Source organism: Ambystoma mexicanum, chromosome 7p (assembly GCF_040938575.1).
Source record: "Ambystoma mexicanum isolate Mex_15411 chromosome 7p, UKY_AmexF1_1, whole genome shotgun sequence".
Classification (NCBI taxonomy): Eukaryota; Metazoa; Chordata; class Amphibia; order Caudata; family Ambystomatidae; genus Ambystoma; species Ambystoma mexicanum.
In genome coordinates this window covers 513,931,400-514,003,488 of record NC_090939.1, presented here as the reverse complement: position 1 = coordinate 514,003,488, position 72,089 = coordinate 513,931,400, and positions in this window count along the sequence as shown.

The following is a 72,089-nucleotide window of genomic DNA, read 5'->3' as shown; positions in this document are numbered from 1 at the left end:
AAGACGAGCTAGCCAGAATAGCTTGTCCAGGTTCATCCCAGGCCCTCATGGATTTATCCCTGCAAATTGACTTCAGAATTCAAGAAAGAAAGGCAGAAAAGAAAAGAATACAAAGTTCTCCTCCCAAGATATCTCCATTCGCTCCTACCACCAGGGAAAACCCTCCTGCTGAACCCGAAACTATGCAACTGGGGGCTATGAGAGGCCCTATTTCTAACCAGGAGAGATACCGCAGATTTCACAGTGGGTTGTTCATGTATTGTGCTTCAGACAAACACCTGGTCAGGAACTGTCCCATAGCACCACCAAGGCGTTTGGGAAACGCCAGTCCCGATCCTGAATGGAGCCCAGCTCCGGGAGACCAAAGGCCGCTCCACCCCTCCGATCCTGGATCCTTCATCAAGATGTAACCTGGTGGTCCTTGAGGTTACTCTAACCCCTACCACCGGAGCATCACAGATGGTTCTATCCTTGGTAGACTGTGGTGCTATGGGTATATTTATGGACGACCAGTGGGCATTCAAGCACAACTTTCCAAGAGAACCTAAGGCTATCATACAGACATTCGAAGGAATCGATGGCTCCCCCCTGTCTTCTGGACCAATCACCCAACAAACTAGGAAAATCATACTCTCTATTCACAACCATCAAGAAACCATACAGTTCGACATCAGAAGCACTCATTAACCTGTGGTCCTCGGCATGCCCTGGTTAAAAAAAATATAATCCATACATTAATTGGACCGCGGGTTCTCTGTTTTTAGGCTCTGAGTTTTGCTTATCGCACTGTCTTGTGCCAGACACCAGACCAGGCATGTCCAAAGAAGACAAAAGAGCTAGCCATTCTCTTACCATTTCCAATGTCAATCAAGTACCAGACATCTACCAGCAGTTCTCTGACGTCTTCTCCTCAGCCATTGTGCAAACCCTGCCTCCATATAGACCAGAAGACTGCGCCATCGATACCGAGGAGAATGCGATAATTCCCTTTGGCAGGATGTTTATTCTATGAGAACCCGAAAAGAGGGCCCTACGAGAATACTTGGATACCAAGCTTGCCAATGGCACCATCCGTCCTTCTAAGTCCCTCGCAGGGGCATCCTTATTTTTTGTACCCAAGAAAGACACCAAGGAGCTACTGCCCTGTCTGGACTATAGGGCTCTGAATCAATGTACCCAGAAGGACAGATATCCCTTACCACTAATATCAGACATTTTGGAAGCACTTCGAGGTGCCGTAATATTTACCAAGTTAGACTTAAGAGGAGCCTACCATTTGGTCTGAATAAAAGAGGACGACGAATGGAAGATGGCCTTTCGAACACCTTTTGGCCACTTAGAGTACCTAGTCATGCCATTTGTACTTGCCAATGCCCCAGATGTCTTCCAGCGATTTATGGATCAAGTTTTTTTGGACATGTTGTTCCTCTTTGTTATTGCATATTTGGATGACACCGTGGTGTATTCCAAGGAACCGACACAGCATCAAGATCACGTCACTGCCGTGCTACAACGACTAAGGGAACATCACTTATTAGCCAAACCTGAAAAGTGCATATTCCATGTTTCAACGGTACGTTACCTGGGATTTGTTTTGAACCCCCAAGGGGTGGCTATGGACCCAACCAAAATTGAAGCTATCACTTCCTGGCCAGTTCCCTGTTCTGTTAAACAAATTTAATCCTTCCTGGGCCTTTCAAATTTTTACAGGAAATTCATTCCCTCTTTTTCAGCCATCGTTCAACCAATTGTATCCTTACTCGAAAAGAACACTCTCTTTCTATGGACCTCTTCTCAAGAATCCACCATTAAAAAACTAAACCACCATTAAAAAACTAAAGGAGATGTTCACTCAAGAACCCATTCTGTTACAGCCTGACATTATAAAACCTTTTCTGGTGGAAACAAACGCTTCAGAATATGCTATAGGCGCGGTACTGAAACAACAAGCCAAAGATGGTCTTGAACATCCTATAGCTTACCTATCCCGGAACTTACTTCCATGTGAGACACACTATTCAGTCCTGGAAAAAGAATTGCGTGCCACTTGTCAAGCCTTTAAAGACTGGCGTCATCTCCTCCTGGGTGCCGCTCATCCTGTACAAGTGCGGACGGATTAAAGGAATCTACAAGTCCTCCAATCCATGGAGTGCAGAAACAGTCGACAAGCACGGTGGGCTTTCTTCTTTGCTCAATACCAATTCCAAATATCTCACATTCCAGGGACTTCGAATGTCATAGCAGATGCCTTGTCAAGACGTCTCGACTATCCCTAACAGGATATGGTCGACCTACCCAAGATGTTTCCCAACACTGTGTTCATCGCTCAGGCTTGTGATATCTTGGAGTCCATTAAGAGTGAAACCACAACCTCAGGTCTTTGGAAGGATTTCCAAGGACGCAATTCCTGGGCCCTTTGTCATAAAGATGGATTCCTTTTTCGGGGATCCCAACTAGTGATTCCTACCCAGTCTTTGCAGGAACGGATAATACATCTATGCCATGACACCTTCCACTCCGGACACCGTGGAATCAGATGTACCCTTCTCTCCATTCAAAGAAATGTATGGTGGCCCAAGATGCTGAAAGATGGTCAGGCATATATCGGGGCATGTGCTGTCTGCAACCAGAACAAGACAGATAGCAGAAAACCAGCAGGATTGCTCCTCAAACCTAATCCACCTTCCCGACCCTGGGAAGCCATAGCAGTGGATTTCATAGTTGATCTACCTCCTTTCAGGGGACATACAGTCATAATGGTAACCATTGATATTGTTTCTCACATGGCCTATTTTACACCATTATCGAAACTGCCTTCTGCACCAGAGATGGCCAGTATATTTGTAAAACACTTTTTCCGTATACATGGGCTTCCATCTAAAATCATCTCTGATCGTGGACCTCAGTACATCTCAAAGTTTTGGAAAAACCTCTGCAAGGTATTAGGAATCCAACGAGGCCTATCATCTGGATACCATACCCAGACCAATGGCATTACGGAAAGGTTGAACCAGACCCTTGAACAATATCTAGATGTTTTGCCACCAAGGTTCAGGATGACTGGTCTGTTTTGATGCCAGTTGCGGAATTAGCCTCCAACAATTCTGAACATTCCACGACAAAGACCAGCCCTTTCTTTTGTAACCAATGCTTTCATCCCTCAGTACTTCCTTTAGCATTACCATCTCCAACACCTGTTTCTTCTGTTGATTCCTGGACTGCTCAGCTAGTATCAATCCATCAAGAGGCCAAGAACCATCTGTCCAGGGTTAGGGAAGACGTTAAGAGATTTGCAGGTGCCAAGAGACATTCTGCTCCATCATATAATGTTGGGGACAAGGTCTGGTTATCCTCCCGGTATTTACCTAGACATTTAAGACCAAACAAGCTGGCACCCCGATACTACGGTCCCTTCGTTGTATCCAAGAAGATCAATCCAGTAGCCTAACAACTACGTTTGCCTACAACTTGGAACAGAATTCATCCTGTCTACCACACCTCCTTGTTAAAACCCTATCACCACTCTACCAAAGACACTCCTCACCCTCCTCCTCTGATCGTCCAGGGTAAAATTGAATATGAAGTCTCCCGGATTTGCGATTCTAGATACAGAACAGGACCTTTACAATACTTGGTGGAATGGAAAGGATATCCGCCTAGTGACCGTACCTGGGAACCAGTCTCCAACCTCAGTGCCCCAAGACTGGTACAACGGTTCCATCGATTACATCCTGGCAAACCAGGGGGTACAAGGCTTCTGAGGGGGTATACTGTCATGAAACCACATTACCGCCCCCTTTGGACGTCCTTGTCTTTATGGCAACGTGCCAGAATGGTTCCACACACCCCCCAACATGGCAGACACCACTCTCAGATCTGTGGTATAGCTTCTAGCTCGGCTAGATAAGCACCACGCCCCTGCAGATCGGTGCATGTCAATTCCCTCACAGTTCTGAGTTCGGCTGCTGTTCCTAGCGTTCGCTACTTGGAATCTTTCTTGATCCCTTTTGTGCCTTCCTGGACTGCTCGACCGCGGCCGCGCCTTGCCGCCTTCCGCGGTCCTCCCTTCCAGGATTACTCATCTCGCGGTTGCCCTCGGACAGCCCTACCTCTTCACTCTGGACTTCCTGTGCCATCCGGATTGCTCGACCGAAGCTGCGCCTTGCCGCCTTCCGCAGTCTTTCTTCCAGGACTACCCACCTTGCGGTCACCTTCGGATCGATTCCTCCCCCTTCCAGGCTCCTGTGCAGTAGTGACCTTACGCTGCTAATCCTCCTGGGGTTCCTTCTTTCCAGACCTTACAAGAGGTATACTCACCGCTTCCTCTCCTCCCGGGCACCTGTCTACGTCTTGATCATTGAACTCCTACAACCATCTCCTACCGACAGTGTGGCATCAGGTGAAGCCCGTCCTTACCTCCACGAGACCTGCACCTCCAAGAAACATGGGCAGCCAGAGCCAACAAAGAAGAAGCACTCCAAGCCTCAACAGGTGAGCCCACAAACAAGTTGTGACATTAGTTTATGTTGTTGATTCTCTTCAATGTGTGTTTTACTTATTATTTGTTGTGATTGTGATAAGGGAGGAGGATTTGGGGTAGAGAGACTTCGATGTACCAGTTTTTCAATATGCTCAGTCTTTGTTCTAGTATCTCAGAAACCCCTATATTTGTCAGATGGTGTTGCTCTACAGTGGATACATCTTTTATTGGAGCATTTTTGTCAGTAGAGTTAGACAAGCTTGTGTTTTGTTTTCCAATTGCATCTATTAAGTCATCCAGTGGTTCTTGCATCATTTCAGATGTTGGTATGTTTTGGTTTTTTCTGTCGGTTACTTTATTCTTTTTCGTGATTGCTTTATATTTTTTAGTAACTGCTTTGCTCGCAATGAATTTTTGCTTACTGGGTTTGGTTAGTTTCTTTATGAATTGTCTAGAAGTCGCTTGTGATGCTGAAGAAACTGACCCGATATTTTTCGTCTTCTTCAATTGCAATGGAGTGATGTTCTTTTTGCAGCGTTCCATTCTTGATTTGGAAAATATTTCAAAATCTGTTTTTGATTCCTGTGGGGGAAGGTTTTGTCAGTGTATTATATTATATTGGTTATTATATTGGGTCCATTCGTTGGGCGTCACAAGAGTTTCAATTATAAGCAAGGATTCATTTGCGATTACTTGGCTTTCTTTGATCGTGAGAATGTCAACCACTAGTATTGATTGTGTTGGAATGAGTCACTACATTTGAAAGGGTGTATAATGGATGATCCATATGTACATCCGTTATTATGTGAGGACGATGACTGTCTTCAGCTTGTTGGTGTTTGGATAACATTTGTGTGACTTCAGATTGCTGCCTTAAGATTTTGGATAGGAGCTCCGATTGCAAATTTAATCTTGTATCAATGGTCTCATAACGTTTAGTCATTGTAGTTAATCTTAGATGCATTGATGTCAAAGATGTTTGTAGCAACAGATTTGTTGATATTGAGCTCAATTTGGGCTCTCTTTGTAATCGATGTTCGGAAAATGTAATTGAAAGTGGCGAGGAGTTTGGAGGCAATGTAGCAAACATTTTCAGAGACTGGGATAATGTAAAGGACTGAGCAGGTTCTAGTTGACTGCTTCCACCTAGCTGCAGGCAATTCAATGGGTATAATAGTATTGCAATTCAGTAGATTTTGTTTCGGTGAATCCAGAATTAATAAATCATTAGTATTTAAAGATATTGACTTCTCTGTAGCTAATGCAACATTATTTAAAGGTTGCACTGGGTGTGGTAGTGAGAAATTATTTTGTGCAGTCAGTGCCTCTGACGTTAACTGAGATCCGGTGGATTGCAGAGCAATTACATGTGCCATTGTGTGATCGCTTACACCGGTTTGTTTCTCTTGTGCAGAGTTACTGATGCAAGATTCCACATCAGCGGACATGTCCGCAAACCTCTGGAAAAGTTGGCCATCTCTCAGCTTAACCTTCATTCCAATTCTGTTGGCTGTCTCCATGACCACCAGTCTGGCTTGAGAGCTGCCAGAAGCACAGAAGCTGTTCTCATGAACATGTGTGAAGATCTGCCCTCCAACCTTGACTCTACCATTCCCTTTGTCCTCATCATCATCGATCGCTCTTCTGCTTCGACATGGTCAACTATACCATCCTGCTCAACTGTCTCTGTGATAACCTGGGTATCACTGATCAGGCTCTGGCCTGGCTGACCTCTTTCCTCTCTGATCGACCCTCCCAGGTCCAACTTGGGTCCTTCCTATCATCTATCTTCCACTTTACCTGTGGTGTTGTCCAGGGGTGTAACCTCTTGCCCTGGCTTTTTAACCAATACCTGGCAACTCCCGCCCACTGCATTGCCATTTTCTGCTCAAAATTCCAGTGATATGCTGACGACACAACTCATTTTCAGGCTGCCCTCGGCCATCTCCTCTCCCTCTCTCAGCTCTGATTGCCTAACTGCCATTCAAGATTGGTGTGCTGCGAATGATCTTTGTCTGAATGCCAGCAAGACGGAGATCCTCCTCATCGGCAGACCTTCAAAGTACTTTCCCCTCACTCTCTGGCCAGCCTCCCTTGGCCCTCCTCCTACCCCCACCTGCGAAGCTAAAACCCTCGCGGTCACCTTTGACTCCACACTTTCCTTTTTCGCCCACATCTCTGATGTCTCTAAAAAGTCAAACTTCCTACTGTACCTCCTCAGAGGTACTCTGCCTTTCCTCTCCTTCCCCCAGAAGCTCATGGTCTCCCAAGCTCTGGTTTTCTCTATGTTTCACTATTGTAAGAGCATCTTTCTAAATCTACCTGCCTCTACTCTCCGCCCTCTGCAACTAATCCAGAACAAGACTGCAAGACTTGTCCTTGGCCTCAATCCCTGGGATCGTATCGCTCCAGCTCTGAAATCTCTTCATTGGCTCCCAGTGGATGCAAGGATTACATTCAAAACCCTCTGCATTGTCCACAAGGCTTTCTGGGGCCTCGGTCCAAAATACCTTCAGCTATCCCTCCACAAATACTTCCCCTCTCAATCTCTTCGCTCCACTAACTCTAACTCTCTCAGAGTCAGTCGTTTCTCAAAGAAACGAGCTTGGGGTAGATCTCTGTCTTCGGCTTGGGCCTCCCTCTGGAACTCTAAAACCTGAGGAGAACCATCTCTGGTTCCGGAAGCACCTCAAGACCTTCCTCTTTTCTTCTGTCTTTGCTCCCCCTCTCCCCTGTTGATCTGTTCTCTCTTGGCACTGTGCACCTGGCCACCCTCTGTCCTCTAGGCCCAGGTACCTGCTTACCCTTCCACCCTCCCGCACTGCCTCCGGGCCACCCCTTGCAATGTATCTTAACCTGTACAGCCCCCCATTTTTCTTCCTGCACTCATCAGACCTACCCTGTCTGCTGCCTTAAACCCAGCACTTGCCAATTGCTGGCTGCACTACCACTGTTTGTTGCCTTTACTATTTATTTATGTATTATTATATTTATCTTTATCTCCTTTGCTCCGCACTTTCCACTTCTCCCCACTCAATGCACTTTTCCCCTCCCCTCACCCATGCACTTGCGCGTCCTCAATGTCACTGGGCCTAGTAAGATTGTTGTTTTGTTCTCCCCTGTTTCCCTCTCTTGCCTTGTCACGCTCTGAAAGACTAGAGTACGAGCACAAAAGAAATAAAATATCAATATCAATATCATTAGTTTGCTGATGGCTGTTTTCACTATCTGCATGTGTTTTACTTAGATCGATTGAGTAAAATGAGCGAATGTCAGCAGATGCTGAATGCGCCCTGTTCCTCGTTGTAGATAAAGAGTCCTTGAAAGAGCAGGAATTGCATTTGTCTTTGAATAGAGTTCATTTTAGTCATTCTATAAGCTTCAGCGTCTCTAACATGGATGGCAAATCAGTTTTTAATGTGTAGAATGCAACGCAACGACAACTCCACATGCAACAGTAAAGTTATTAAGTTAACCAGGGGAATATTCGCCCTTAGCTGTTAGACCGAATATATAAAGCCAATGCAATAGGTTTAAAGTGTATAATAGATGCACAATGAAATGTTAATGTCGGGCTCATCTGTCCTCCCCAATACTAAACAGCCATGAAACAGCCCTTTCAAACCGGGCTTTCACAACAGTGCGTGCACAATGGCGCCAGCACTGTAGATGATAAAGGATTGTGGGAAGTGTGGGAGGGGTCAGGGCCACTTAGAAAATGTTCTGGTATAATTTCAAACACCTAAAACAAATGGAAAACAAACATATATGGTGTAATTACGTTTGGATGACAACGAAGAAAAGAAAGGTCCACTTTGTTTTGCTAAGGTGAAATCATACCATAGTAGGTACAAAATGAAGGTTTTGGGAAGTCAGCCACGAAACAGCCTTTTCACACAGGGCTTCCACAACAGTGTGCGCACAATGGCGTGAACGCTGTAGATGTTAAAGGAATGTGGGAAGTGTGGCGGAGTCGGGCCACTTAGAAAATATTCTGGTACAATTTCAAACACTGTAGCAAGTCCACAATTAAAGTGTTGGGAAGTCAGCTACAAAACAGCCCTTTCACATAGTACTTCCACAATAGTGATTCCATCCAACTGATGTGGGTCATCAGACTGTTCTGGAAAACATTCCAAATGCTTTGAAGCAGTTTTTGAGAAAGTTACAAGAAATAATTAAGTTCAGTAACACCAAATATTTTAAATATATATAAAAGCCAAAACCACAAAAAAGGTTCTTTTAAGAGCCACCATTTTTTAACACAAAACAATTCAAATGATTTTCATGTCCCCACCCCACACCAGCATTTATTCCATTGTCCGTGGACTACTGCACTTTTCGCAGACTATGCAAGCTGCACATGGGCCTGTGGCTTTGTTTCTCAGCTCTATTTTTCAACTGTGAAAGGTGGCCCCTAAAAGAACCTTTTGTTTTTTTGTTTTTGTAGTTTTTTGGCTTTTTTGCTGGTGAGGCAAGGTAGGGGAGGGGATGGAGGGAAGGTGCATCAACCACAGTGACAAAGCGGCAGGTGGAGAGAGGAAGATACCTGATGGTCCTTAATTAGGTAGATGGCAGTGTTTCTTGTGTTCCTTGCCACGGCCTCAAAAGCACTCCAAGGCTGCTCCCCCCTACAGATTGGTGCTTCACAGTACACACATAGCACTGTGAACCTCGAAAGGGAAGGGTCAACAGCATTTTATATGGCCTGTAAAGCCGCTGTTGGGATACACTGCCCCAAAGGAGTATCCCTTATTGTGACAGGAGCAGTCGAAGAAGATGGGGTAGAGGGCATCAACTCACTTTTCCCTGAGAAATGTACCATCTTCCTCAGTGCCCTTGGGTGGTTGGACTTGGTGTTGCGCCGCATGGAGGTTGTCCCGTAGGAAGACAAGCCCAGTTTTCCACAACTGAGTACAAGTTTGCACTCAGTGCATCGAACCTTGGCAGCCCCAGCCTTTGATACATACCCTACAGTGGTGAAAAATTGCCAAACCCAGGTCTCACTCTGGGTGTTGGAGATAGAGACTTCTCCTACCTCATCTTCATCTTTTTGTTGGTCCTCCGCTTCTGTATCACTGTGCATCTTCCACTTTCAAGTCCCTCCAGGTGGTGTTCGTGGTGATGGTGGTGGTGGGGGAGCAGAAGTGGCCATAGCAGATGCCATGATGGTTTCCACAAAACAGATCTGCAAAGCAGCAAAGCAGGAACTCAGGAACTGTAAGCAGGTGCTCTCTCTTCGATAGCCAGATTGAGAATGAGGAAAGGTAATGGGTGGGTACCTATAGAGGATCCGTCCATGGACAGTCACTCTGTCCGCGGGTAACCAAGTTGCAAAAAGGCCTTGAAAAGTTGTAAAAAGTTTCCAGATCAACAGACAGGCTGTCATGCTGCATGGGTGCGGTGACATGATGATGTCCACAGCTGTCCGTGGGCATGACGGCCGTCCGTGGACACCCTTCAGGCAGGACTCGCAGGCGCCTCTGCTCTGTGTCCGTAGTACATGCATGGTATCCACGGACTAATTAAAAGTGCATCATGAGAAAACGGACATGTCCGTACATCGCGCCTGTCTGCATCGAGTCTGGACACCCCAGACAGTCATAGGGCCTCATTACACGGATGGCGGTATTAGCACATGGACCATGGTGCTATTAGCACCTTGGTCCATGCCGGTAAAATACCGGCACTGCCTTGGTGGAAAGGGGAATTACCGCCCATTCCAAGGTTGGTGGGGCGGTAATTCCCCCTTCCACCACTGCCCTTCCCCATTCCCATTTTTGCCCCATAGGGCATAATGGGAATGGGGGAGGGGCTAATTACGGCACCGCAATTTTGCGGTGCCGTAATTAGCACCAAGGTCCCTTAGCGGGTTGGTTTTTAATGCCTGCAAAAAGCAGGCGTTAAAGCACCAACCCGCTAAGGGACCTCGTAGTAAGGCGGTAATGGTTAACGGTCACCGTTACCATTAACGGTGACCGTTAACCATTACCGCCATCTGTGTAATGAGGCCCATAGTATCCGTGGACACATGATTGGGGTTTAAAAACATGAAATATCACGCAACAATATGCAACACATTTATGATATGTAGATATATTTATTTATGAAAGGGATGGTGTATCAGAATGGGAAACATAAATGGGAGAATTAGGAATTTCTGTGGAATAATGATTAGGGGTGGAAGGGAGTGAGGTTTCATCAAACTGTCTTTGATTAACATTTTCAGAATGCAATGGGGTGATTGCTGGTGACAAGGGGGACAGGTGCAAGAAGGACATCAAAGGGACCATGTTTAATGACATGATTTTTGACATAATGTAAAAGTTCTTTAAAATCATTACTTGGTTTATCCAATTTGGTAGACAAGTTTATAATTTGATTATGTACAGTTGCAGATAGGGCTTCTCTTTGTGATTGTACATACTTGAATTTGGGCGTGATTTCTTCATGGAAATTATGTACTGTAAGAAAAATTTAAATCATTATTTTAGTAAAGTGTGTACAAATTACATTATTTGTTTAAATTAAAATATGTTAGAGATGTTATAGTCACTCATTTCTTCTTTTGGGAAGTTCTTCTCTAACCACTAAGGTGTGTTTGCAATTTCTGTGAAAGAAGAAAAGTGCTTCTGTCTTATAACAAATGTTTATATAATGAATGCTAATATTAGAGAAATGAATACAATGCACTTAATAATTAGTGAGAATTTGTTTTCCAGTAAGCACCTAGTGTTTCTCAATCTGTATGCAGAGTTGTACTGAGGAGATTATATGAGGTGTACAGTTATGGTTTCTGATTGGTGCATTCCATTATATTGTGCGCTAAATGAAAATATAATTTGAATATTTTTAAGAAATTATTTGTACAAAAAGGTATATTTACGTGTCGCAAACATTAGAAGTGATGTTATGTACATCTGCTTGTTGGTTGATGGGTGAAACATTTTTGCATCTCCCCGATGATTCTAGGCTTTGTTAATGTTATCCAACGTCCGAGAGACTACCACACTGTCCACAGACTCCATATCTGCTACATTGGGGGGGGTGAGTATAATATGAGGAACTTGTAGCACATAAGGGTGCACTAGTAAAAACCTATACAATTCACTGAAAAAACTTTGTTAAAGGGACGTTATGGTTAAGTTGCACTAGCAAAAACCCATGGAATTCACTGAAAAAACTTTCTTAAATCGATGTTATGGTTAAGTTGCACTAGCATAAACCCATGAAATTCAATGAAAACACTTTGTTAAAGAGACATTATAATGACAAGTAAAAGCAAAAAAATGTTGAAATTCGTGTTATGGTAAGCTAAGCAACCATATCTCGTGAAACCTTTGTGCACTGCTAAGACTAACACCCAGGACATCAAAGATGACATCACACATGTCATTGATGGCATCACTGATGACATCACATATGGAATTAATTTTGATATTAAATCTCTAAAAGGGGTTGTGTTTATAATGTAAGCAACAAAATGTCAGAGGGGATAAGGAGACCTATCATGAACTACTTAGTGTATTCAAGAATGGGAATGTACTCATCTGAACAAAACATGACATTGGAGTGTTGGTGTTACTACAGGAACCTAACCATACATACATATCAGCAATGGATGCAACATGCACTATAGAAGTACAATATATTTAATCTGGTAATTTTGGTAGGTAAAATAATTAATGGTACCTTATCAGAGCTTTGAGTAATGAGGAACATGGAATAAATAGCTAATAGCTAATAATTCAAGACTTACTTATAAACAATACATACGAAGACCCACAATGCATATAAATCTGAGGCACATATAGGGAAAATTTAGTAAGGAGGAAAGGAACAACCCCACCAAAATACTACAGTAACATTAGACTTTATAATCAAGTACACAAATTAATGTGTGTGTTTGAGGCTTGGTTATTTCCCTATGTATGTGCAGCATGAACTGAGGACAAATCCTAAGGAAAGTGCCTTAACAACATACAAGAAGGTTAATGTCTACATATGTAACACCTTTTGATTTTTAAAATTGTTTCTACCATTAAACAAAAATACGTGGCCTCGATATGTCAGTGAATAAAGAAAAGTGGCCCAGATATGTGATGTCATCAGGGATGTTATCAATGACATTTGTGATGTCATCTTTGATGCCTTGGGTGTTAGTTTTAGCAGTGCTCCAAGGTGGCATGAGTTATGGTTGCTTAGCTTACCATAAATGGCATATTTCAAAGGTCTTTCGGTTTTAATTTTAACCATGATGTCTCTTTAACAAAGTTTTTTCACTGAATTTCATGGGTTTTTGTTAGTGCAACTTTTACCACGTCCCTTTAACAAAGTTTTTTTCAGTGACTATGTGTATATATATATATACAATATATATATGTATTTCAAAAAATGAAAAAAGCCTTAGGAAAAGGCGAATCCAGTGGACTGCACTCCTGAGAGCAGCTAAGAGATTGCAATCTTCACTCAGCAAAAAAGGAACATGACAGCAAATCCAGGCATCACAGGAATTGCTTTATTGTTAAATGTGCATCGGAGAAGAAAAGCCCTGGATAGCAAACAACGTGTTTCGCGGTATTCGGACCGCTTGATCACGTTGGTAGGGTTATATATAATAGGGTGACAATAGCCGCCCTATAGTTAAGAAGAGTTGGAAAAACATTGGAATCCCTCCAAATTCTATTGGTAATAACTTTTGATTCTAGTTACAGATTAGTCTGCAATTTCGAAAGTGATTAAAGGTCTGCACCCCCCCCCAACCTCCCAGACTGCAAAGGTTTGTAAAGATTGGTTAGAAAATGAAAAAGTTATTAAGCATAAAGTTTTCTCTTTTTTTTCAAAAGTGCAGCCTACTTCCCATTCAATCTCCCATAAACAAAAAAGGTCAATTTATCCACTGAATGGTCATGAGATGTAGCTTTTGTATTGGCTATTAAGGTTTAAGGTTGTTTGATGTTACTTCTTGTACTTTTAATGAATTTTGAGCCATACTTGTAGGTTTTTTGAGTGTTTTGTGAGGTAGTTCAGTTGATGGTGTTGTGCAAGCTTATTTTTGTAATGTGTTTATTGTCGTATTTACTTATAGCTGCATTGTTTTGATCATCCCAGTGGATTTGAAGTAGATGTTTTGCAATATCACTCCCGTGAAAGGTGAACCTATATTCAAAAGACTGTGGTACTGCTGCAGCTCGAAGTCGGAGATGGATAGAAAGCTTTCCTAATGACCTTTCTAGTATTTGTAATGATTTATCACATGGAGTGGAATATCTCTCCTTCCTTATTTGTGGCATCTCCCTTAACTACCCATTCGCACATCTTTTACACATGACTTTCATCATGTTTAGATTTGGTGTTCATAAAATAGGTGTCAGTGTAGTGGATACCACTGCCAATGTAAAGGGTACATTTCCAGTTGACGTTGGTGATGTACTGGTGGATGGAGGCGCTGCTGGTGGTGCTGACTTTCGACGATGGAATTATTCAGACACATGCATTCTTTCTTTATGATGTTCATGTGCTTTATGATACTCATCATCAACATTGTCCCAGTTGCCAGAGGATGCCCCACAAGATTTCAGAAAATTTGAGGGAAGTGGGAAGACTCTGAATAACCCTTCCTCCCGAATGAGGCTGCCCAGGATTCATCAGGATTCATACGTACCTCCAAGATAACAGTTGCCTATACTCGAGGAGCTTCCGCCAGGCTGCTCGAGATATCCGTGTGTTGCCAATTGAAACAAAGACAATAGTATAGTCATGGCTGTAAGAATTGGGCGTAATTGGATTTTTGGATAGCCACGGCTATACTTCATTTTTCAAGTTTGGTGAGGTTTGGTCTGGGGGGGCAAAGTTATAGGGGGGTCCCAAAATTTATTTTTTTCCCATAGACTAAATGGGGAAAAACTTTGTGCACGCCTACAGCCCAAACTGCTGGACGGATTTCCACCAAATTTTTGGCATTTGGCAGGAGCAGCGGCTTGGTCCTGAAAGTGTGATTTAGTAAATTTGGTGAATAACCGTCTGGTAGTTTTTTGTAAAATGACCAAAAAGAAGGTAACAAAAAATTAGTGATATCTATGTCCGCTCCGCGGACACACTTCCCTGTTCGCTCCACGGGCAGGACACCGATTGGCTAATCGGCTCGCGTCATGTCCGCGGACATGCAACATGTCCCCTGATTGGATGGTGAAGAGCGTGACGTCCATCAGTTTTTTTGGAAACGCCCGCCATCTTGGATCTGTGCTTGGTGTCCGCGGACATTGCGGTATAAACATATTGAAAAACACAACATTGCACTTGTCTAACTTATCAAATAATCTCTGAGGAGGTGAGGGGTGATGGGGATGGGATGGGATATGGCTTCAAGAAGCAAAAAAACAGTGTTTTTTGGTCGCGAAAGTGCAAACAGTTAAGATGTTCGTGAACAGTCCGGTGCAGGACCGGAAGAAGTGGTTGATTGACTTACAATCTATGTTTACAAGTCCACCATTTACGTTTCTGCCTCACCATCTGTCTTGTCACTGAAATAATGCATTCAACTTGAAAATTAGTGAAGGTTGAAGGCTAAATGCACTGTGCAGAGAAGTGATACAGTACCCACTGCTAAGGGGTAAGGAAACTTTGCAATGACAGAATGCGCCCTACTCCAACATTGAAGTAGAGGGTACACAAAAAAGAGTCAAAGTGTTTCTAGCAATGGCCCCATGTGGGATTGTTGCTTCTGCAGTCTGCAACGCCAACCTTACCTTGTGGTATTTCAGAGTAATACTACTTTTCGAATGCCTGTTATTCTATATTGTTTATATTGGTTGCCCAATATTTATTAATATTAAATAGAAGTAATTTCAGGTTATTTTACACTCTTAATTAAAACGCTTCATATTTATAAATTGATGTTGTTCTACACCCAGAGTGCGGCAAAGAAAGGGCTATTCATGTCTGTGTTAAAATGTAATTAAAGTAATAATGGAGTCAGACTGGCGCCCCCTACAGTCGGCACATCAGGCAGCCACCTGCACTGCCTGATGCAAAGACCGACCTGCACGTGCATGAGAATTACTGTTCTCATGGGTGCGGTGTGGCAAGTTGTTGCAAAGTAAGAATGTATTTTGATTCTGAGTGAAGGTCACCAGCTTTGAATTTTTGTTTGCTAGCTCAGGAAGCCCACGCATCGGACACACAGTATAAGGTTCAATTGTTTTTTGACCTTGAGAGAAAGGGACCATTCCGAAAGGAATTGAACGAAGGAGGGTTGTTATAATGTAAGATATGATAAGGTTATGTATTCAAAAAGTGGACTAAGGAACATGTAAATTCAGTTTATGAAAAATTGTTGGTGCGAACAGAATCTGCCTTACGGTATGAGTTACGCCAAGAGAATGGAAATGGTGAATGTAATGTAAGTTTAATTTTGGATGATTTTATACTGGAACAAGCATCAATTTATAATCATCTGAGCATTATTTGTGGGTTACATTGTAGTCGTTTGTTCTGTGTGGCATATTACAATGAAACACAACTATAACCTTTGTGTGTAATGTTCTTTTTACCGTCCAGATGGGCAGGCCATCATTGATATGCAAGTAGACCACTACTCAGTTCTCCCAGGTTCAACGCTAATATTTCATTAAAATGCCATGTATGAGCACATAGAATTGTAGCATCAGCTTTCGTATCCCATTTAGAGTTGATCATACTACATAGCAATGTTCTCGGAAGCAAATTGTAATAAAGATCGGCTAGTGAGATATATTTCTAATATGTTTCCAAAACAGTTACATTTTGCCATTTTGCGATTGTCATAGATTCCAGATGCCAACTGACGGATTTTTTAATCGGCAGCTCCAGCTACTTGTGAACAACGGGATGTGTTTTGGGATAATCGCAAGGGCAGATATGCCCTTACGCTGTAGTAGCGATTAGGAGCAACATACCATCCTTTACGGTGGTCTAGCCTAAAGTTGATGCACAAGCCCTGGAATTCACTGTGCGACTCAAGCGCTTCTTTTATCCAAAATGAACACCTTGTGTACGCAAAAAGAACAACGCGTGACTCACAATAAACTTTTTGGATTGCGAGCGAAGAAAGAAATTTCAAATTAGATTGAATATGGCAATAGTCGGATGTTTTTGGAGCGTTTATTGTGAAATAAAAATACTTCACAAATTGCACATTCTTGTTGTTTCTTTTTAAAGTACGGTTTAGTATTCAGAATTGTGCCGTGCTGTGTTGTGAGAAGTTGTGTGTTGATTTTCGGGTTCTGCGTCACGTCACGTAGGTGATGACTGGGCGCGTACGCTGCACAGGAACGTCACAGAGAAAGGCGGACAATATCACTAGGTTTGGTGATGTGAGGCTCAGGGGCGTGGCATATGATTTAGTGCCATCAGGGCAGATCACCTTAGGCCAGTGGTCTTCACATTTGTTTGGCCGGGGCCCCCCTGAGCAAAATGTGGGCAGGTCAGGACCCCCCAGAAATGCCAAATGGACAGTATATATTGTGCTACGTCACCTGCTCCCATCACAGTCACTGGGCTCCCTCCTCCCACTCCTACCCAGTCCCTGGTCTCTCCGCACCCCATCACACACCCTGGGCTCTCCCCACTCTGCTCCCACCACTATCCCATGGTTCCCGCCCATTGTGCTCCCACCATAGTACGTGGGTTCCCCCATCCAGTTTCCAACACAGCCTGAGGGCCAGTGGCGGCTGGTGATTCTTTTAAGTGGAGGGGCATAACTATTTCCCCCAAAAATGCCATAGCGACCAAGCATAATGAGGGAGCCAGAACCAATGAAGGGGAGTTCGGGGGGGGGGGGGGTTCCCCCTGTGAATGTTTTTTTAAATAATGGGTTAAAATGTTGCATTGTAGAGCATACTTTTAACAAAAAAATGGGTAAATAGCCAACCAGTTTGCAATTGGTGCTGGGGGTCCAGGGGCAGGCAGGACATTTTTTACTGGACAACTATAATAGATGTCCAGTAAAAAGATACCATCCCTGTCCCCTGGGCCCCACTGGGCTTAACACAATCAACATGATTACGTATGCATGCAAGGCGCTGCACATTTATACAGCAATCACTCTATCATTGACACGAGCATCCATCACCATACATTCACTCATAACATAAGCATACACGCATCCATACACATGTTGAAATAAAAACAATGAACATAAACGTACCTTCTGCATTGGCCTGCATGTGGGTGCTGAAACGCCCTGCTCCAGGCTGCTCTGCCCGTATGTGCGAGGAGGCGCAGGAACTCCGCCTCGGACATACAGACATGCAGTGCCCCAGCCAGCATTTTCAATGAGCTATGCAATGCTGGCGAAGCAAAATACCCCAGCACTTGTATGGCTCAGTGAGCATGTGCGGCTGGGGAACTAAACTGAACTGTCAAAGGGAAACAGTTTTCCCTTTGACAGTTCAGCCAGCCCAGGAGTACTCCATCAGTTGGAAAAAGCAGCTGAGGGAGTGCTCACTGTTTCACTGGGCTGGCTCCTTAGCTCCTCCATAATGGATGAGCTGCCAGGCTCAGACTGGGCTATAGGGCAATGCCTGTACCATAAATGTAAAATGCTAGTGTGGGCCAGTCAAAATGGGCCATCATTTTGGCCAATGTGGACCAGATTGATGAGTTACTTAACTATGCAGTTAGTAATTTTGACCATTGTTGCTGAATATATCACAATTTACTTACATTTTAACACAAAGCACCCCCTTGGGTACTATTGAAACAGTGGGCTTCATTACAACCCTGGCGGTAGCTGTGCCGGTAAAACCAGCACGGCTGCCGCCGGAGTTGCATCCGGGTCTGGCACCCGCAAATGGGCAATTACCGGGTCATGCTGAGTTAGGCGGACCTGATAATTGCCCTTTCGCGGGTGCCGGTACCGTTAGATCCCCATTCCCATTGAGCCCCATAGGGCTCAATGGTAATGGGGAGCTCGGATGCACCTGCACCGTTAATAACGGTCCGTCAGGCACCCACAAGCACAACTTTTACTATGGTGGTACGGTAGCAACGGTGCCGGAAGCTTACCGGCACCGTTGTTACCATACCACCATAGTTGTAATGAGGCCCAGTCTGTGACTAAAGGAATGAATATCCATTTACAACTGCGGGCCACTTTTTCATTGTTGCCTGAGACAGTTTCCTGCTTCTGCCCGACCATGTGAGCCACTCTGCCCATTTCTTCCAATTTTTTTTTTTTTTTTTTAGATTTCATGCTGAGCTCTCAGGGCCCCCCAGTGATGCACCCGCAGGAACCCTAATGGGTCGTGCCCCACAGTTTGAATACCGCTGCCTTAGGCCGATGCAGCAACGGGTAAGATTAGCACAAGATGGCCAAGCCTTGTTGCCAGATTTCGCATGTGTACAAAAGAGGAAAACTAAGGTAAGGTGCATTGGAAATGTTTACGACATCGATCAACGTATGTATAAAAATACATGCCTGAACCCTCGGAACAATAATATTTTCTGAGCATTGCTCTTGTCAAACTTATCAAATAATCTCTGAGGAGGTGAGGGGTGATGAGGATGGGGTGATATATTTGTGACTTGATTGCGAATGAGTTTACAAAGTTTGGTGGGATTCTGTCATGAGGGGGGAAAATTAGAGGGGGGGTCCCAAAATAATGTAATGTCTTATAAATGAGGTGACATTTGATGAATCTACACTTATTTTGGCAAACTGATAATCAATCTAGATATAAATGTTTTTGTGACGTTTGGTGGGATTTGTCAAGAGGGGGCAAAATTAGAGGGGGGGTGCCAAAATAATGTAAAGGCTTATAAATGTGGTGCCATTTGACATTTGTGATGTCATCTTTGATGTCCTGGGTGTTAGTGTTAGCAGTGCACAGTGGTGGCGCAAGTTATGGTTGCTTACCTTACCATAACTAGCGAATTTCAGGGGGGTTTCGGTTTTACTTTGAACCATAACGTCCCTTTAACAAAGTTTATTTACTGAATTTCATAGGTTTTTAGTAGCACAACTTAACCATAACGTCCCTTTAACAAAGATTTTTACTGAATATATACATATGGGGAGTTGTGTTGTAAATATGTACTTTTAAATATAATGACAGTGGGCCTCATTACAACCTATGCAGCCATGGATTGAATGGTGCCGGTAAAGGACCGCCACTGTTCATTCTGGGCCATCCTATTACAAGGTCTGCAGCGGGTCCTGTTCTGGAATGCCTGGTCAGACCAGGCATCCTTAGCGGGACCCACTAGCAGACCAGGATGCTAACAAAAGGCCCATCATTAACGGGCCTGTTAGCATCCTCCCCATTCCCATTGAGCCCTATGGGGGCTCAAATGGGAATGGGGATGTACTGGGTCTGGGTCCCGCGAAAGGGATTTACTGGGCCCTCCAAGGTCGGAATGGCCCGGTAAGTCCCCTTTTGTGGGACCCAGACCTTGTACCCGGTATGGGGGTATCCTTGCCGCTAAAACCGGCATGGCTACCTCCATACTCGTCAAGAGGCCCAGTGTAACATTTTAATAACTATGCATGAGCAGTACACATACATGTAAGTATTTTATAAAAGTCCTTGTCAAATTGCCTTTTATTTAAATTTGTAGACATAATACAGTGTTTTGCTTAGTGTAATTGTTTGTATTTTTAATATTGTGGGGTACATTTAAGGCCCTGGGCAGAAATCCCCTTCAACCAAAATCTGCATTGAAACATTGCCACAAAATGGGCTCTGTTTTGTCTTCCTGGCACATGTGTGGCAAGCATTTAACACTGCCACCCAAAGAATGGGTCTGCATTTACTTGTCCTTTCATGTGAATCATAAGAAAATGACCTGCATTCAGAACGGCTCTACATTTGCTGTTCTGTCACCTGAAAACAAAAGCTGGCATTGGCATTCAAGACAGCCTTGCACTTATTCTGTCTTTCATCTAAAACACCACAAAGTTGTTTACTGCACTGAAACACACCCCTGCTTGCTTATTTCATTTGATTGCCAAAAAGTTAGGCAATACATCCCACGAACGGCATTGTCTACTGAGAAATGTCATTACAGGCAAAGAGTTCTGCTTTTAATTTAACACAGCTTTTGTTTCATTTTTAAATTGAACCATTGTGCTCAAATTACAGCAATTGAAATAAATAGCGTGTCTCTTTCTCTTTTTCCATGTCAATATCAAAGAAACTCTGTGCAGTTTCCCTCTGTGTCCATGAATCAACGGTACATGCAAACCCCCCCCAAAAGACTAATTGAAAGTCAATGCCGTGGTTTGCAGAACACATAATGCATGTCTGTGTCTCTCAAGTATACATTTTACCAAAAATGAGTTATAGATCAAAACTTCAAACTTATACTAGCCATCGCCATGAGAAATAGATATGCGGATTTCCTAGGTCACAGGGAATTGGACAACCCGATCGCCGAATCTGTGTGAGGTCGCATCGCCCTTTGCCACATTTTCGACTTTTTTTATGAAATGGATATATTTAAAATTCTGCCAATGACTACACATATTCCCAATAACTTTTTACATCTTCCCACCTAGTTTCATATTTGTAAGGGACCGGCACAGTTCATTCTGGGCTGCCCTATTACGAGGTCTACAGCGAGACTGCTCTGGAATGCCTGGTCAGACCAGGCGTCCTTAGCGGGACCCGCTAGCAGACCGGGATGCTAACAACTGGCCCTTCATTAACGGGCCCGTTGTTAGCATCCTCCCCATTCCCATTGAGCCCTATGGGGGCTCAAATGGGAATGGGGATGTACCAAGTCTGGGTCCCGCAAAAAAGATTTACCGGGCCCTCCAAGGTCGGAATGGCCCGGTAAGTCCCCTTTTGCGGGACCCAGATATTGTACCCAGTATGGGGTTAGCCATGCCGCTAAAAACGGCATGGCTACCTCCATACTCATCATGAGACCCAGTGTAACATTTTAATAACTATGCATGAGCAGTACACATGCATGTAAGTATTTTATAAAAGTCCTTGTCAAATTGCCTTTTATTTTAATTTGTAGACATAATACAGTGCTTTGCTTAGTGTAATTGTTTGTATTTTTAATATTGTGGGGTACATTTAAGGCCCTGAGCAGAAATCCCCTTCAACCAAAATCTGCATTGAAACATTGCCACAAAACTGCTCTGTTTTGTCTTTCTGGCACATGTGTGGCAAGCATTTAACACTGCCACCCAAAGAATGTGTCTGCATTTACTTGTCCTTTCACGTGAATCATAAGAAAATGACCTGCATTCAGAACGGCTCTACATTTGCTGTTCTGTCATCTGAAAACAAAAGCTGCGCATGACATTCAAGACAGCCTTGCACTTATTCTGTCTTTCCTCTAAAACACCACAAAGTTGTTTGCTCCATTGAAACACACCCCTGCGTGCTTATTTCATCTGATTGCCAAAAAGTTAGGCAATATATCCCACGAACGGCATTGTCTACTGTGAAATGACATGAGAGGCAAAGACTTCTGCTTTTCATTTAACACAGCTTTTGTTTCCTTTTGAAGTGAACCATTGTGCTCAAATTACAGCAATTGAAATAAATAGCGTGGCTCTTTCTCTTTTTCCATGTCAATATCAAAGACATGCTGTGCAGAGTTCCTCTGTGTCCATGAATCAGCGATACATGCAAACCCCCCCCCCCCAAAAGACTAATTAATGCCATGGTTTGCAGAACACATAATGCATTTCTTTGTCTCTCAAGTATACTTTTTACCAAAAATGAGTTATAGATCAAAACTTTAAACTTATACTAGCCATCGCCATTAGAAGTAGATATGTGGATTTCCTAGGTCACAGGGAATTGGACAACACGATCGCCGACTCTGTGTGAGGTCGCATCACCCTTTGGCACATTTTCGCCTTTTTTATGAAATGCATAATATTTAAAATTCTGCCAATGACTACACATATTCCCAATAACAATTTACATCTTCCCACCTAGTTTCATATTTGTGCCATTTATAATTCACCCCTAAATGTATCTTTCAAGGCCATTTCAGTTCACCAAGTGCTAGAAACATGTACTTGGTCTCATTACATGTGTCTAAAAATCACATGGAAAACTTTATTCAGGGTGCTGGGAAAAATGTCTTAAACTACATAAGTCCTTTAATGTCAATGGGGTGGATTTGTCACCTGTGTGGGCAGTGCTGCACTCCCCCACAGCAAACTGTCTCTGCCAGGCTAGGCTTACAGCAAAGGACTTTTATGATGCCCTTTGAAGTTTGACAGTTCCTCCTTCAGAGTGGATGCTGGAGGAAATTTCACCTCTTGGTCATGCACCAGACCTGCTGGCCTCCATCGTTCCTTCTTCCAGGACTGCCTGCTAGTCTAGCAAAGCAGTGAATCCTCACATTCTTGGCCTTTTCATATGTCTTTGTGGACTGGTTCAGTTATGGATGAGATTTCTTAGTGGGAGGCAGGACAGGCCATTGAATTCTGTGCCTGGGCCAAAAACCTGAGTCTTTTCTAAGTAACCAAGTCTTGTGGGGACAAATATAATGTACATTATGTAGCAAAACCGCTACCCACATATCTAATAACATGTTGGTGCAGGCAAAGGCTGTCATTTATCATAAATGATGTCATTTCCCCTGAACCAATCCACCCAGGGGGAGGAGAGATGACTGGTAGGCTGTACTATCCCTGGAGAGGAGCTATTTTAGCGTACAAGTACTTCCTCCAAGTTGTAAATTAGATTATGTCATTTTGGCTATTTAAGAGGGAGACAGAGAAACACAAGGGACTTCAAGACTTCAAGTTCCAGAAAAGCAGAGATGCATCCATCCAGGCAGATTCATTCATCCAGATCCAGGCGCACACAATAATCCAGGGAGCAAGGAGAGGAGGCAGCTGATCCCATTCAAGAGAGCTCAGTGACCAGATCTTTTGCTCAGCTGACCCCATCTAAGAGGGTAAAGTGACCAGTCATTGCCTAGCTGTCCAGCATCCCATCCAGGAGAGCCCAGTGACCAGATCCCTTGGCCCAGCTGTCCCAGTGACCAGATCGCTTGGCCCAGCCATCCAGAGAGACCAGATCCCTTGGCCTAGCTGTCTAGAGACTTCACTGGCTTTCCAGAATCCGAGACTCAAGCTTACATTATAAGTAGCACATAACCCCAGTCCCCAAACAGCATATACCGCTCTTTTGACCCTTGCACCCCATTGAAATCCAATTCAAAATCCCAAATTGCCAGTATAATCTGTTCACCTTTCCATAGACAAATCTGTATTAGTCCATGTATGTTAGTGTAATCCTTTGATAAACCATTCTGTAGTCTGTATAAATCCTTAGCATTTTTTTTTTCCAGTAAATCAATGAATTCCCCTATACAGAGAATCACAGTGATTTGGTTGACATTCGAAGTCAACCACCTCATGTCAAGTGACTTTCTTTAATAATTATAGCCATTAAAATGCTGCCTCAACAGAATTAGTCTTTGGGTAGCAAAAAATGAATTTGCCTGTGTATTGTGTGCTTTTCTACCATTTCCGATTGTGCATTGTCCCATAGAAAAACCCAAACCGTAGTCCCATTAAGAGAAACCTTTCTGTCAGAATCCTATCTGTTATGTGCCTCTGCTGCTTGTCCTAAAAATCGACTTTTGATTTTGACAGCCAAGCCCTTTCTGAGGCTATCTGTCATCCAAAGACTTGTGTAGAAAGGAATTTCCATTCTGCTGCATGTGTTTTATTTTACATTTGTTTTCCTTTTCCCAAAACTGACTTTCTTACCTTGTGTTCATGCTGTCTTGGTGCCCTGATTAGTAGTCTGCAAGCTTCCTTACCTCTAGAGTGTAGCAATACGAATTTCTGTCCTAGCTATCCCACCACGTTTGTAAACTGCTATGTAAATGACAAGGGAAATCCGATTATGCTGTTTTGCTCATAAACAAGGATTTTATTTTATTTTCTGGCCTCTCATCCTGGGGTGGTGGGCTGAACCGAAATCTGATTTTCCCTCTTCATACTGACTCCTTGCCACTGCCTTCCATCCACAAAGAATTTAGTTAGCTGATGTTTGAGGGTGAGTGTTGCAGGGGGAGTGCTGGAGTGCTTAACCTGAATGCCATCTGTTGCTTTTAAAAATGATTTCTCTCTTGCTTGCTATTAAAGATATAGGTATTACATGGCCACGGTAGTTATGGATAAGTTGGTGTTTCCATAGGAAGAACATTTTTTGGGCGGCTTATAACTTTGCTCCTCCTGGACGAATCCTCACCAAACTTTGCAAAAAAAGTATATGGCCCACACCAAGTTTGGTGAGGATTCGTGCAGGAGGGGAAAAGTTATAGGGGGGGTCCCAAAATGTCTGTTTTTCCCATAGACTGAATTGGAAAAAATGTTTGCTTGTGCCTACAGCCCAAACCGCTGGACGGATTTTCACCAAATTTGGACCAGGAGCAGCGGCTTGGTCCCGAAAGCGTGCTTTTGCAAATTTGGTGAAAATCCGTTTAGTAGTTTTTTTTAAAATGACCAAAAAGTAGGGCAAAAAAATTAGTGATATCTGTGTTCAGTCCACGGACGGACTTCCCTGTTCGCTCCGCGGACAGGACGGTGATTGGGCCAGCAGCTTGCGTGATGTCCGCGGACATCTGACATGCTCTCTCATTGGATGCGGTGAAAGCGCGCAGTGCGTCTGGCTTCAGAGATGCCTGCCATCTTTCTTTCCCGCATGAGAGGCTTTGTCAGGTCAGCAGGAGCGTGTCTGTCTCCTGTTCCTCCCACCCCCGCTCATGCCCCGTGTCTGCCCCTCCCCCGCTCATGCCCCGTGTGTTCTTTCTGTCCCCCCCACCCCCGCTCATGCTCCGTGTGTCCTTCCTGTCCCCCCAACCCCCGCTCATGCTCCGTGTGTCCCCTGTTCCTCCAGCCCCCCGCTCACGCCATCGCACACGGTGGCCAGCGGAGGGCCGAGGAGCGGGATCTGCCGCACGAACTCATGTCCGTGCGGCATGTCCGTGTTTTTGTTTGTCCCCCCACCCCCCGCTCATGCCCCGTGTGTCTCTCTCTCCCTCCCCCCTCACCCCTGCTCATACCCCGTGTGTCTCTCTCCCTCCCCCCTCACCCCTGCTCATGCCCCGTGTATTTCTCTCCCTCCCCCCACCCCCGCTCATGCCCCGTGTGTGTCTCTCCCTCCCCCCACCCCCCGCTCATGCCCCGTGTGTCTCTCTCCCTCCCCCCTCACCCCTGCTCATGCCCCGTGTGTCTCTCTCCCTCCCCCCACCCCCGCTCATGCCCCGTGTATTTCTCTCCCTCCCCCCCACCCCCGGTCATGCCCCGTGTGTGTCTCTCCCTCCCCCCCACACCCACTCATGCCCCGTGTGTCTCTCTCCCTCCCGCCCACCCCTCCCGCTCTCATGCCCCGTGTGTCTCTCTCCCTCCCCCCACCCCCCGCTCTCATGCCTCGTGTGTCTCTCTCCCTCCCCCCACCCCCCGCTCATGCCCGGTGTATCTCTAGCCCTCCCACCCACCCCCGCTCATGCCCCGTGTGTCTCTAGAAACCCCACCAACCCCCCGCTCATGCCCAGTGTGTCTCTAGCCCTCCCACCCACCCCCCGCTCATGCCCCGTGTGTCTCTCTCCCTTCCCCCACACCCCACTCATGCCCCATGTGTCTCTAGCCCTCCCACCCACCCCCGCTCATGCCCAGTGTGTCTCTATCCCTCCCACCCACCCCCCGCTCATGCCCCGTGTCTCTCCCCTCCCACCCACCCCCCGCTCATGCCCCGTGTGTCTCTCCCCTCCCAACCACCCCCCGCTCATGCCCCGTGTGTCTCTCCCCTCCCACCAACCCACCGCTCATGCCCCGTGTGTCTCTCCCCTCACACCCACCCCCCGCTCATGCCCCGTGTGTCTCTATCCCTCCCACCCACCCCCCGCTCATGCCCCGTGTGTCTCTCCCCTCCCCACCACCCCCCGCTCATGCCCCGTGTGTCTCTCCCCTCCCCCCACCCCTCGCCATGCCCCGTGTGTCTCTCCCCTCCCCCCCACCCCCTGCTCATGCCCCATGTGTCTCTATCCCTACCACCCACCCCCCGCTCATGCCCCGTGTGTCTCTATCCCTCCCACCCACCCCCGCTATGCCCTGCCCCGTGTGTCTCTCCCCTCCCCCCACCCCCTGCTCATGCCCCGTGTGTCTCTATCCCTCCCACCCACCCCTCATGCCCCGTGTGTCTCTATCCCTCCAACCCACCCCCGCTCATGCCCCGTGTGTCTCTATCCCTCCCACCCTGTTTCCATAGGAAGAGCACTTTTTGGGTGGCTTATAACTTCGCTCCCCCTGGACGAATCCTCACCAAACTTTGCAAAAAAAAGCATATGACCCACTCTGAATTGTTTTGCAAAGTTTGGTGAGGATTCGTGCAGGGGGAGAAAAGTTATAGGGGGGTCCCAAAATTTCAGTTTTTCCCATAGACTGAATTGGAAAAATGTTTTGCTCGCGCCTACAGCCCAAACCACTGGACAGATTTTCACCAAATTTGGACCAGGAGCAGCGGCTTGGTCCCGAAAGCATGCTTTTGCAAATTTGTTGAAATTCCGTCCAGTGTTTTTTTTTTAAATGACCAAAAAGAAGGGCAAAAAAAAATAGTGATATCTGTGTTCGGTCCGCGGACGGACTTCCCTGTTCGCTCCGCGGACAGGACGGTGATTGGGCCAGCAGCTTGCGTGATGTCCGCGGACATCTGGCGTGCTCTCTCATTGGATGCGGTGAAAGCGCGCAGTGCGTCTGGCTTCAGAGACGCCCGCCATCTTTCTTTCCCGCATGAGAGGCTTTGACAGGTCAGCAGGAGCGTGTCTGTCTCCTGTTCCTCCCACCCCCGCTCATGCCCCGTGTCTGCCCCACCCCCCGCTCGTGCCCCGTGTGTCCTTTCTGTCCCCCCCACCCCGCTCATGCCCTGTGTGTCCTTCCTGTCACCCCCACCCCCGCTCATGCTCCGTGTGTCCCTTGTTCCTCCAGCCCCCCGCTCACGCCATCGCACATGGTGGCCAGCAGAGGGCCGAGGAGCGGGATCTGCCGCACGAACTCATGTCCGTGCGGGATGTCCGTGTTTTTGTTTGTCCCCCCACCTCCCGTTCATGCCCTGTGTGTCTCTCTCCCTCCCCCCAGCCCCAGCTCATGCCCCGTGTGTCTCTCTCCCTCCCCCCAGCCCCCGCTCATGCCCCGTGCGTCTCTCTCCCTCCCCCCTCACCCCCGCTCATGCCCCGTGTGTCTCTCTCCATTCCCCCCCACCCTCGCTCATGCCCCGTGTGTTTCTCTCCCTCCCCCCCACCCCCGCTCATGCCCCGTTTGTGTCTCTCCCTACCCCCCACCCCGCTCATGCCCTGTGTGTCTCTCTCCCTCCCGCCCACCCCCGCTCATGCCCCGTGTGTCTCTAGCCCGACCACCCACCCCCCGCTCATGCCCCGTGTGTCTCTAGCCCTCACACCCACCCCCCGCTCATGCCCCGTGCGTCTCTAGCTCGACCACCCACCCCCCGCTCATCCCCGTGTGTCACTAGCCCTATCACCCACCCCCGCTCATGCCCCGTGTGACTCTAGCCCTCCCACCCACCCCCCGCTCATGCCCCGTGTGTCTCTAGCCCTCCCACCCACCCCCCGCTCATGCCATGCCCCGTGTGTCTTGCTCCCTCCCACCCACCCCCCGCTCATGCCCCTATCCCTCCCACCCACCCCCCACTCATGCCCCGTGTGTCTCTATCCCTCCCACCCACCCCCCGCTCATGCCCCATGTGTCTCTATCCCTCCCACCCACCCCCCGCTCATGCCCAGTGTGTCTCTCCCCTCCCCCCACCCCCTGCTCATGCCCCGTGTGTCTCTCCCCTCCCCCCACCCCCTGCTCATGCCCCGTGTGTCTCTCCCCTCCCCCCACCCCATGCTCATGCCCCGTGTGTCTCTATCCCTCCCACCCACCCCCCGCTCATGCCCCGTGTGTCTCTAACCCTCCCACCCACCCCCCGCTCATGCCCCGTGTGTCTCTATCCCTCCCACCCACCCCCCGATCATGCCCCGTGTGTCTCTAACCCTCCCACCCACCCCCCGCTCATGCCCCGTGTGTCTCTATCCCTCACACCCACCCCCCGCTCATGCCCCGTGTGTCTCTATCCCACCCACCTCCCGCTCATGCCCCGTGTGTCTCTATCCCTCCCACCCACCCCCCGCTCACGCCCCGTGTGTCTCTATCCCTCCCACCCATCCCCCGCTCACGCCCCGTGTGTCTCTATCCCTCCCACCCACCCCCTGCTCATGCCCCGTGTGTCTCTATCCCTCCCACCCACCCCCCGCTCATGCCCCGTGTGTCTCTATCCCTCCCACCCATCCCCCGCTCATGCCCCGTGTGTCTCTATCCCTCCCACCCACCCCCTGCTCATGCCCCGTGTGTCTCTATCCCTCCCACCCCCCCGCTCATGCCCCGTGTGTCTCTATCCCTCCCAACCATCCCCCGCTAAAGCCCCGTGTGTCTCTATCCCTCACACCGACCCCCCGCTCATGCCCCGTGTGTCTCTATCCCTCCCACCCAACCCCCGCGTGTCTCTATCCCTCCCACCCAACCCCCGCTCATCCCCCGTGTGTCTGTATCCCGCCCACCCACCCCCCGCTCATGCCCCATGTGTCTGCATCCCTCCCAACCACCCCCCGCTCATGCCCCATGTGTCTGTATCCCTCCCACCCACCCCCCGCTCATGCCCCATGTGTCTGTATACCTCCCACCCACCCCCGCTCATGCCCCGTGTGTCTGTATCGCTCCCACCCACCCCCCGCTCATGCCCCGTGTGTCTCTCCCCTTCCCCCCACCCCCTGCTCATGCCCCGTGTGTCTCTATCCCACCCACCCACCGCTCATGCCCCGTGTGTCTCTCCCCTCCCCCCATCCCCCGCTCATGCCCCGTGTGCGTCTATCCCTCCCACCCACCCCCTGCTCATGCCCCGTGTGTCTCTATCGCTCCCACCCCCCCTCGCTCGTGATGCGTGTGTCTATCCCCTCCCGCCCACCCCCCGCTCATGCCCCATATGTCTATCCCTCACACCCACCCCCCGCTCATGCCCCGTGTGTCTCTATCCCTCCCACCCACCTCCCGCTCATGCCCCATGTGTCTCTATCCCTCCCACCCACCCCCCGCTCACGCCCCGTGTGTCTCTATCCCTCCCACCCATCCCCCGCTCACGCCCCGTGTGTCTCTATCCCTCCCACCCACCCCCTGCTCATGCCCCATGTGTCTCTATCCCTCCCACCCACCCCCGCTCATGCCCCGTGTGTCTCTATCCCTCCCACCCATCCCCCGCTCATGCCCCGTGTGTCTCTATCCCTCCCACCCACCCCCTGCTCATGCCCCGTGTGTCTCTATCCCTCCCACCCCCCCCGCTCATGCCCTGTGTGTCTCTATCCCTCCCAACCATCCCCCGCTAAAGCCCCGTGTGTCTCTCCGCTCCCCCCACCCCCTGCTTATGCCCCGAGTGTCTCTATCCCTCCCACCCACCCCCGCTCATGCCCCGAGTGTCTCTATCCCTCCCACCCACCCCCCGCTCATGCCCCGTGTGTCTCTATCCCTCACACCGACCCCCCGCTCATGCCCCGTGTCTCTATCCCTCCCACCCAACCCCCGCTCATGCCCTGTGTGTCTCTATCCCTCCCACCCAACCCCCGCTCATCCCCCATGTGTCTGTATCCCGCCCACCCACCCCCCGCTCATGCCCCATGTGTCTGCATCCCTCCCAACCACCCCCCGCTCATGCCCCATGTGTCTGTATCCCTCCCACCCACCCCCCGCTCATGCCCCATGTGTCTGTATACCTCCCACCCACCCCCGCTCATGCCCCGTGTGTCTGTATCGCTCCCACCCACCCCCCGCTCATGCCCCGTGTGTCTCTCCCCTTCCCCCCACCCCCTGCTCATGCCCCATGTGTCTCTATCCCACCCACCCACCGCTCATGCCCCGTGTGTCTCTCCCCTCCCCCCATCCCCCGCTCATGCCCCGTGTGCGTCTATCCCTCCCACCCACCCCCTGCTCATGCCCCGTGTGTCTCTATCGCTCCCACCCCCCCTCGCTCGTGATGTGTGTGTCTATCCCCTCCCGCCCACCCCCCGCTCATGCCCCATATGTCTATCCCCTCACGCCCACCCCCCGTTCATGCCCCGTGTGTCTCTCCCCCTCCCTCCCTCCCCCGCTCATGCCCCGTGTGTCTCTATCCCCTCCCGCCCACCCCCCCGCTCATGCCCCGTGTGTCTCTCTGCTGTTGCCCCCCACCCCCACTCATGCCCCATGTCTCCCTGCTGTTGCCCCCCACCCCCTGCTCATGCCCCGTGTCTCTCTCTCCTGTTACCCCCACGCCCCTCTCATGGCCCGTGTCTCTCTCCTGTTACCACCCACGCCCCTCTCATGCCCCGTGTCTCTCTCCTGTTACTCCCCACTGCCTCTCATGCCCCGTGTCTCTCTCCTGTTGCCCCCCACCCCCCGATCATGCCCAGTGTCTCTCTCCTGTTACCCCCACCCCCCTCTCATGCCCCGTGTCTCCCTTCTGTTGCCCCCCACCCCCCGGTCATGCCCTGTGTCTCTCTGCTGTTGCCCCCCACCCCCCGGTCATGCCCCGTGTCTCTCTCCTGTTACCCCCACCCCCCTCTCATGGCCCATGTCTCCCTCGTGTTCCCCCCACCCCCCGCTCATGCCCCATGTCTCCCTGCTGTTGCCCCCCGCTCATGCCCCGTGTCTCTCTCATGTTACCCCCCCGCCCCCTGCTCATGCCCCGTGTCTCTCTCCTGTTGCCCCCACCCCCCGGTCATGCCCCGTGTCTCCCTCCTGTTGCCCCCCACCCCCTCTCATGCCCCGTGTCTCCCTCGTTTTCCCCCCGCTCATGCCCCGTGTCTCCCTGCTGTTGCCCCCCACCCCCCGCTCATGCCCCGTGTCTCGCTTCTGTTACCCCCCACCCACCTCTCATGCCCCGTGTCTCCCTCGTTTTCCCCCCGCCCCCCGCTCATGCCCCGTGTCTCCCTGCTGTTGCCTCCCACCCCCCGCTTATGCCCCGTGTCTCTCTCCTGTTGCCCCCCACCCCCCAGTCATGTCCCGTGTCTCCCTTCTGTTGCCCCCCACCCCCCGGTCATGTCCCGTCTCTCCCTGCTGCTGCCCTCCCACCCCCCTCTCATGCCCCGTGTCTCTCTCCTGTTACCCCCCAACCCCCTCTCATGCCCCGTGTCTCCCTGCTGTTGCCCCCCCACCCGCTCATGCCCCGTGTCTCCCCTGTTCCACCCCACCCCCCGCTCATGCCGTGTCTCCCTCCTTTTCTCCCCCAACCCCTGCTCATGCCCCGTTTTCCCTGTTCCCCCACCCCACGCTCATGCCCCGTGCCTCCCCTGTTCCCCCCCATTCCCCGCTCATGCCCTGTGTCTCCCTGCTGTTGCCCCCCCACCCCCCTCTCATGCCCTGTGTCTCTCTCCTGTTACCCCCACCCCCACTCATGCCCCGTGTCTCTCTCCTGTTCCCCCCACCCCCGGTCATACCCCGTGTCTCCCTGCTGTTGCCCCCCACCCCCCGCTCATGCCCCGTGTCTCCCTCCTGTTACCCCCCACCCCCCGCTCATGCCCTGTGTCTCCCTGCTGTTGCCCCCCACCCCCCGCTCATGCCCTGTGTCTCTCTCCTGTTACCCCCCACCCCACTCTCATGCCCCGTGTCTCTCTCCTGTTACCCCCCCACCCCCGGTCATGCCCCGTGTCTCCCTGCTGTTACCCCCCACCCCCCGCTCATGCCACGTGTCTCTCCTGTTGCCCCCCAGCCCCCGCTCATGCCCCGTGTCTCCCTGCTGTTGCCCCCCACCCCCCTCTCATGCCCCGTGTCTCTCTCCTGTTACCCCCCACCCCCCGGTCATGCCCCGTGTCTCCCTGCTGTTACCCCCCACCCCCCGCTCATGCCCCGTGTCTCTCCTGTTGCCCCCCACCCCCCGCTCATGCCCCGTGTCTCACTGCTGTTGCCCCCCACCCCCTCTCATGCCCCGTGTCTCTCTCCTGTTGCCCCCCACCCTCCGGTCATGCCCCGTGTCTCCCTGCTGTTGCCCCCCGCTCATGCCCCGTGTCTCTCTCCTGTTACCCCCACCCCCCGGTCATGCCCTGTGTCTCCCTGGTGTTGCCCCCCACCCGCCGCTCATGCCCCGTGTCTCTCTCTTGTTACCCCCCACCCCCCTCTCATGCCCCGTGTCTCTCTCCTTTTGCCTCCCACCCCCCGGTCATGCCCCGTGTCTCCCTGCTGTTGCCCCCCACCCCCAGGTCATGCCCCGTGTCTCCCTGCTGTTGCCCCCCACCCCCTGCTCATGCCCCGCATCTCTCTCTCCTGTTACCCCCCACCCCCCTCTCATGCCCCGTGTCTCTCTCCTGTTACCCCTCACCCTCCTCGCATGCCCTGTGTCTCTCTCCTGTTGCCCCCCACCCCCGATCATGCCCTGTTACTCCCTGCTGTTTCCCCCATCCCCCGCTCATGCCCCGTGTCTCTCTCCTCTTACCCCCACCCCCTTCTCATGCCCCGTGTCTCTCTCCTGTTACCCCCCACCCCCCTCTCATGCCCCGTGTCTCCCTTGTGTTCCCCCCACCCCCCCGCTCATGCCCCGTGTCTCCCTGCTGTTGCCCCCCACGCCCCGCTCATGCCCCATGATGTCGTGGGTGCTAGTCTTAGCAGTGCACGGTGGTGGCTTGACTTATGGTTGCTTAGCTTACCATAATTGGCGAATTTCAAGGGTTTTTCGGTTTAACTTGGAACCATAACGTCCCTTTAACAAAGTTTTTTCACTGAAAAAAAAAAAATATATATATATATATATCTATATATATTATTTTTTTTTACATTAACTGTACTGTGGGGATTTTTGCATTTGTATTGCCACACCCTTGGTGGCTGCTGCCCAATTGTTTGATTTTGCTTGATTGTTCATTTGACTACTCAAATAAAGATCCCGAGGCAAATGAAAGATTAAAAAAAAATATTTTTATTGTGCACCACATTCATTGTCAGTAGAAGGATTCCCTGGCTGGAGTGTACCGTTTTGTAAGACCGTTACAATATTTTATTTAATATGCTACACAATCAATGAAAACACTTTAGTTGCAGAGATGTTGAGATGAGCAATAGATTGTAACAAAACCGTTGAAATTCAGGGAAAAAGCTTTGGTTGCAGGAATGTTAAGGTGAGAACTTAATGCAACAAAAACGTGGAAATTCTGCTAAATCCACCTTAACTTCCCACCCCGTTGCGCAGACTATGACCACAATGATGACATTACATATCTCATCACTGATTACATCACTAATTACATGTTGTAAGAGAACAATGATGACATTACAAATTACATCCCTGATGCCATCACTGGTGACAACACCGATTGCATTGTATATAACTGATTACATCTATAATGGAATTAGACATAACATCATTTATAACTTAGCTCATGAAAACTTACATTAATAACAATTTAGGGCGTGGACTTGGCCATGACAAAGGCTGGGGTCACTGGCCAGCACCAAACGCCATAGCTAGTCATCGGTAAGTGTTCAAAATTACTAATGTGCACTGTTTAAAAATATACAGTGGGCAACGTTGAACAGTGACCATGGCTAAAGGCCATTGCTAGTGCCCATTAGTATGTCAGAATATACAGTCGGCACAGCCAAAGGCCGTGGCCACTGGCTAGTATTGTGTTGAAAACCATGCCAAGCGGCTGGTTAGTTTATATAATATATAGTGGGCACGGTCGAAGGCCATAGCTAGTGGCTGGTTAGTGTTTTATAATACACAGAGGGCATGTGCCAAGGCCATTGTTTATTGCATGTTTTTTATTTTTAAATGTACACTGGATATGGCCAAAAGATGTACAGACTGCTGAAGGTCAAAGGCCATGGCTACTGGCCCATTTATATGTTAGAATATATAGTGGGCACAGTCAACAATTGTGACCACTGGCCAGTATTGTGCTAAAGTCCATTGCTAGTGCCTGTTCAGTGTATATAATATACAGTGGACACTGTTGAAAGCTGCATCCACTGGTAAAAGTCAAAATCTATGCTTGGTAGCCTGCTAGCATTTTAAAATGTTCATTGCTCATGGGTGAAGGTTGTGACCATTGTCCATAGCTGGAGGCCATGACTAGTACCCATTCATGTGTTAAAATAATGTGTGATGATGAAATTGAAAATTTGCTGCACTTTATTCTTCTTTGCCCAGCATGCCTGCATATGAGAGAAAGGACGATTTTACTGGCATTAAGGAACACAGGTTTTGCCCATATCCGTCCTGCATTATACTTCTGATTAAAGGCTGAAAGCCCGACAACAGCTTGGGGGTTGTTATGCTATTTTTGTCAAGCGTGGAAGGACCGCTCTCTTTATGACGAATTGTTCAAAAGTATTTGATGAATCTCTCTTCGTATATGTATGGTATAAGCAGTGGGAACGGTGCGTCTCTACTTTTTTTAAATTACGTTTTATTGTTCCCATACTTTTACTTTCAAAAGAAGACTTTTTATCACTTTTTATTATGAGTTTTATTTGATGTTACTGATTTGCTGGTTTTATGAAATTTGTGTATTCCGAATAAACATATCAATTATATTCAACATCTATCGAGAGAGATCTTTTTACTGACCTGGACATATTTGTATTTTGACTCCCTACATAGGACAGCTATGCTTTTACCTTTAAGAGAGTGTTCCTGGAGGGCAGGGGTCTGCAACTTGTGGCTCTCCAGATATTTTGAACAACCACTATGTTATCTCTAGTAGCCTGTAAATGCAGAGGGATTATGGAAGTCTAGTCCAAAACATTTGGAGGGCCACATGTTGCAGGCTCCTGCCGCAGGGTGATCTTGTAGGTTTTCCGGATACACAGGATCTGGGTGTTCGTTCAGCTCCACCATAGTTATGACGGGGTACTTCCAGTGTAGCAGATGCACTCTGCAACTATCCCTGCAAGCAGACACCACAAACATGCACGTTTTGTGCTGTCTGTGGCAATCTTGCACAGATACAGTACTAGCGGAGCAAGCCCTTGGTTACTGTTTTCTTCAGCTGGTTTAATCAAATACGTTCTGGGCTTCTGGGCGGGAGACTTTAATTATGCATATGAACAACAATTCATATGAACCGAGCTAGTAACAGCTACCTAGACATGAGTTCAGTCATTACGAGACAATAATTGTTTCGTGAAGATATTGAATCCCCTTCTCACTTTTTTTGACTTTGCATTAGAGCATTGGTGCACAGCATTTGACCCGTGGGCCAGACATGGCCCTTCATTAATTATGGCCCTCCAAGTCACCTGAGTTTAATGATGAGGTGTTGCCTGCCCCATAGACAGTTTTTGTCTTTGTATCGTGACAACTACAGTTTTACTTCTATTGAAACATAAGGCCCATAACATAAATAAATCAAAGTGGTGATGCATTACAATACCATTTATCAAAGTTTACATCTAAAAATAGAGCAAGAAATCAAAATAACACCTCATATCGCATGTTTTATTTATTTTGTATCTTAAGTTCACACATTGACGTCGTGGCCAACCGTTCACCACCCTAGACATTCCAGCCCAATGTATGAGACTTGTGTGGTACATTCAGCCCTACAGCGAAATCACTTGTGTACCCCTGCATTAGAGCATACCATGTGGTTGCTTGGGGTGCGCCCTTTGCTCCTTCCAGCCTCCCCCTCTTTGGAGGGTACTAGAGTCTAGCTGGCGCTTGGTTGCAAGAATTTACATACTGTGGCGCTCAGCTCGTGTAAAGATGTGCCGTGGCACTGGAAGCTCGCAAACGTACTGATTCCCTTAATAAGAGCAGCTTCCCCAGGAGCCGGCGCAAGATTTAAGGCCGATTCATGGAATTAATGTGCGCCGAAAATTTCGGCGCAAGCGTGCGAAAACATGCGATTCGCAGTGAAAGAGTGAAAATCGCAGTGCAAGTGCAAAAATCGCAGGGAAACCAGCGCACATTGATTCATGGAAGTCCGTGCGCGAGAAAAATATTGGATGTGCGCTGAAAAAGTGCATGGCGCACGCCGGCGCACAGGTCATCTAACGGCGTGCGCCACGGCCACAGTGAAATCACATATAGCGCAGCGCACATAACAAAAGTAGGCGGAACACAGGGCGTAACACTCGGAATGGGGAACAACGCGTGAAAATTAGAGCGTCACGGGGGACGTACAGGAGGCAAGTGCGCGGAACGGCCACACGCTCGCCTACAACATGTATTCATGTAATCGAATAGGGCAAACCAGCGCACGGGCAAAGACGCGCACAGGCCCAAACACGTCCGCCACAAGAATGCAGGCGGTAGCGTCCCTGCGCCTGAAATAAATGTGCGCCAAAATGTGCGCTAACAAAAAGCACCTATATACAGCTATGATGAATGTCCCATACAGTGGGCCTCTAGGACAAATGACGTGCAAAGGGGTACGCGACAAACACGGACACCCACTGCGTGAAAAATTGCGTGTGCGTGCATTTCGGGTGCGCGGGAAGTACCACACGCGATTAGCCTGGGTATGTGTATTTCAGGGTGCGCGTGAAGTGTCACACGTGAATGCAGCGGGGTACGTGTATCTCAAGGTTCGCGTGAAGTGTCACACGCGAATGCAGCAGAGTACGTGTATTTCAAGGTGTGCGGGAAGTTCCATGTGCAAATTCAGCAGGGTACGTGTATTTCGTGGTGCGCGTGAAGTTCCACACGGGATCACACCAGGGTACGTGTACTTCGGGGTGCGCGGGAAGTTCCACACGCGAATTCAGCAGGGTACGTGTATTTCGTGGTGCGCAGGAAGTTCCACACGCGAATACAGCAGGGTACGTGTATTTCAGGGGTGCCGGGGAGTACTACACGTGAATTGGCCATGTGGGTCCTCCCAGGTGTTCCCTCTACACCCTCCACGGCCCCTGCAGGGAGCCCACACCACAGGGGACTACCCTGCACCCCTGGTCATGTCCCGCAGGCACCAAATCCACCATGGCCATGCCCCCCAGCCAACCCACATGTCACCTTGCACTACTGATCACCAACGCATGTCTCCCAGCAACCCCACCCCCTAGCATCCAGGGGCACCCTCCACCAGGCCCCCACTCATGTCCCACACAAGTCCCCCTGCACCCCCACCCCCCAGCAGTGCAGGGCACCCTCCACCAGGCCCCCACTCATGTCCCATACATGTCTCCCAGCACCCCCACCCCCCAGCAGTGCAGGGCACCTGCCAGCAGGCCTCCACTCATGTCCCCCTGCACCCCCACCAGTCAGGGGCACCCTCCACCAGGCCCCCACTCATGTCCCCCTGCACCCCCACCCCCCAGCAGTCAAGGGCACCCTCCACCAGCCCCCACTCATGTCCCACACATGTCCCCCTGCACCCCCACCACCCAGCAGTGCAGGGCACCTGCCAGCAGGCCCCCACTCATGTCCCACACATGTCCCCTTGCACCCCCACCCCCTAGCAGTGCAGGGCCCCCTCCACCAGGCCCCCACTCATGTCTCCCTGCACCCCCACCCCAGCAGTGCAGGGCACCTGCCAGCAGGCCCCCACTCATGTCCCACACATGTCCCCCTGCACCCCCACCCCCCAGCAGTGCAGGGCACCTGCCAGCAGGCCCCCACTCATGTCCCACACATGTCCCCTTGAACCCCCACCCCCCCATCAGTGCAGGGCACCTGCCAACAGGCTCCCACTCATGTCACACACATGTCCCCCTGCACCCCCACCCCCCAGCATCCAGGGGCCGCCTCCACCAGGCCCCCACTCAGGTCTTCCAGCACCCCAACCCCCCAGCAGTCAGGGACACCTGCCAGCAGGCCCCCACTCATGTCCCCCTGCACCCCCACCCCCCAGCAGTCAGGGGCACCCTCCACCAGGCCCCCACTTATGTCCCACACATGTCCCCCTGCACCCCACCCCCCAGCAGTGCAGGGCACCTGCCAGCAGGCCCCCACTCATGTCCCACATTTGTCCCCCTGAACCCCCACCCCCCAACAGTGCAGGGCACCTGCCAGCAGGACCCCACTCATGTCCCACACATGTCCCCCTGCACACCCACCCCTCAGCAGTGCAGGGCAACTGCCAGCAGGACCCCACACATGTCCCCCCAACACCTCATGACGATCCACAATCATGGTCCCCATGCCCCCTCAACATACCCCCCACGCCTCCCCAGTCCGAACATACTACCAGGTATGACATCCACCCCACCAAGAAATCACCACCACATGATGCATCCCAAATGGCTAGTCTGCACATCCACATATATCCGTCAAACCCACACAATGAGAGCATGTGAATGATAAAACACACATTGTGACATGCATGAAACCTGTTCTGACTTGAGTGTCGTGTAGACCGATGAGACCTCCGTCCCCAAGTGACGCACAGGGGAACTAATAGAAACCCGCTGTGCGACCTTTGAGGCCACAGGTGAGAGATGACTTCCCAGATCCACGGAACCTCTGGAACACCGATGCTGCTGTCAGAAAGGAACGAGGTTAAGTACCAGGCAATCACAGTACAAATCAAGTAAACCAAAGGATCTAAAAGGTCTTACCTATCTGGTGGAAAAAACCCAGGAAACCTAGCAGAGGTTCGAGACTCAGATGATCAGGCGGTCCCTGAATAGTAGAACCGTGGGTGGGTGTGGATGTAGGATCAGCCACCTGTAGGAGTGAAGGCGTGACTTGAATCCCCAGAAGGGAAATGGCGTAGAAGTTCAGCAAGATACCAAGGGATGATCCAAAGAGAAGTCAGGATGCAGTCCGAAAATCCGGCAACAGGTAAACAGTTCCAGGCAAAGGTACAAAGGGGTATCCGAAGGAGTCCGAGGTAGAATTCCGAGATCAAGGGTAACAGTGGAGCAATGCGTAACGCCAAACAGGGTCTGAAGACAGCTGAGAAGCAATGAGTGTTCAGTCTCTCAGAACTTTATACTGTGTGTCTGGGAGTCATGTGACGTATCTGGATCATGTGACGTCCAACAAGGTCACGTGACTCTGGATCACGTGACCGACGTGGTGACGTAACACCGCCCCTTCTGCTATACGTTCTCCAAGGCAATTGCCAATGCAGAAAGTGTTGCAATCGAGCCCGTACACCAAAGCTGGTACGGGGTTTTCGGTTCTTTGGGTTCACCGAATCACCTGAGCCTGGAACCGTGGGAGGGGATGGTGGAGGAATGTGAGCAGTGTTCTGATGTGTAGTGGACTGGTGTGCAGAGGATCGTCTAACAAAACCAAAGAGAGAATACCACACATTGAAGTACCAAATGATAATGTATTAAACAGAAAAACAAGGGAATGAAATGGAACAGAAGAAAATGGAAATAAGAAATAAAATCCTGCATGTCCAATAAATGAAAAAGATGCATGAAATCCAAATGAAAAGCAATCCAAAAGCAAGTCTCAAAAGTGTTAGTCTGAGAAAATAAATCCAAGGTGCAAAAATAATAATAAAACCATTGATCCATGGAAAAAGAAAAATTAATAATCCAAATCCATTGTAAAACTATTTACAAGGTGAACATCCAGGGTCCATGTGCCCAATCCTTAAAATGAAACCTATGAAATAAAACCCTACCTAATGAAGAACTATATACAAGAAGTTTGGGCATTGTCCAACCGTCCCAAAAGAAAAAAAAAAAACAAAAGGAAACTTAACCCTAAAGAACTATTTACAAGGGCAGCTGGCTAGTCCGACGGCTCACTTCTGGATGTTCTGGGCCAGGGCATCATCAAACTCCTGCTCAATGTCCTGGAGGTGGTCCTCTTCCACTGCCCCAAGGGTCCACAGGGACGATGACATTTTCTCCTCCAACTCCCTGCGGATTGCCTCAAGGCACTCCGCCCTGACCATCGTGAGCCGTGCCTCTTCCGCCCGCTGCCGCTCTGCATCTATGGCGTGGCCCAACCGCTGCCACACGGAAGACACTTCCCATCCTGGGTCCTCCTGCCCTCCGGCCGATGCCTGCCCCTCCGATGTCGAAGGCCCCGAGCCATCATGGCTCCCACCTCGTTGCTGCTGTTGCTGTGCCTGTGCCCGTGCCCGTGCTCCTGCCGCCTGCACATCCTCCTCCGGCTGGGTTGCAGTCAATGATGTGGCCACCCCTGCTGGACGTCCGACTCCCGACTGTGGCAGGGATGTGTCCTCCACCACCCTGGCCGCACGGTCAGAGGCAGCTCCACAGGGCACCCAGGTGACAAATGGGTGGAAAGATGGCACAGAGGACGACTGGCGCATAGGGTGTTCAATTGAGCAGGGGGTCGGAACAAGCTCCAGCAAATGGAGGAATCCGGCCTGGGTGACCCGTCCCAGTAGGCCAACGCGGTCAACGAGCCATTCGAGATGACGTGCAGTCTCCTCACGAAAAGACTGCAGGTCACCTCGCATGGCCCGTTGACGCAACGCCACAGCAGTCAGGACAGGCTCAACCCGGGCCCGGATAGCCACGTCCGCAGGCAGAGGAAGGCCAGTTGTTGTGAACTCATCCCCTGCCTGAAAACGGGTCTGGACATAGGCATCCCTGCTGGTGCAAGATGATGCAGTGACAGGATCAGGGACAGGATTGCACACAGGCACCTCCGCGGCGGCCTGTGCTGCCTCTTGTCCCTGGTCCTGCACTGCACCACTAGCACCAGTGGAATCCCCACCTCCAGACCCCGTCTCTGTCGCTTACACGGCCTCCTCCTCCACCAAACACTCCACCAACCTGGATGACTCCGTGCCATCTTCCCCCGCCGGGCCCTGTGGGGTCCCAGCTGCCCCTTCTGCTGCCGAGGAGTCCAACTCCGACCTCCGCCTCTTGGACCTCCCCTCGGCAGCTGCGGCCTGGTACGCGGAACCAGACTCCTCACTCCCGACGAGATGACAACCTGGGAGGGGAGCCGGGCCTTGCGTCTCCAGCTGGCGGTGCGATCCCTGCCGCCCTCTTCATCAGTTGACGCTGCAGACAGGGAGAAATAAAACACAGGCATCAGGGCACTGTACAATGGACTCATACACACATGACAGTGGTACATGAGTGGCATTGGCAAACCTCAGTCATGGCATCACAATCACCAACACACATGTCATTTCAACTTGCACACATGAGCTATACCACAGCCATATCACAACAGCCAGCACCATCCATACACATACAACAGCATGAGCAGGCAAAGGTGAGCCAGACATCACATGCAACACAGGGAGTGGACTACACATGCACACACACCACCACACTTGCATGCATGTGTACACCTCTGCCAACTGTCGCAGTGTTGCGATCGGCATCCATGTCACATCTGCCAATCAGTCTTCCACATCCCGGAGTCACATGCATCCATGTTGCATCACTGTTGCACCCTTGTCAAATACACATACATGCACATGTACACGGTGCAGATACATGCAGCTGAAACCAACATCCTTGTGTGACATCACGACCATGCCTACTTACATACACATTCAAACATGTGTGCACACACATCTGCATTTGGCATGCAAGCCTACACACACAAGCACCATCCATGTCTCACACATGAGAGCCCTCGCATGTGTTAGCCTCACGGCCCTGTACACACACCCCCATACTTGGCCCCATAAAACCACATGTGCAACCTGCACACTACTGGCACACCACCACACGCACAGCTTACAATCAGTATGCATGTACACTTACCGCTCGACTCCAGACGGGTCTGCCTCTCAAGGACCTGGACGTGGAGCGCTGGGGATATGCGTTCCAGGACCCTCATCTGATCTTCCAACAAGTGGCCCCGGCGCCCCTTAGCATCCGCTGCCTTCAAGAGATGCGGGGCCTTGTTCAGGGTCCTGGACCTGAAGTCCTCCCAACGCTTCTTGACTGATGGAATTGTCGGACTGCCACCCCCTCCGCGTTGATGGCAGTCACGATGTCCGTCCAGATCCGAGTCCGTCCTTCCTTGTCGGCGCGCAAACTTCCAAAGAGGGCATCATACTGCCCCAGGACTAGCTCCACCAGGACACCAACTTCGGTGGCAGTGAAGCTGGTGCCCCTCTGCCTCTCTGGCTGGGGGTTGCCAGTTGTGCCAGATGGTGTAGTGCCCGACATGGCAACCCCAGAGGCAGGAGTGGGTGCGCAACTGGGTCCTGGGGCTGGGCTGTGGAGCGATGGAATCCCAGTCGAGAGTCTTCGGTTCCAGCAGGGGTGGTCACAGCAACAGCACCCCTGGCTGATGTGCAGGCAGCAAATGGCAGGGCACATGGGCAGCAGGCAGTCAGGCAGCAGCAGATGGCAGGTGGGAGCGTGCTCGGGGCTCTGGGGGGCAGTGATTCGGCCTTCTGGGCAGGAGCATGGTCTTCCGTGTGCTCACGCGTGGCCAGCTTGATACGGAGTGATTTGGCACATGAAAATCCAGTACGTCTGCGTGTAATTCGAGGAAAGGCCCTTAGCGCGTAAGCGCGTCAGCACATGTACGCAAATTCATTGGCCCAAAGGCCCGCGGCGTGTAGGCGCATGCGCACGGGCGTTTTCCATGGTGTGTGGAAAAAATAAGCACGCCCGAGTGTCAAAGCATGTAATTGTTGGAAAGGGCCCCAGCGCGTATGCACGTCTGTGACGTGCGTGCGCGGGCATTACCCTGTAGACGGGTGCATGTTACAAGTCCAATGACTGCACGTCAGAGTGTCATCTCGTGTAATTGGAGGATAGGGCCTTAGCGCGTACACGCGGAAGTGACGCTGGACGTGTGGGCATGTTTAAAAAGCACATGTAGGACGCCATTTCCTTGTACATGCTTTTCGTTGAGAGCGAGTGGGTGAAATCTGTACTTCTTGTCAGTTCACACGCGATTTACTTCACAGCGTTTCAAGTTCGTACTCCCTGTTACCTCCGACAGCTTTTTCGATTTTTGTCTTTTTTCTGGGCCTGTTTCCTCAAACAGCGTACACTTCTTCTGTTGTCCTGTCTCCTCAGACAGCGTACAATTCTTCTTTTGGCGGGGGTGTTGCCAGCGCGCACACGCGCGTCTTTTTCACGCTATTTTTCCAGGCAGACGGTGAGTCGCACACGTATTTAACATCTGTACTTGCAACGTGTGTCGCGTACCCCTTCAGAGGTCATTCTAGGCTGCGTGTGACACGCATACGTTCATTTTTGTGTTTCTGGGTGCCACAAAGTAGTGCAGGCTTATTTTTCCATGCACGTGGTCTAGGAGGGGTTGCGTGCACATTATCTCCCTTTTTTGGGATGCCTGTGCGCGTTGCGTGACCCGTCATCTTTCCCCAGGGGTCACATACAGCCTTGCTAGAGCACTGGGGTACGAATTCCATCTAGTACCCTACCCCTTGGACCCCCAATTGCCCAGGACAATAGTTTACTGCAACAACCATACGCACAACAACATCAGTGCCATGGTTGGGAGGCGAGCACGCAGTAAGGTTGGCAAAGGTGGCCGAGCCTCAAGAGGTGGGCGTGGTAGGGGACGTGGCCGGGACTTGCAGGGTGCCCCTAGCCCCCCATGTGTGGAGGACCAGTCAGGGACACCCATACCCCCCGCCTCATGGTTGAGGGTAACGTGGCTGACACCATCCCTGCTCAGCCCTTGTTGGACCAGCCCATTGTGGCACCAGACCTGGAACAGGGTGACTCCCAGGCTGACTTCCAGGTCAGCAGGTCTAGGCCACGTGTGGCGGTGCACGTTGGTGTCACCAGGCCACGTGGATCAGGGGCACCTATGTCATCTGCTGCCCCAAGTAGGCAGGGTGTGGAGGCTGCAGGGGCAGCTGCGGCTCCATCCACCCAAGCTCTCACTCACCCAGCCAGGACAGTGTTGGTCCCAGTCCATCCTGCTGACGTTCCCCCTGACTACATCACACTTCAGCTAATGCCTGCACCAAGTCCCATGCTCAGTGTTCATTCCCACACTCCTAGTACACAGTCCACCGGGGCTCCTGCCCCTAGAGTCCAGAGCGGCATAGGACACTCAGGATCCCCACCACCTTCCAAGCGGAAGAGGAAGAGTGCTCGTCCAGTACAGGCTGATGCCCCAGACACAGCTACACAGTCCGGCACCTCAAGGAAGAATAGCTTCAGTGAGGCCGAACGTGATGCACTTGTGGAGTATGTGTCCGCACATGACCGGGAAATGTTGATTACTGCAGCGTGCAAGACGACACCTGCTCAACGTCAGGCACACTGGCAGGCGATCGCGGACATCATAAGTGCCCTTGGAATCGTGAGGCGCACAGCTAATGATTGCTACAAGCGCTGGAATGACCTGAAGCGCAGGGCAAAGAAAAAGCTGGCCTCAGGTCATGCCGCTACTCTAGTGACTGGAGGTGGGTCTCCAGCAGAGGACATTGAACTCACTCCACATGAGTATGTTGCTGGGACCTACGTCACGGAGGAACAGATCCAAGGAGTGGGAGACCTGCCAGATTACGAGGCATTGTCCGGTGAGTGCACATGCATTTGTGTGTCATCCATGTGCATGGTGTGTGTGTGAGGGCTTCTGATTGAGTGCAAGGTGAGGGTGTGTGCGCCTGAGTGGTTTGGGTCACCCATGTGCTTCATCCAATACATTCTGTGCACCAGGATTTGGGTATTGCAGTATCCCTTCTGGCAACAGTAGACATTTAGCCCAACATCACGCCAGTTGCCCTTGAAGTGTCATCTTGCCACAACATTGTTGCATATTTTTCTGTGCTCATTCAGGCTGATTGTTTGCAATCCACTACTTTCATTAGGCATTTCTCAGGCCTATTGTCACATGTGTGACATGGCTATGGTACATGCCATCTGTGTACTGGCATGTGTCATGTATGTGTATTGGACATACCAATCACAGGCCAATGTGTGATGGCACTGCTAGCCAGCATGCAGCAAATGTGTTGATCTTCCATCTTGGTGTCATCAATGTGTGCCATTTGCCTCCCCTTCATACGCAGTGATGGTGCATGCATGGGAGGGTTATAGTCATGTGGGACATGTGTCAATGAAGTACTGGTTCTGTTGCTTCTCAGCCCTAATTGTGTGCCATGGTGCTAATGCCTGTTCCCATTTCTTTTCTTTCATATCTTTGCAGGGGATGATGCACTTGATACTGCTGGGGTTGTGGAGATGGTGCAGACCCAGGAGGGGTCTCAGGGCCGACCGGGCCCCAGTGAGGGATGTGGTGTGGTGGTGAGTGAGAACCCACACTTGCTGCAGGCCATTCTCTCAAAGGGTCACTCAGGGTGCACTTCCCCCGAGCTCTATTCAGGTGTCGATTCAGATGATGAGACCTATGTGCCGTCGCAGGTAAGTGTTTCTGTGAGGGATTCTGTTCTGTCCGACCCACCTGCACCAGGGGTAGAACCCTCAATGGGGATGTCAGTGTTGGCAGGTCCGCCTTTGGTGGTTACGGATGCAGGGTCACACTCCGCAACATCTGATCCTGTTCCTGGGCCAGCAGATCAGAGGGGGAATGCAGTCCTGCAGCCTCAGGCAGTGCCGGCACAGCAAGGCGCAGTTCGCCTTGCCCCAGACATGTGTGGTGCCCGCCGACACGGTGGCCGTACGCCACCTGGCAATACCGCATGGGAGCAATCCATATACAGTATGGCAAATCAACAGGCAGCATCAGCTGCGATGATGGCTCAGGCCATGGATAGGGTGGCCACTTCCATTGTCCCCCAAGAAAGGCTGATGGAGCAACTACAGCAGGCAACAGACTCCATTTGCCAGTCACACAGGGAGGACATGTTGGCGTCCAACAGGGACAGACTGGCGGCTCTGCAGACTCTGCGGGAAGCCATTTCTATAGAGTCCCAGGGCCACAGGGAAGCCCTGAGGGTGGAACTCTGTCACCTCAGGGTGACTCTTGTTGAGCTTGAGGCTTCAACTGACACGAAGACAGAACAGCAGCTGGGGCGTCTCACATGTGCGCTCTCAGCTGAGATGCAGGCAACTCAGGAGGAGGTCTGGGCATCCCGTGAGTTGTTGCATGGGGACCTCCGCACGATTATCCTCCAGAACCAGACCTTCCACACCCGCATGCTTGCTGCCATGGAGGACCAGACTAGGGCTTTGCGTGGGCTGCCTCCCATAGTGCCACCACCTCCTGATGCAGCTGCAGAGGGTGGGGAGAGCGACAGCAGCGATTCGCCCACAATAGGGTAGCCGTGCAGGCCATGAGCCCATGGTGGGTTTTGGTGTGCATCCTGTCCTCGGACCTCCTGGGTGGCCTCCCCCCCGGCCCATACATGGCCATTTTTGATTTTTGAATTTTGAATTTTTTTTCAGTGTGTTGCCTTGTGTGGCTCCCGTGGGCATCCGCTGTATTGTGGCTGGGCACATGCAGGCTTGTCCTGAATTTGGGTTAGATGCTTGGGTTTGTGAGACACACACCCCTCCTGCTTCCCGTTTCCATGGGCTTGCAAAGGGTGTGCCCAAGTGACATTGACTTACACAGTGACGCTGGACTCCCATGTGCTGTGTGGTCAGTCTGTAGTCAATACTGTGTATACATTCCTAGTGCATATTGTTGTTGTATTATACACTGCATGGTGTGTTGGTATGTGCCTCTGCATCCATCTCATCCTCCTGATTTGCAGTTCCATTCCTCATTTCTTAACAAGGCCGTCTACTTTGGAGATGGAGTCCATGTTGTAAGCAGTGCACCTACACTTTTGCGTGGCGCCAACACTGTACAGTTGGAAGTGGTCGAAGTGCTGGCATTATCAGGTAGTGAGACTACACATTTTTTGAAATTCGTACTGTCATGTTTATGGTAGGCTTGAGGTTGTGTAGCTGATTTGTATTATTGCTAAATATTTGCTCATGTGTGTTGTTGGTCCTGCATTACTGTGAGCATTTCATGTGTGGCCAGTTTCCATTAGGGACACTGAACTTTCTGACACTTGTGTCATGTTGTGGGGATTACTTTGTTTGATCTCACATTGCATGACATGCCATGGTGTGTTGTGTGGCGGTGCCGGGGAGGGGTTGGGTGACATGGCACTGTTCTCATGTTGTATTTTGCAAGTGGGTATTCATTTTTGCTGCATAGAAGTGTGTCTTTTGATGACACTGCATTGGTGGTGTTTGTGTAGGTAGGGATGCACACATTGTAACACTTCCAGGTGAACAATCTCAGGCTGCTATGGTTGTGACAGTTGACTGTCCCTTCATTCATCATCATTGTCTGATTGAGGCATCATTGATTGTCAGATGGTATGTGCCAGGGCTGTGTGCACTCCACAGGGGTGTGATTTCTATGTGAAGTAATTAGCCACCAGCTGCGTACGGGCTGCCTCACCCCGTGCCCTTTCCCCTCCCATGCGCAGCGGGCGTGCATGTGGTTGGGGATGTGGGGGCACCACCATGTCCACAGCCAGGCCCCGGCGTGTTGCAACATTGTGCAGGACACATGCTGCCACTATGATCCTGCACACTACTGGGGGAGCGTATAACAGCTGCCCGCCAGAACGGTCAAGGGAGCGAAAGCGTGATTTGAGCACTCCGAATGTGTGCTCCACTATGCCCCGGGTTGCAATATGGGCTGTGTTTTATCTTACCTCGGGAGGCGTGATGGGGTTCCGAATTGGCGTCATCATGTGGGTGCTCAGAAGGTAGGCACTGTCCCCTGGGGAGGTGGTGATGGGTATCATTAGTGGGGTAGTGACATTACTCTGTATCTGACATGCATGCATGTGCAATCGCATTTATACTCACCAAGCAGCCATGCATCACCATGCCGCCCAGCTTCCATGTCCCGGTTTAGGGTTGACATTCTGTAAATGAAGCTGTCGTGGGTGGACCCTGGATAGTTGGCATATACTGAGGTGATGATTCCCTTGGCATCACATACTACCTGGACGTTGATGGAATGCCAGTGCTTGCGGTTTCTATAGATGTGCTCAGATGCCCTGGGGGGACGTAGAGCAACATGGGTGCAATCAATGGCACCTGGCATTTTGGGGAATTGTGCCACCCCATAGAAATCCTGGGCGGCAGCCTGCCTTTCTGCAGGTGTTCTGGGCAGGTATATGTGCCTGCGGACTGATGGGCGTGCAGTAATGATGGCCAACACTTGGTGTAGGCACCGTGACTGCGTGGCCAGTGACACTCCCCCCACTATGGCACTTTTCCACTGAAATGATCCGGTAGCCAAGAAGTGCAGTACATTGAGGACCTTCTCAAGGGGGGTGAGTGCTTGGGAGCAGAGGGTGGGTGATGTGAGGTCATCCTCCCACTCACTGACCAGGTCGAGTATTATGTGAGGTGGAAACCTGTACCTCGCATACACCTGGTCATCAGGCATCCCAAAAAGGCTGGTTCTGGGTGTGAAGATTCTGGCCCTGACTATCCTCCTCCTCCTCCTGCGGTATCCCACAGCCACTGCTGCTAGGAACGGTATATTCATCCTGGCGTATGAGCTTGTTTTTTGTTTGCGTGCACTTTTATGCTGCGCGTGTCGACGTACACCTGCTTCCTGCGAGTCGACGTACGCCGGCTTCATGCTGGCGTACGTGTTTCCGGATTGGACCGTCTTTTTTGGCGCGTTGTAGGCAACCGTGTAAATCTTCCCGCCCACCACAGGAATACACGTAGCCCGCTCTCCCAGGCCCAGTCGCGTGTGAAACTTCCCGCGCACCCCTGAAATACACGTACCCGGCACAATCGCGTGTGAAACTTCCTGAAAACCCCTGAAATACACGTACCCGACACAATCGTGCGTGAAACTTCCCGCGCACCCCTGAAATACACGTACCCAGCCCAATCGCGTGTGGAACTTCCCGCGCACCACGAAATGCACGTACCCTGCTGAAATCACATGTGCCACTTCCCGCGCAACCCTGAAATACACGTACCCAGCACATTCGCGTGTGAAACTTCCCGCGCACCCATGAAATACACATACCCGGCACAGTCACGTGTGAAACGTCCCGCGCACCCCTGAAATACACGTACCCAGCCCAATCGCGTGTGGAACTTCCCGCGCACCACGAAATGCACGTACCCTGCTGAAATCACATGTGCCACTTCCCGCGCAACCCTGAAATACACGTACCCAGCACATTCGCGTGTGGCACTTCCCGCGCACCCCTGAAATACACATACCCAGCACAATCGCGTGTGAAATTTCCCGCGCACCCCTGAAATACACGTACCCGGAACAATCGCGTGTGAAACTTCCCGCGCAACCCTGAAATACACGTACCTAGCCCAATCACGTATGGAACTTCCCGCGCACCACGAAATGCACGTACCCTGCTGAAATCGCATGTGCCACTTCCCGCGCACCCCTGAAATACACGTACCCAGCACATTCGCATTTGAAAATTCCCACGCACCCATGAAATACACGTACCCGGCACAGTCGCGTGTGGAACTTCCCGCGCAACCCCTGAAATACACGTACCCAGCACAATCGCGTGTGAAATTTCCCGTGCACCCCTGAAATACACGTACCCGGCACAATTGCGTGTGAAACTTCCCGCGCACCCCTGAAATACACGTACCCAGCACATTCGCGTGTGGAACTTCCCGCGCACCACGAAATTCACGTACCCTGCTGAAATCGCATGTGCCACTTCCCGCGCACCCGTGAAATACACGTACCCAGCACATTCGCGTGTGAAACTTCCCGCGCACCCATGAAATACACGTACCCGGCACAGTCGCGTGTGAAACTTCCCACGCACTCCTGAAATACACGTACCCAGCCCAATAGCATGTGGAACTTCCCGCGCACCCCTGAAATACACGTACCCGGCACAATTGCGTGTGGCACTTCCCGCGCACCCCTGAAATACACGTACCCAGCCCAATCGCATGTGGAACTTCCCACGCACCACGAAATGCACATACCCTGCTGAAATCGCATGTGCCACTTCCCCCGCACCCCTGAAATACACGTACCCAGCACATTCGCGTGTGAAACTTCCCCCGCACCCATGAAATACATGTACCCAGCACAATCGCGTGTGAAACTTCCTGTGCACCCCTGAAATACACATACCCGGCATAATCGCGTGTGAAACTTCCCGCGCACCCGTGAAATACACGTACCCAGCACAATCGCATGTGAAACTTCCCGCGCACCCCTGAAATACACGTACCCAGCCCAATCACGTGTGGAACTTCCCGCTCACCCCGAAATGCACGTACCCTGCTGAAATCACGTGTGGCACTTCCCGCGCACCCCTGAAATACACGTACCCAGCACAATCGCGTGTGAAACTTCTCGCGCACTCCTGAAATACATGTACCCGGCACAATCGCGTGTGAAACTTCCCGCGCACCCCTGAAATACACGTACCCAGCACAATCAAGTGTGGAACTTCCCGCGCACCCCTGAAATACACGTTCCCCACTTGTCGTTTGCTGTTTGGCAGCCCTGTAAACTCGTCCAGGGTTAGCGCAGCCCTATGCGCTGAATTGGGACTTTTGATGGATTTTCCTTGCGCGAGGGCGTTCTTGGGGGCGTAACTGGCGCTGCTGCAGGGTCGCTGCACCACTCTGCGCCACGGCTGGTTTTGGAGGCTAAAATCCATGAATACGCTGTGCGAAATTCCATGAATGACCCCCTTAGACGGCAAAGCCGTAAAGCACCACTCGCATCACGCGGGATTTCTTAGCAAACTTAATGAAGGGGACACGCAGGGCTTTGGTCTTCATTCCAAGTCTTTGGGGATAATGAAATGCTGGGCTGCAGACCTCTTGAAAAATATACTGGACGAAGTAGACAATGTTCCAGTCTTGATTACGATTACGGAGCCAGCAGTCAAAATATCCAGAAAAATTATTATAATCTGAGATTCAGACCTATCTGTTAATTTCAAATGAGAGCAAAGGAACAGATTGTTACAAATTCATGCCAGCAAAGCATTTTAGGAGCCTGCAATCAGGGTCGGACTGGGCCATAACACTGTCTCGGGCACCAATGAAAAAGGGGCCCACATGTGTAAATGGCTAGTCATTCCTTGTGTGACATTGTTTGAATAGTACCCAAGTGGGAGATGTTTAATAAAATGTGATGCAAACTGCATTTCTTAGAAAATGTATTCAGCAACACTGGTTAAAACTATTAGTGTCATAGCAAAGCAACTCATCAAACTGGCCCACATTGGCCAAACAAGCAGGCCACTTTGACCAAAAAAACGGCCCCACACCACCATTTTGTATATTTCGTTCGGCCGTGGTCCTATTGCCCTATGGGCCAGTCCGATCCTGCCTGCAATGTTAGCAGTCAACTGTGATAGTCATCTATGGATATATAGGCGTTTGCTGCTTTAGTGCCTCTTCCGTGCCATACTTTCCATTATGCAGTTAGTGAACTAAGCCTTCTCTGATATAAAGTCACCTCTATAATACATCTCAGCTATGTGAAACAGCCATTATATCACAGTCCTCTTTTCCAAACTACACATATTCAGATCCTCCAGCCTTGCCTCTTATGACATCTCACCTATTGCCATTGTTGAAGCCTTCATCAGGGCTGTCTCTATTCTGCCTTCTAACTTCCAGACATCTGGCAAGCATGTTTCCACACAGTATTCTCAAAGAGTATAGGCTAATCTGGCTCATTGCTGGCAAATAGAATATATATATATAGGGATTTGGATGATCAGAAAAACTATATTGAAATTAAAATAAGTCTTCTCATATTATATACGGGCATTTACTGTACATGTGCCAACTGAAACATGACCATAGGGGACCTATGAGTCAAAGGATTGGACACACAAAGGTGGATTTATACATAATAAGAGAAACCCAACCACAGACATGTTCTGATTTTCACATGAAAAGCGCTGCTAACATTTGCACAGTCCCTTTAAATATTGCCTGTATGTATGCAAAAATTTATAAAGTCTGTACCTTGCACCAACAGCACAAGCTAGGCTCTGTGCATAGTGTGCTAGCCTAGCAGTTACAGGCATAATGTAGGCCTTTATAGAGAGAGGGAACAGAGGCAAGGTGCTCCAGCGGGTAGGTAGAGAAGTAGGGTTAAGTGGAACAATCAGCGATTGGCAAGATGATCTTAGAAGTGTGCGGTCTTCAGGTTTTCATGAAGTATAAGATGTAGGTGTTCAGTCTGATCTGCAGACAAAGATGCATAGCAGGAAAATGCCTATTTCTTAGATTGTTCCTCTTGTAGTCCTTTGTTTCCAGTCTGGCAATGCCATGGCTTCTGGTAGTGTGTTGACATTTGGAGATCGTGAGCTGTTCCAGTAGGTAGAGTGCTGTTTCGCTTCTGTCTGCATTGTAGATGATGTACGCTGTCTTGAACAAGGTATGTGCTTAAAGAGCTTGCCAGTGCAGCTCCACGTGGACCGAAGTGGTGTAGTTGAATTTTCTTAGTCCTCTGATGAAGCATGCAGCATAGTGTTGTACTGCTTTCAGAGGGGCCAAAGTGGCATCTAGGACTCCTTCCAGTTGGGTGTTGCCACCAACCACGTGGGAGAGTACTAGTGCTTAGATGACTGCGATGAAACTCAGCATTGTAATCAAGGGCTTGGATTTTGGAGAAGTGCCGAGCTGGTACCATGCTGTTTGCAAGACTGTGTCACTGTACATTTTGAAAGTGAGGTCACACTTAAAGGTAAAGTCGAGATGATTTGCAACGGGCTTCATTTCCACCTGACAGTACTGGACCTGGGCATGTTTGATGGACTTTCGTAGTAGAATATATGTGATCATTGTCTAGTTGAGGTTCTGGAAGGCACTTAATATCCAAGCTTACATGAGGATTTACTGCTTGAGTTGATGGATGTAATTGAGGCAATTGATCTTTAGGTAACGCTGCATGACATCAGTGTTGGTGAAGAATTCCTCACACAGTAGGGAGGACGAAGATGACCCAGACATCATGGGAACTCCACTGGATAATGTTGGGATCCTCTGGTAAAATTGGTGTCTGTTGGAGAGATAGGAGGCAAAGCAGTGCAGGAATGTTGCACTGAAACCTAAGACATTGGTGTGAATACTGAGGAGGGATTCATGATCAACAGTATCAAAAGCATCAGAGAAGTCGAATAGGATGAGAAGGCAGGGTATTGTTTGCTCAGGATGTGGAGGGCATCATCAATAACCTGGGTGGCGTTGGTCCCTGACCACATTGTTGCAAATATTCCACATGTGACGGTTTATTACTCAGCACACACCAGCCAGGGAACTCCTTCCCCATAGTGAACGTGGCACACAATAAAACACTTTTTATTATTAGTATAGTACAGATTCTTTTGAGGAGGCCTCCAACCTGTCTCACACCCAACCTTCACCAGCACCCTATGTCACAATGGACTAGGAACCATGCTGGTGTGTATTAGCAAGATATGTTATTAATTTATTATTCAATGTAAATGAGGATAATCAAAATGCAACAGCCACCAAAATTGTGGCAACACAAATGCAATACCCTATCTAGAGAAACCAGGTAGAAATATACAGTTACACTGACTCTTGTTTTAATGACGAAACAGGAAAATAACAATTCCACACAAAGTGACAGCACCTACAGTTAAGCACTCCCCCCTGCAACACTCAACCTCAAACATCTATTTGACTTGGTTTCTTTGAATTGAAAGCAGTGGCAAGGAGTAGGAATATAGGGGGGAAATCGGTTTTGGGGTGAAGCCCACCACCACAATATGGGGAGCAAGCAAAGCAAGGGAAAATCAATTTTTGGAGCAAAATGGAAGAATGGAGTTTTTATTATTTCTCACAACTGCTAGGTGACAGAATAGAAGAAAATGTATACTGCTTACACTCAGGAGACAGGCAGAGTTTCAGAGAATACTAATCAGCACACCAGGGAAAATAGAAATAGCGTAGGAAACTCGGTTTTTGGGAGATAGCAAAGGCAAAGGCAAAATACAGTGGCAAATGGAAATGTGTTTATACTGAAGCTTACAGTGACAGGTAGGCTCTGGGAAAGGGTTTAGCTCAAAAAATAAAATCGGTGTTGATTCAGGATAACAGATGCAAAAAGGAATGACACTGGCAAATGAAAATTCATGTAGCAGGGCATAATATAAACACAGGGACAAATTTGGTTTTCAGCTCACAAGGGGATTAATTATTTTGGGCAATACTTTAATAACTATAACAATTAACAAGAACACTGGGAAAACAATTGTTGGGTATGCCACCAATCCTGATCCTGTGAAATTCAATGGGGCAATTCATTGATTTGCTTACAAAAATACTAAGGATTTATACAAACAAATGAGGGGTTTGCCAAAGAGGATAGGCTAATATACACCGACAAACAAGCCAACTGCATCTCAGGATACTTTGGAAAGATAGGGCAGGGGTCTGGTCACTCCACTCTCAAAGATGGTAATTTTCAGCAGCCTTCTCTCCCTCCTCCTTTTCTGTCTCCCTGGTTTTGGTGTGCCTGTCTGTCCTGAGTCCTAGTACAGTCTTCCTTATATAGCAGAAATGACATCAGTAATTTTACAATTTAGAGGCAGTACCCTGCAATAATCCCTGCCACCAGGATTGAACAGTTACCCTCTCTCTCGCCGCCCCCCATCAGGATTGGTTTAGGGGTTGGGAGCACCGTCTGCCTTTTTCCTTTTGTCATCATCCTTTGTTCTCCTTATAACTTTTTGGCAAAAACAAGTTATGTCTCACAGCTTCATAATTATACTAGCAACTGCAATATGAAACATATATTCTATTTTAGCTGATCATGGGGAATTAGATATGCCGACTGCCAAATCCTTACAATGTAGCATGGCCATGTGTCACATTTTTGTCGTTTTCATAAAATATACAACAGTTATGAATATGTAAATTATCAAGCATATTCCTAATCTCATTTTCCACCTTTTCACCCACTCTCATATTTGTAACATGTCCAGATCAGCCAGAAACCTAGTCTAACTGGCCGTTCCACTTCCCAGAGTCACAGGTAGAGGCATTTTATACCAGCAAAACTGCATGCAAATTACATGAAAAATGGCAAGAAAATGAAATTATTCCTAAATCTGATTGCTGTGTAAAATGCCTAAAAAAGAAATAATCTTTTATATTAAATGATGAATGTTTCTGTCAGCAAATGGGATTACTGCTACATTCCCCACAGCCATCTGTTCCCCTGGGTCAGCCTGTGAACAGAGATTTGTATGAGTCTCTTTGAAGTTAGTGCAACAAGGATTCACACCTTTAAGTCATGCTTCAGCCAAGGATGGCCTTCTTTTGAAGTCCCTCCTTTCCTGCCAGCCAGTCTGCAGAATAGGGAATTTTGACACCTTCAGCAGCATCACATTTTATTGCGGGGTTACTAGATGGGAGGTGTGACATCCGGATGGAGTGGGGCTTTTCATTGTGAAATGTCTGCACCCAGCCAGAACAGGTGTTTCCTGAAGTAACTGTCTCTTCAACTTCTGCTTTCCTGACATTGTTCTGTGAGCAGTGATATCTTTTTCCATGGTGGCTTTTTAAAGCTGTTTTAATTTGCAAACACATGTACAGGCCGTTTTTGCTTCCAATGTTTAAAAATCCTGTTTTTCATGTCAGAGGATTCTTTGATTCCTCCTTCTTTTCTGATTTAAACTGCTGCTTGTCTATTGATAATGCTAGGTAAGCCCCTCTCACCATGGTTCTTTAATTTTTCATGAACAACAAAATAACAAGGCAGGCCGTTTTTGTTGCAGTGTTTACATTCCTGCCATTCATGTGACAGGGAAAGCAAAAGCCATGCTGTTTTTGGTTGCAGTGTTTAAATGGCTGCTATATATGTGAAAGGGACTTCTGTTTGTGGCCTTTAAATGCACCCCACACACAAGTTCATCATTTCACAATCTACATATTCAGCAAGAAAAAACAGACAGCACTCATTAATATCAACATTCTACAAACCTGACATCTAACAAACACTTCTAACCAAATAAATATAGTCAATCTGTATCATTTGGTCTTTGGTCACCTATGCGGATGCTTTTGTGGGAACATTGGCATGACATAGGGAGATGTAAGTGCATTTGTATTAGTTCACATTACTATTTGTTGTATTGCTTATTTGGATTTCTTGTACATATATTGGTCTTACTGTATATTCTTCCAGTTTACTGCAAGTCACTCCTTGCAAACAATGTGTTTATTTAACACCTAGAAAACACGTGACCATTTTGGCTGCTGCGGCACGTGCTGCAGTGTTCATTCCCCTCTGTTTCTATCAGCATTTGTAGCTTGCAGGGAATATATCAGAGAGACCATTACTGTAGTGCAGGATCTTTCGGAGGGATTGGGAACATTGACTGCACCATGCAGTGTGATGCACGGAAACCCGGGTCCCTGCTCCTAACAATGCACCATGCAGTGAATCCAGAGAGCCTCGTACATCTGCTGAATGCGTGCAAGCGTGCACGGTTGATGTCAGTTAATGGCGGCGGACATGTTTTTCATTACTGCAGGTCCCTATGGATTCCACCAGCTCTATGTAGATGTAAAGGAAAACAGGCACAGAGGTCGCTTCCTCTCCAGCTGCATCAAAATGCTGATGCAGGTGGAGGTACAAGTGAATTTCCGCAGGATGGATTTCCCAGCATGTATCCCGCCCCACGCAGGGAGTCAGACTGAACATGTCACAGATGTGCGAAAAGCTGCTGAAAGTTAGTTTCAATAGCTTTTAATGGGTCTCTGCATTTTTCTGCCAAATCAAATGGAGAAGCTTTGGGATTTTCCATCATTTAAAACATTCTAGAGCTCATTTTCAATGGAGTAATTTGCCAGCAGAGAGTCTTTACGTTTGCACAATGTAGACTGCTCCCCGCCAAAACATTTTCGCCCTTTGCACTGAGGGGTGCAAATGTAAAGGGCAAAAGGCGGTGGCCTACAAGCGTGTACGCCGCCTTTTGCCCTTCACATTTGCACTCTGCAGTGCAAAGTAAGTTAATGCTGCCTGTCATGCTGGCATGCCAGGAAGTGTTTTCTTTTGTTTGTGAGCGCTGCTTGCCGTGCTCGCAGGACAGCAACACTCACAAATGAACTGAAACCCTCCCAACAGGCTCGCACGTTGGGGAGGGTTTCATTTCAACTTGGTACAATGCGAAAATTAAACCCTTCCAGACATGAAAGCATGTTGCGGAGAGTTTAACTGTAATTGTACAAGCTCCCTGCCATGGCAGGCATAGTGTACAATGGATCCCTGTAGCGTCTGCCTGCTAGGATCTCCAGCATCAGGAAAATCCATGCCGACACAGGTGCTGTAGCATTTGTATGGCGTAGAGGAAGGGAGCAGCAGAAAAGTATGTTGCGTTCCCTCCTCCTCTCTGCCATACACATTATTGAATATGAGCCGTAGCGTAAATGAATGGAGAAAAAGCCACAAGGCCGTGTGGCTTTTACACAATTCATTGACTCTACTTGCTCATGGAAAATAAACCCCTCTGACTTCATGCTAACCTTTCTTTCTTTCTGTGTTTTATTTTATTTTTGGCTCCCGCTCATTTTGGCATTGTCACCCTCAACTAGCCCATTTTCCACCTTTCAGCAAACTTCAGTGGGCTCTCCCTCCGGGATAACGTTTTCCCGGCTAAAAAAAAATACATCTCCACTGACTTCTATTGAATTATCCTCCAAAAATATTTGACCTTAGACGCAGCAGAGTTGACTGGTATCTATGGTAGTCTTCACTGTCACAGTACATGCAGAGTGGTGAAAGGATCAGTTCCAGCAACATTATTATTATCATTATTATACGTTTTTATATTGTGCCGTTATTTGCAAAGCATTCCTCCTATCAGCACTTAACTCCTAAAACATAGTTTATCGGAATTATAAGAGAGGCTCAGGGCTTAATAATTTGGGATATGAGTGCCTGTGATGACCTAATCCGGGGAGAAGATCTCTTGAGCTCAGATCCTGGTTGTTCTTATTCAAAGGTGCCTGGCGAGGCTGGTTAGTGCTTGCAGTGTATCCCTCACTGGGATAATGCAAGTGACTAGCATGCTTGAAGCTAGTCTACTCTGGGGCCCATCCATCAAAAGGCAATTGGTCCTATTTGAAGAAGGCCAACCGCAACGATACTGTTGTGGGGTGATTCTCTAGTAGACGCACTGTTGATGTTTTGGATACCAGAGAGGTTTTCATTGGGATTTGAGTAGCCAACTACTGTGGGCTTCGTAAAGCCCCTAACCTCTAGTTGGTGCAATGAGGTGTTCTCCTCAGAGATGGGGTCAGCCTGTAATTTGCATAGTGGATTCATGGCAGGGATGGCTTTCAGTTTCTTCCTCCCGAGGTTGATACATTGAGTACTATTAAATTGGGTGATGATAGCTGTTATTACAGCATTTAAAAGCAGGAGGAATCGTCCATGAAGTGCTATATTAAAACCAGATGTGTTATTTGTATTAATAAAAGAGGATGTATATATGAACTGAAAAGGGCATGTTGATGGATAGGTATACTTGCAAATGAAATGCACAAATCGCTTAGCCTCATTCCAGCATGAAGTCCAGTTGTGTGCTAGTAATGTGGTTGCATTTATAGAGGAGAGTCCCTACTAAGAGCTGGTGTGTTGCTTGCTGGAGGGAAGATTGTGCACCAATGCTGTATGAAACAGCAGCATGTTGCACTGTCATAGCTACTGGAGTGTGATGCTGATCATTGGAGACCAGGTACTACCAACCTGAGGAGCATCAAGTGTCATGGTGTTCCACAATAAAGCCACGGATGTTGTGTCCCCATCGCACATCTCAAGAGGAGTAGCGATCTGCCTGTATCACTGGACCAGACTTTTTGGGGAGATCAGGCTGAGAAAGCATGCTTTAAGGATGCACCTGAGACCTTAATTGTTTTGGTACACACTTGGCAGCGTGTGTATCCTCAGGTGGCACCTTTCCCTTCTCTCTTCATCAGAGCCTTGGTTTTTGTTGCTCTGGCTCCTTGGTCTCTCAATAGTCCTGGTGAAGAAGCCAGGATGTGGCACTGCCTATAATCAATTTCCCTCACCCTGCACACCATCAATACACAACTTACCGTGGATGAACTCAGTGTACCCAGTGCACTTGCGGCCATACCATGTCCCTTGTCTCAGAAGGACAGCCTAAGGCCCATTCTCCAATGAGGGAATACTCTTTCAACTAGGAATGTACTGTGGAACCATTCTGGGGGTATTTCTCCCTTCACCACTTCATAATTTGCATAGTGGTTTAGTAATTAAATTCTTATTATGTATATGAATACTCCTGCATAGACCTTGAGTTCTTTAATCCTTTGCTCAGCCTGCTCTACCTAAAGGTGAGTCAATGGGCAATTAAAGGAGATTAACATATTTGCTTCTATCTCTGAACATCTGTAGAGGGTGTTCTGAGAATTCAGCAAAAATGTGTTTTGCTTTTAGCCACACTCCCACCCGTTCCCTCTCAGATTCGTTTCTCACAAAAACATGTTGGAGATTTGATGAATTTAGAAATTAAAATGTATTTTTTCGAAAATGCAGGCTCTAATGGAAGAAGTAAAGATATGTTCTGCCTTTTTATGTATTCATTTTGATCTGTCTCTGATATGCCACCTATAGGGTGTAACTATGATTCCATAGTTGAATGTCGGACACTAAATTTGGTATTGGTGAAATCCAAGGTCATTATTAGTATTTGATAGTGTGTGAAGACTGGACCGCTGCAATAACGGCTGGCACCGACAGATGTGGTGAGCTCAGAGCCGCTGCAAAAATGGTCAGCGCCGCATGGTGGTGAATGTGGAGGTTTGTGAAAGGTTTCAGGACAAAGCGCGAAATAGCCATTTTTTAGGACTTTTTTTAAGGAAAGGTAGTCCTGAGTGCAGCAGATATGCAGAGGGAGAGTGTTCCAGATGGTGGGAACTAGGATAGTGAAGGCCGAACCACCAACTCTAGTGGAGTGATAAGGGGCATTAGCGAGGAGGAGAGCCAAGTATGATCAGAGGTTTCTGGGGGGGTTGGTAGTGGATGATTTTTTTCTGCACCAGCTCTGGTCCCGTATTATGGAGAGCTTGGTGTGTGATGCACATGGCTTTGAAAGGCACTTTTAGGGTAATAGAGAGCCAGTGTAGTATTCTGAGGGCAGGGGTGATATATTTTCTGGGTGAGAGGGCAAGGAGCAGTCTGGCTGCTGAGTTTTGGATTTATTGGATTTTCCTTCGCTGGCGTGCTTGGGCGCAGAGATAGAGGGAATTGGCGTAGCCTAGGCAGAAGGTGATAATGGCCTTCATTGCAGAGACTCTTTGAGGGTAGGTGAGATAGGAAAAGATTCGATTTACAATGTGTAAGTGGAAGTGGCAGGTTCTGGATACAGAGTTGATGTGTTTGGTGAGAGAGGTCTGTGTCCATGGTGCATACAAGATTTTTAACAGAGGAGGATGCAGCAGGTGGGTTTCCCAGGGACTGTGGCCATGGCATAGGTTGGGGAATGAGAGCAGCTATGCAGCATATTAGGATTTCTGATTTGCTCGGGCTGAAGATAAGGTGGTTGGTTGTCATGCATAGGTCGATATCCAAGACGCAAGAGGCAAGGTCGGGAAGGAGGAGGCTAGAGTCTTGGGAATTTTGAAAATGATCTGAGTGTAGCCTGCGTAGTTTTAGCAGGTAGCGTTGTGAGAGCGGATGAGAGCCTGCAGTGGGCTTAGGTAGATGTTGAAGGGGAGGAGTGAAAGGGATGCTCCTTGTGACACCCCTTTTGCGATGGGGTGAGGGGTGGAGGAGAAAGGTGAAAGGAGAATGATTTGCGAGTGATTCTAAATGAATGAGGAGATCCAATTGAGGGCAGAATCTTTGATGCCTATGGTGAGGAGCCTGTTCCTGAGTATTGTGTGGTCAATGGTGTCAAAGGCTGCGGATAGATCGAGGAGGATAAGTGAAGCGCCTCCTTCTGAATCAGACAATTCTTTTTTGGATCTCCCAGATAGAGACCAGGGAGAATTCCATTCCACAGAGGTGTTGAAACACTGATTGGTCTGGTGCGAGCAGCCTATTGGTTTCTGTGAAGAGGCAAAGTTGCTTGTATGCACCGCAGTCAATGAATTGAGCAATGAAACATGAGTTGGATACTGGGCGGTAGGTTGATGGGGTCAGTGGGTCGGGCTGGATTTTTGAGTAGCGGTTTGACATGAGAGGTTTTGAAGGCCTCTGGAGAGGTGCCAGGTGAGAGGGAGTTATTGATGATTGAGAAGGCGACACTGCCTGCACCGGTTGGGGTGAGGATATTTTTTTAGAAGAGAGGGTGTGCAAGGGTTTCCAGGGGAACATAAGGGTCGGCTTAGTGTTCGTAGATTGTACGAATCGGACTGGGAAATAGGTGTGAATTGAGAAAGGGCTGGTAGGGAGGTTGAGCAGAGGGTTGGGTTTGAGAGGAGACGAGGTGGAGGAAGAGATAAGGGCTAGTTTTGTGGTGATGATGTGATGTCTTTCAAGTGCAGTGTTATGTAAGTGGTTGGATAGGTTATTGCAGACAGGTTTCGTGTTGGGGGTAGACAGCTAGCAGACTTGAATTCCCCTCAGACGTTGTGGTAGTACCTGCATGGATTGTTGGAGTTGGAGATACTCTTTCCATGGTGGTTTTTTTGTGGCTTTCTTGATTTCAGACAAGTATGCTCTGTTCAGTCTTGCGAAGGCCGTTTTTTTTTGTGGGGTAGGGTTGGGCCCCCAAAATCACTGTATGTGATGCTTGAGGGTTTTGAGAGCTTTGAGGGAGGGGGTTTACCACTTGGGATTTGGGCTAGATGCAAAACAACTTGAATTTAACTTTGGCAGTACAATGGAAAAACACTCAGATTTACTTTGGCAATGAAATGAAGAGCCACCTGAATTACATTTTGGCAGTACAGTCAATACCAGTTACGCAGTTAGGCTAGGTGCATGTAGGTATAAAGGTATTAAGGTAGTAAGAGTGGTGGGGTTTTACTGGAGTACAGTAGTGGTTGTACTCCCTGCCCACACAACACTGACCTTATCAGTCGCTGTATGTAGTCGGCGCAAGCGTCCCAGGTGAACATGAGCAAACATGAGTGGAGTTACTTAGTCGGGAGCTGCACTTTGCCTTGTTGCCCTAAGTGGAGGGCTGCGCGGGTAAGCATGCCCTACTCTGCCAGTGAAGAGGTGCTTCCTAGAAATGAATGGGCCAATCAGCAAGGGGTGGATGCAGTGGCTGGGTGAAGCAGGGAGGGCAAGGAGGCAGCAAGAGGAGCGAGCAGCGATGGCGCAGAGAATGCCTTAAAAAGACTAAAAATGCCTTAGGGGGGCAAAAAAGGGGGATGGCTGAGCCTTACCTGGATGATGGATGCTCAACCCGTGCCTGGAAATAAAATAGGAGATTTGGGGGTAGCTCTTGCACTGGGGGTGTTAAAGAAAGGTTCACCTGCGGATCTTGGCAACTACCTTATTTTGGGGATGCTCGACGCCCCAGCCAAAATAAATCCCGGGATACTCCTTGAAGAGTTGTGCAACTGGGCTGAGGGTGCAAATATAATTCTGTTGAACCAGACAGCATACCACAAAGGATGCAGCACCACAATTATTGTTCATTGCTTTAGCTAGCACCATAGAACAGTCTTGATTAATATGAAAAGACCTGTCTATGTTGCTTTTATTGATTACAGTGCAACATTTGACACTGTCGATAGAACAAGATTGTGGAGGAAATTGGGCAGCTGAGGGATTCCCACTGTTTTGCTTAAACTGATAATACTGCTGCACGATCAGACAAGAGTTAAAGAGCAGCTAGAAGGCATTGGGGGTGGGGGCCTCTAGCTGGATTAAGACACATAAGGGATTAAAACACGGCTGTATGTTAGCTCACATGTGTTTTAATCTTTATCCAACATGGTTAAAAGTTTGGTTGACCATAAATGAATTCCGCCCAAACTAGGAGTGGAGGCATTTCAATGAATGGGTTACACCAACAACATTGTTCTGCTGGATGTAACCCCAGGGGCCTCCAGTGTGCTTCAAGTAATCTGTATGCATATTCGGCGGCTAACCCACTGAAGGTAAATACCTCTAAAACTAAAATGATGGTATTTGACTATCGATACAAGACGGCTGGTAGGTTGAACTGGCATATGAATGGGGAAAATAATTGAAGTAGTCAACATTACACATATCTTGCCATTGCTTTGGATACCAACCTTATTAGGGCTGCCCATTTAGATTGATTAAGGTTAGGAACTATACAATTTGGTGGTGACAGTCACTCTTTTTCGCATAAAGGACGGGGCTACTCTGTTGGAATTCTGACTAAACTGTATTCTGCTAAAATTCTGCCTGTTATCACCGATGCGGCTGAGGTTTCGGCACTAGGATGCATGCAAGAACTGCCCAAATTACATTCAATGATTTTAAAGAGAATCTTGAGGCTCCCTCTTTACGCATTAGCTGAAATTTTTTATTTGGAGATAAAAAAAAATTCCGATCAGAGAACGTGCCATGTTGAACTGCTTAACTCGTCATTGGAAACTGACCGATGCTCACAAAGGCTCACTTATTAGTTGGCTGTTTGAGGTTCTCTCTAGTAAAGTATATTTTATGCAGTGTTAAGTGTTTTGGCACAAATAAAGCAGGAGGTAGATATGTGGAACTCAGAAGTGCAGGGTGATATTTTTGCCATGACAGTGGTTGGTTACAAACGTTCTATGAAGGTTTTATAGAACTTTTATTACTGATCAGCTGATTGTCAATGTAGCCACTAAAACAACTGGAAAATGTGTTATTCCTTATATATTGGAATGGAAGGACTTACCTGTATATATATATACAGCATTTTATTGGCAACTCCCTGGTGTGGGACTATTTGAGACTCAAATTCAATTCTGTCAATATTCTGGAGATCACTGGAGGTCGGTTAAAGATCTATTGCACCTGAAATCCAAGAGGAAGGATGTATTATTCACTTCACTAAATTCTGGAGTAGAATTCGAGAGAGTTTACAGATTTTAGAATAATGGTGTTTTTATGACTTTTAAGTTATTTAAGGATTGTTCAGTATGTATTATATTATTTAGATTGAATGTAATAGCTAGTATTACAAGTTAATACATTTTTTAACTGTATAATACACACAAAAAAGAATAGTCTGTGTTCTCTCGCTATAGATCACGTGTTAGGAGGGCGAGTATGAAATCAAATTAGCTTCAATTTATTGCGATTTTAGCAAATGTTAACAAGGGACACTCTTGAGTTACTTTTCATGGAGTGTTTTGGTATGCTTTTTTACTGAACCTGGCTAACAAAGACTGGTTGTATTGCTATAAAACTTTAATTTATCTGGGAACACACTGCTTGCATCTTGGGAATTATTATCTTGTGCCATCGTTCTGCTGTTCCCAACCTCCCTTATTTTACTTTAACCTTGGCACTAATTGTCAGCCACCATCTGAGCTCTGAACAGACCTGTATTTCTGTGGATTCAGCTTTTTTAGATTTCCCCAGGACGTGAGGTCAATGCCTCTTCTGAAGCATGCTGCAGCTTCCATTTTTAAGAGGATGGTTAACCAATTACACTCTTGTTTCTGTGTTAGGGAGCTATATTAGTACATTGTGCATGTTGCATTAAATATATACATTGATCATGTTAGTGTTCTTCATGTCTTCATGTCTGTGGATGCTATGTTATATTCTTCATGTATAGATACATATTTTTCCTAGTGTACGTGTTCTTCATGTCAAGTGCATGTGTGCTTTGTGTCTAATGCATGTGCTTGTTGCTGTTACAATGGTAGTTTAAATGCCTTTGCCATCTTCAGTTTATATTGTCTCCATGGCCTGTTGTACATGCCTGGGAAAAGGTTGGTACGGTTGTCTCAGTGAGCAGCGTTTCTCAACTGTGCGGTATTGGGCCAGGGGAGGGGCAGAAGCTATGGGTGATGTATTATTCTGCCTCCCAAGACATAGATTAAGGACAACCAACATTAGACATTAATGATGTGACTATGATGGATGAAGTGTTAGAGTGGAGGGAGAGAAAGTGAGGGACAGAGGCAGGTTAGAGGCGAGGAGAAAAGTGCTAGCTAGAAGGCAGATGAGGGGCATGTTAGGAAGGTGACTCATAGGTGAGAACGCGGGCGTTTAGTTTGGTTTTAAATAAACGCATTTGGATTGTCCCTTGGATGTTCAGGGAAAGAGAATTCCATGCAATTGGGGCAAGAAGAGAGAAAAACAGCGATAGCTGTTTGAAGATTGAATACACATCCTGTTATGAAGTGGATGGCTTTTTTACATCAGCTTGAACCTGCAGCTTAAATGCATACTTCACAAGCTACCGCACCTCCTCCAGCCACCCCCTGAACTATGGAGTCCCTTAGGGATCAGTAGTTGGACCCTTTATTGTTTCTCTCTATACCTCCCTTCACACCCCAGTCATCTCTTCTTCTGCATCTCCCACCACTTCTACGCCGATGACACCCAACTCTTTCTTTCCTTGTCTTCCTTTACATTAGACCTCCACCATACTCTTTCTTCCTGCCTCACGGCCATAGAAAACTGGATGTCATCCCACTTTTTTCCCTCAATACTGACAAAACTGAGGTGTTTTCCTTCCATCCTAACACCCTCTCCCCTCCCCTCCTCCTTTCATCCACTTTCCACCTTCTCGACTCCTCTCTCTCCTTCTCCAATCACATCTCTATAACCTCTCGAGCCTCTCTTTACCACCTCTTCAACATCCGCAAGATTCGCCCCTCTCTCACATTCCATGCTTCCAAACTCCTACTCTCCTCCCTTATTTTCTCCCGCCTCTTCTACTGCTCCTCTCTCCTCTTTGGACTCCCTCTCTCTTCTCACCTAACTCCCCTAAAATCCATCTACCACTCCTCTATTCGTACTCCATGTCTTCTTGGCCCCCAAGACTCTATTTCCTCCTCTCTCTCTCAACTTGGCTGGCTTCCCTTCCTCTCACAACTGAAATTTCAATTCCTCTGTCTTGTCTTTAAATCTCTCCATGACCTAACCCCACTTAACTTTCTTCTCTCCTCTCATTCTACTCCCCTCCCGGTCTCTCCGCTCAGCAGACCTCTACCTTTTCACTGTTCCCCCTGCCCCATGTGCCTCCTCACGCTTAGGCTCCTTCCAACTCTTGCCCCCCCCCTACACTGGAACTCCCTACCGCGCTCCATCCGATCCACCCCCAGCGACCCATCCTTCTGCTCCTCCCTGAAATCTCTTCTTCACTCACGCCCTGACTCCCCTTCCTTACCTCTCACCCCCATTGCCCCCCCTTCCCCTCCCTCCTTCCCCCTTCCCCCATGACTTCAAACTGGTCATACCTTCCCTCCACCGCCCCACCTCAAAACAGACATTGTATTCCCTTTCACCTAACCCCTTTCCCCTCCCCTTCCCCCACTCTCCCCTCCTTTAGTAAATTGTTCTACATATTGTTCTAATTGACTTGTTTCATGTTTGTAATTATGCTTTTTCACTTTTGTACCTGTTGTTAAACTGTAAAGCGCTGTGGAATAAAGCGCTATATAAATTCAATAAACATAAACATAAAAGTAACCTTCTCTTTCCAGGGTTGGAAACTAAGACTTAAGTATACCCTAATTTTAATTTGGTGGAGAATGGCACTATCTGATCCCAAAATATGCCATAGGATAAGGTAACCTGTGGGTGATACAGGAGGTGGGGTACACAGCACTATGCGTAGTTCTAGAGTCCTTTACAGTGTCTGGGTCAAAACCTATGCCGAAGAGTAACTTCTTCTGTTTTAGTAATGCTTCTGCCGGGACTGAATGTGGGGCATTCTGTCAGAATCCCCTCCTGTAATGAAAAAATGCCAGCCTCCTTAACCCAGGTATGCAGTTATGCATAAATACACTGGCCATAAGGAAACCAGAATAACCAGGTTGCACTGCAATAGGCTTATGACAAAACCTAATGAAAGGGTCAACTTTATATAGAATGAATACATAAATAAATACAAGCCTGTTAAGTGGGTATTCATTGGGAATTAAAAGATAGCCAGACTAGTACAACATACAGTTCTTAAAATAGCTTCCTCATTTTAAACAGAACATTAATTATTGGTGCAGAGGTAGGCATGAATCAGTTTGTAGGAAAAGTGTGACAATTCTCAACTTTTCCTCTATCAGTATAGTCGGGTGCAAATCTTTCGCTCCAGTGTGGCAGGTGACCGTGTCCCCTTTGTGCTGCCTGACCCGCATTTCTGTTTAAATGTGCCCCTTCTTGAGTGACCCATTGGAGAACGCTCGACCAGGGCAGCCCCTGCCTTTTGCAGCCCCTCGACAAAGTACCCTGAGGCAATGGCCAGCTACAGCAGAAAGAGCTGCAGACCGTGTTGGCCCATGTTGGAGTGTGGAGAGTGTGGAACCTGCAGCTGTCGACCAGCAGCGACTGACTATGTAAGTGCAGTGTGGGCAGGTGGGTGCAGCCATTACTGCTCTACAGTAAACTACCCAATTAAAATATATCTTTCCTTTCTCTCATAGGATAATGTACACAATCAGGATATATGCTATCTGTGCAGCTGGGCATATCTGTCAGTCTTATTGTATAGTTAGCCATATCTTGCATTTAGCCTGATTGTGTGAGTTAGCCAAATGTCGCATTTATCCTGATTGTGTAAGTTAGACATATGTCATATTTAGCCTGATTGTGTAAAATAACCTGATTGTGTAAGTTAGCCATATGTTGCATTTAGCCTGATTGTGCAAGTTAGCAATATGTTGCATTAAGCCTGATTGTGTAAGTTAGCCTAATTGTGTAAGTTAGCCATATGTTGCATTTAGTCTGATAGCCTGACTGAGTTAGCCATACCTTGCATTTAGCATGATTGTGTAGGTAGCCTGATTGTCTAAGTTAGCCATATCCTGCATTTAGCCTGATCATGTAAGTTAGCCTTATTTGGTGAGTTAGCTATACATCGCATATAGACAGATTGCGTTTGCCAGCCATATCTCCCATTTTAGACAGTTGATGTTGGTAACACATAATTTCAAAAGTGCTATCACATTGGCTGTTTTGCCCCCTCATTGCGCTTTTCTCCCTCTATCAAGGTGCCACAGGTCTAAGGTTTGCTGCATTTACTGTTGTGGCTCTCTATCCAGGTGTCCCAGATTGAAGTACTGCAGTGTTGAATGCTGTGGCTTCCTTTGGGACCCTCTCCCTCTAACCAGTCATCCCAGGTCTAAGGTTGATGTACTTAATGCTGTGGCTCTCTACTCGGGTGTGTCAAATCGGAGTGTCATTGCATTGACGGTTGTGCCCCTCTCTATGCCACCCTCTATCTGTCCAGGTGTCCCAATTCTAGGTGTGACTGCATTGACTGTTGTGCCCCGTGTTTAGGCCCCCCTGCCTCTGTCCAGGGGTCCCAATTCCAGGTGTGACTGCATTGACTGTTGTGCCCCATATTTAAGCCCCCCTTCCCTCTGTTCAGGTGTCCCAATTCTAGGTGTGACTGCATTGACTGTTTAGGCCCTTCTCCCTCTACCCAGCTGTCCCAAGTTTAGGTGTTACTGCATTGACTGTTGTGCCTCCTCCTTAGGGCCCCTCCCTCTATCCAGGTGTGCCGAGTCTAGGTGTGACTGCATTGATGGTTGTGTCCCCTTTCTAGGCCCCCTTGCCTCTGCCCAGGTGTCCCAATTCTAGGTGTGACTGCATTGACTGTTTAGGCCCTTATCCCTCTAGCCAGGTGTCCCAAGTCTAAGCGTTACTGCATTGATTGTTGTGCCTCCTCTTTAGGCCCCCTTGCCTCTTTCAAGGTGTCCCAATTCTAGGTGTCACTGCATTGACTGTTTTGCCCCATCCTTAGACCCTCTCCCTCTATCCAGGTGCTGATTATAGTTGTGACTGCATTGACGGTTGTGCCCACTCTTTAGGCCCTCCTCCCTCTGTCCAGGTGTCCCAATTCTAAGTGTGACTGCATTGACAGTTTAGGCCCTTCTCCCTCTAGCCAGATGTCCCACGTCTAGGTGTTACTGCATTGACTGCTATGACCCTCTTTAGGCCCCCTCCCTCTGTTCAGGGGTCCCAATTCCCAGGTGTGACTGCATTTACTGTTGTGCCCCCTGTCTAGGGCCCCCTCCCTCTGTCCAGTTGTCCAAACTCTAGGTTGACTGCATTGATTGTTTAGGCCCTTCTCCCTCTGGCATGGTGTCCCAAGTCTAGGTATTACTGCATTGACTGTTGTGTGTCCTCTTTAGGCCCCCTCCCTCTGTCCATGTGTCCCCCATTCTAGGTGTGACTGCACTGACTGTTGTGACCCCTCCTTAGGCCCTCTCCCTCTATCCAGCTGTCCAGAGTCTAGGTGTGACTGCATTGATGTTGTGCCCCTCTTTGGACCCCTCTCTCCCTGTCCAAGTGTCCCAATTCTAGGTATGGCTGCATTGACCGTTTAGGCCCTTCTCCCTCTAGCCAGGTGTCCTAAGTCTAGGTTTTACTGCAGTGACTGTTGTGCCCCCTCTTCAGGCCGTTGCCCTCTGTCCAGGTGTCCCAGTTCTGGGTGTGACTGCATTGACTGTTGTGCCTCCTCTTAAGGCCCTCTTCCTCTACCCAGATTTCCTGAGTCTTGGTGTTACTGCATTGATTGTTGGGTCCCACACAATCCTTGGTAGCTAAGGTTTGGGCGCCCACATTCCCTGTGAGCTAAGGTACAGGTGCCCTTTGGCATTTATTGTGTCTCCAACCAGACACTTCAACCCACCGCAGGTTCGTACATCAGAGACAGAAAGAAAAGATCACTAAAACGAATAAACCACAAGGGGTTTACTACCCCTGGTTCAACAACCACAATCAAAGGGCCCCTAAGATAAATAACAAAACCACATAAGAGGCAAAAAGGAAAGAGCAATAAACAAACCGAACCACAAAAATCTTTTTTCAACCGAAGTCTCACCTATCCACAAGCTCACTTACTACAAGCAACAACTAACCACAAACAGCCAAGACTAAACACCAAGGACCAGGAGACACACCAATCCAAAGAGGATGCCCATTCAAAGGAATACAACCCAAACACCATGCCTCTCCACAAGAAAGACAAAGAAGCCAGAACGGACAACAGAAATAATAAGAAAACCCAAACCGCTTGGGAAAGTGCCGACAGCAGGATCCCACAGATCAGAATAACTGGTCAAAAAATGGCCCAGATGGCCCGAGGAGACATACAAAGAACAGAGCAAAGACAGACTACATTGCTAGCCACCTCTCCAAATACGACTGTGTGGTATGCAAAAACGGACCAGCAACAACAAACCAACAGGCAATAAGTGTTCTGAATAAAGATCCCACAGGGACACCAAATGCAACTTGACATTAAATAAACCATCCCAACCCGCTCTACACCATGTACTATACCTCATCCAGAATCAGGGACAAACTGAAATGAATTACCCTCTAAACGCCCTACATCACCAAAGACTGGAACGGGCGACTACCAACACAATTCACAACCCAGAACAAATTGAAACCAACCAACCCTGCCATAAACCTTATCACTCTACTTGACGAAAAGACTGACCACCAAAGAACCACAACGGCCAACAGATTCAACCAGGCAGAAACCACCAACAACAGAAACACAACCAAAAACACACTGAACCGGACAATCAATGCAAACAGCAACGCAAAAGGAAAATCAAACAAACTACACTGCAGCCTTCTCAATCGATCCATGGCAAAACACTCAAGAGAAATCCATGACCTTCTAAGCAAAGGAGGAGCAAACATGCTCCTTCTTACAGAAACCTGGTTATCAGACAACTACAAAGGCATTGCAAACTAAGCGATCATGGACGATTATAAATTAATACATGCCAACAGAGAAAACCGAAGAGGAGGCGGAAACCAATCATACACAAAACACACCCGAGAATCTCAACTCATCACAACCAACGCAAAAGACTGTGAATCTCTCCTCATCAAGATAGAACTCAATGTCCGACCAACATAATATTCCTCCTGATCTACAGACCACTTTCTTACAACCCCAACTTTGCAACAAAACTAGTGGACATGGTCACTATTTTATCAACCTACCACGACAATCTAGTCATACTGGGAGACTTCAACAACTAATCCACAGCAAACTCACTCTGTGCACTTCTAGAAATGTTACATTTCAAGCAAATAGTAAATGGATCCACCCACAACGTCGGACACACCCTGGATGTAATGTTCTGCAGGGAAAGACTAATTGCATCTGTGCCACCAACAGCAATGGTATGGAGTGACCACTACTTAATACCATTCTACATCACATCCCAAACCCGCCTACTGGCCGGAAAGGAAATACTCCATACCAGCAAAAAAAGAAACTGGAAGAGCCTAGATTTAGAGGCCCTAACAAGCCTTCAAGACTCAACCCTCCCAAGTGAAACAGAACCCACTGAAACAACCATAGACACAGCAGACGAGACACTAAACATTTGGATCACCAAGGCCCTTCACCAACTGGCACCAGCAAAAACATTCAAAGCAACACCAACAAAAACTGGCAGAAAAATGGGTCAAGGAAGAACTGAAAGAACTAAAAAAAAACAACTGCAAAATGGAATAAATATGCAGAAAACAATACACCCAATTAGACAAAATAAAATACCAAAGTCAACTCAACGCCTACAAATCAACAGTCCTCAAAGAAAAAAAGCATGTTTACGCCACAAGAATAGAATTGGCAAACAATTCACAGAAAGAAATCATCAAAGAGATAACAAAAACTTCTTCCTGCAAGAATT